At 46.2% G+C, this 60,948-nt stretch overlaps 1 protein-coding gene and 3 pseudogenes across 4 annotated transcripts; 2 read left to right on the top strand and 2 right to left on the bottom strand.

Annotated features, from left to right (window-relative positions):
• Window positions 1-344: 344 nt before the first annotated feature.
• Window positions 345-16,860, bottom strand: NRROS (negative regulator of reactive oxygen species). Its single transcript, XM_080918940.1, has 3 exons — window positions 16,724-16,860; window positions 5,166-5,286; window positions 345-2,493 (listed from the first exon to the last, which is right to left on the bottom strand). Exons 2-3 carry the CDS (start codon window positions 5,271-5,273, stop codon window positions 523-525), a joined length of 2,079 nt encoding a protein of 692 aa, XP_080775066.1. The 5' UTR covers window positions 5,274-5,286; window positions 16,724-16,860; the 3' UTR covers window positions 345-522.
• Window positions 16,861-32,746: 15,886 nt separating this feature from the next.
• On the top strand, window positions 32,747-34,871 carry LOC308422775 (annotated as a pseudogene). The gene is made up of 4 exons: window positions 32,747-32,922; window positions 33,368-33,836; window positions 34,497-34,611; window positions 34,769-34,871. The product of its transcript is annotated as an uncharacterized misc_RNA (transcript).
• A 1,605-nt stretch (window positions 34,872-36,476) lies between these two features.
• On the top strand, window positions 36,477-37,205 carry LOC308422897 (dnaJ homolog subfamily B member 6-like; annotated as a pseudogene). The gene has a single exon. The product of its transcript is annotated as a dnaJ homolog subfamily B member 6-like (transcript).
• Window positions 37,206-51,426: 14,221 nt separating this feature from the next.
• LOC308422896 (small ribosomal subunit protein uS4-like) lies at window positions 51,427-52,008 on the bottom strand (annotated as a pseudogene). Its single transcript has one exon. The product of its transcript is annotated as a small ribosomal subunit protein uS4-like (transcript).
• Window positions 52,009-60,948: the final 8,940 nt, after the last annotated feature.

Here is a 60,948-nt window from a genome sequence, read left to right as displayed (position 1 = left end):
GTCCTACCACAGCCCCTTTCTCTTCTGGCTGCTGTGCCAATCGGCCATCACCACAGTGGGGAGTTCACATCTGGTGCCAGACCCTTCATTAGGATCTTGAGATTCTTGTCCTGGGTAAGTTTCCAGGATGCTGGAACTTCCCCTCCTGGGACATGCAATAGGAGATATACTTTTGTCAGAGGGCATCAGACCGTTACCCTTTGCCTGCATGGATGTCCCTAAAGAAAGATCACTGAAGAACAATCAGGAGAAACCATTGAAGATCATTACACAAGATGCATATGATTTTTAAAATATTTATGAGACGCGCCCTTTATTCTCACAGAATGTCATTTAATAAATATTTCACCAGGACAATGAGGATAAATCACAAAGATGGGAGACATTAATGGGACCGAGGATGGAACTCTTTCAGATTTTAGCTTAACCTTCAACACATCACACTCGACCCCTGAAGAACTGAAGATCCCGTGGGGAGAAGCATCCTTGAGACAGACCGAGTCTCTAGCCTGGGCGCACGGGTCAGTATATGGAGGACCAGTGACAGCGGCTCTTGATGACCTGAAGCAAAGGCTTCTTAAAAGTGAGGAAGATGACAGTGCTGGCCACCAGCAGGGTGAGGCAGCTGGGCAGAATTAGCACGAGGTAGAACAGACCGGTGTCCACCTGCCCCCACTTACAGTTCTGAGGCACGCCGTCCGGCAGCTCAACCACACGAATGACCTTGGAAGACAGGTTGCAAGTGACCATGGATAGGTCCGCAACAGTCTTGAGGCGCTGCAGGGCCCCCCATCCCTCCACCCCACAGCAGTCGTAAGGGTTCTGGCTGAGGTAGATGGTCTGCAGACCCCTCAGAGGCTGCTCAGACACAACCCTCTGAGGGAGGGCTGTGAGAGAGTTTCTGCGGAGGTCAAGAGTCCGCAGGGCCAAAGTGCCCTTGAACCTTGGGAAGCTGGTCAGGGAATTTCCTGACAGATCCAACTCCCTCAGATTCCCAAACCCAGAGAAGTCCATCTCTGCAGCCCCAGAACCAAGGCCCACGTTCCTGAGAGACAGGACCTGTAATGTAGGGGCAACAGCCCACAGAGGGCTGATGCTCCCATTCAGAATCCCCCAGTTGCTAGACAGGTCTAAATGGGTGAGGGAGGTCCCCTGGAACGGGCGGTCTTGTAATGCTGTCAGCCCACAGCCATCCAGAGAAAGGCTCCTCAAAGAGGTCATATTTCTGAAGTCCACACAACTGGAGGGCCCCTCCCAGTCTAAGGGCGCCGTCTGGGGACAAAGTGAGATTTCGTTGTGACTCATGTCAAGTGTAGTGATGCTGCTGGCATTGTCGAAAAGGCCAGTGGGGACTCCCAGGAGCTGGTTGGAGCTCAGGTTGAACACTCGGAGGTTCTTGAGGGAGCCAGTGAGCCCCGGAGCGAGCCGCAGCTCCATCAGCTGGTTGTGACTCAGATCCAGCTCGGTGAGTGCTCCCGGCGGCTCGTGCTCCCGAATGTGGAGCATCTTCAGGCAATTTTGGTTGAGGTTCAGGTGGGAAAGGGAAGGTGTCTTCTTCAGGAAACCATCCGGCAAGTGCCGGAACTGGTTTTGGCTCATGTCCAGGAAACGGAGCGCTGACAGGTCACTGGAGGCAAACTCCTCCCAGAGGTTGACGGTTGTGATATTAGTCACATTGCCATCCACGAGAAGGAACTGGGCCACCATCTCCTGCGGGGAGGAGGTGTTGTAAAGCTCCCTGTAGAAGCCCATATTGTTGTCCTGTAGCAGGAGGGTGTGTAGCTTGCCGCACTGAGGCAGGAGTGGGAAAAAGAGCAGCTGGTTGTGAGACAGGTCCAGCATCTCCAGTTCAAAGGCCACCTCCTCCCTGGCTGCCAGGAACCACTCCAGGATGTTGTAACTGACGTTGAGGAACCGCAACTGTGTGAGGCTGAAGTCCACGATGCAGGGGAGGTTGTTGTAGGCAAGGTTGAGTCGCCTCAGCTCGGTCAAGCCATCAAACGCACCACCCTCAATCTCAAAGATGTAGTTTCTCTGCAAATCCAGCTCCACAAGGTGCTCCAGGCCCTCAAAGACAGAGTCATCAAGCCTCATGAGGGTATTCCTGGCCAAGGACACAACCTCCAGCGAGGAGAGGTTCTGAAGCATGAGAGCTGCCATGTCTTCGGTCAGGGAGTTTCCAGACAAGTCTAGCCTCCGAAGTCCCAGCAGGGTGTGGAGAGCTGTGGCTGACTCCTTGTAGTTCTCAGAGAGGCGGTTGTCTGCCAGAACCAGGTTACGTAAGAGGCCTTGCTCTTTGAAGGCGTAGTGGCTGATCCGGTCCAGGTGACAGCTGTGCAGGCTGAGGTTCTCCAGGTGTGGGTAGGCCTGGAGGGAATGATTCCACAGGGCCCTGAGAGGGTTGGTATCCAGAACGAGCATCCGGGAATGGGCTGGGAGGCCGCTGGGTACTGAAGCAAGGTTCAGACCCTGGCAGTCAGCCACTCTGTCCACCTAGGTCCGAAAACACATGAGGTTTATGCACAGAAATGTTGTTTGCAAAAGCAATCAGCTAGCCAGGTGTTAGGGGTCCAGGAAAAAGAACGTTAAGAAGAGCAATGTCATCGCTTTCTACAGGCTGGTCAGGAGGATAAGGTCAGGGAGTACCAATGGGCCAATCTCCAAGACAAAGTGGAATGAGGTTTTGTAGTGGTCTTGCTCTTAGAAGGCATAGTGGCTAATAGGAAGATGCCCTGGTCTGGACTCTGCAGTATGTTAATTTCCTGGACATGAGCCCAAGCATGGAAATAACTAACCTCTTGCAGTTTCAAATTCTTTATCTGGTTATTCAAATAAAACCTACCTCTTGCAGATTCAAATTATTTATCTGGTTATCAAAATAAAACCTAATAACTAAAAAGTTGATGCTATATGGAGGTATATAAGCAAACAAACAAACAAAAGAAACTGAGCATGGCGGCACAAGCCTTTACTCTCCGGACCCATGGAGATAGAGGCAGGAGGATCTCTGTGAGTTTGAGGCAATCTGGACTACACAGAGAGTTCTGGACCAGCCAGGACTATATAGGAAGACCCTGTCTCAATAAATAAATAAATACTAGAAAGACCCTCAGATCATCTCAGCCTCCCTGTCAGAGAAAAATCACTAATGATCATGCTTGTGATTTCCTCACAGAATTTTTTTTCAAGGATTAAAGCATGCTTACATATGCAAATCACATTTATTATGGCTAATAAGTGTTAGCATGTCAGCTGTAATTACCAGCATGTGCTAATTAATTAAGCTGCTCATTGTTAAACACTGGAGGTTTTTTGTTTTTTTTTAATTTCAACATAGACATTAGAATGGATTTTTCAGGTTCCTTCCTACCCCCACTCCCCCTCCCAAGGCCTACTGCATTAATATTGAGATTGCATTAATGCATGGAGAACTGATATATTAATAAATTGAATCTCTGCACTGAGAGACAGGTGTATCTCTTTATCTTCTTGAGGCCTCTCTGAAGAGCATTGTACTTAGAGGCTTGCCCCGGGTGTAATGAAGCCTGCTCCTCCACAGTTGCTGTAGTCAAAGGGGAATCAAACATTTGTAGCTCCCTTGGATCCGCCAAAGAGTTGCAAAGGATGGTGTGGCCTCCCAAGCACCCATTTTGTGCTAAAGTTGAATGGCTTATGTAATGAAGAGCAACGGAGACAAATGCCTGAGCTTCCAGACTTCTCAGATCATAAGAGCCAGAGAAAACCCACTGTTGGCCTCTTTGATTGTCAATCCCTACCACGTCCCTCCCTAGGCAGAGAATCCAGACTGAGCCCTGAGAAGCAGCTGAATGACTCATACTTTACTCCCTTCTCTTCCTATGGCTAATGACCTCCAAAGAGCTACTGTGAAGTTGAGCCAGATGTTGCCTCTGTAAGGGAAGGAAGGGTGGCAGTTAAATGGGGCTGGGCTGACACAGGTAATAACATTAATGATCCTTGGTATAACACATGGTACTCATTGCATATTGGGCATTATCGTGGGGGCTTGTTATAAATACATTCAACCACCACAACAGCCCCGTGTCATGATACCATTAGTAGAAATTATTCTTGTTATCATCATCATCATCTTTGTCATCATCATTGCTATTGACAGAGTCTCACACAGTCCAGACTGGCCTCAAACTTGAAATGTAACTGAGACTGGCCTTGAACTCTTGACCCTCCTGTCTCTGCCTCCTGAGTACTAGGTTGTCAGGCATGTGTCACCATGACCAGCAGATATTATTATTACTTCTGTTTTACAGATGAAGAAATTGGCGCAGATTGACTTGGTATCACAGCTAAGCAGTAGGGGGGCTAGGAGTTAAATCCACACAGACTGGTTGGTGACCCTTACATCATACTGGAATGACCTCATGCACAGTGGCTACTGGTTACCATAAGCAGGTTAGAACCATGATAACCACCGTCTTGCAGATTAATCAGCTTTAAGAACACTTTCTTTGCCTAGCATCAACTACACTGAAAAAGATCTCGAATATAAGTATTAACTCCGGCTTCCAATTTGTCTTTCCAGTCCTTAGGCTTGAGGCATGCGTTTCTCAAGCACACGCTTGATATCCTTCAGTTATAGGCAAATTTCTAGAATCAGCCTCAGTGATGAACTAAATCTATCTCCACATGCAGACAAGAAGCCTTCAAAAGGCTCAAGATGCCTCATCCCACCTCTGGGGTTTCAGAGGCTTAAGCTTGATCGCGAGCAGTACCCTTTGGGTACATGTTCTCTGCAAGGTTGCTGAAGCCTTCTTTGTTGGCTCACACATGACCTTGAAGAGAGGCTCCTCTGGTGCTGGTGTGTTTCCCTCAGTGACTCTGGAAACATTAATGGAGCTCAGTCATCCAGAGGCTTAGCCTCTTGGGAGTTGACCTAGGCCTGCTTCTAGGGCCTCTTGTCTTCAGTACATAGGAAACAGTGGGACACGGACTTGCAGTCCTTCCCAAGTGCCATCCTGAAAAATCGCCTGCTAATGAGCAGCAAGCACACTGTGTACTGGGCAGGCACACACTGGGTCTGCTGGGTCACTCAATGTCCCCTTCAATTGACAAGTCATCCGTTTTCTGAGTAGACCAGGCTTCATCAGGACAGGGGCAAAGGAAAGATCAGAACCCAAGGAGAAACTCACCACCTTGCAGCCTCCTTGGGAAGCTGCAGTGGCTGTCCCACGTCCACACCTCCATTCCACAATGAAGAAGTGAAAACCCAGGCAAAGCCAAAGGCGCAGGAACTCCATCTCAGGCGCAGCTCTGTGGATGGAAGACCAGGAAGTAAGACAGATTAGCCAAGAGGGCTGCTCAACACGGGGCAGAAGGAATCAGCTAGCTCCCATATGTGTCTGGTCTTAGAGGCCCACAACTACAAGGAGGTGGAAAACCACAGATTATTCAAATTTCTCACTTCAGCCAGCACGGTCAACCTTTCACTAATGCCGCTGGCAAGAACTCATTTTGATTTGCCTATGCCATTTAATGGGCAGGTGGCTGACCTCTGAAACCCCAAAGGGGCAACTCGGGGAATGCAAAGGACTTGAGCACCAGGGTGGAGGCCACAGAGTTTCCTGTGCTTTGCTGCTCCGCTGTTCTCCCCTCTGAAACTCATCTCTACCTGATGCACACAGGAGCTGGAGATATAAGTCATGAGTGAGTGAGTGAGTGAGTGAGTGAGTGAATGAATGAATAAACAAAAGAAGGAGAAACTGGGATAGAAATACTGACCATAGTGTCTGGACTCATAAACATATTAATTATCTTGATGAAAGAAGGCTTTCAGGGCAGGTAGTGGTGGCATGTGCCTTTAATCCCAGCACTCAGGAGACAGAGGCAGGTGGATCTCTGAGTTTGGGGCCAGCCTGGTCTACAGAGTGAGTTTCTGGACATCCAGGGTTACACAGAGGAAACCTGTCTTGAAAAATGAAGGAGGAAGAGGAGGGAGAAAAGGAGGAAAAGACAGATTTCAGAAATGTGTCTATCACATTAGTTAACTCTTTTAAATATGGCCCTTCAAAAAAAAATGTTCATGTTTTCACTTTCATGAGAAAAAAAACTTGAAAAAAAAGAAAAAAGCAATCTCTGGATGGATTAAAAAATCTGAAGTGTAGTTGTAGCCCCCTTGTCTGGCCAGTGCACAAAGAACAGCAGTCCTGGGAAGGCTTGAAGTGTTACATCTAACAACAGAAGTCTCCAGTGAAGAGGTAACAGCACTGTCTTCAGAAATTCCAGGGGAATAAGGGTCCTGGGAGCCCAGGTCTCTGAGCTCCATAGTGGGGAACTGGAGTTGTTTCCCCCCTGTAGATACAATTGCACGGACAACCCTCCAAGTATGAGATCAACAGTCCAGAGGCATCCCTGCCCTCCTTTAGCCTCATTGGAAGCAAGATGGCCCAGGTCCACCTTCCCCATCCTTGCTGGATACCCCCAGGAAGGACCACAGGGCAGCTCTTTAGTCTCTCCCTAGGTCAGCCACACCCTGCTAACAAGAACCTCCTCACCTTCCGTGACACTTACAGACCTTTCCCCTGACACACAGGCCACCTTTGGGTCCCTCCTCTTTGCTATTTTTTTAGCATGTCTATCCATCCCGAAGGGTAATTTCACATCCTGGGTAGATATGAACGATCACTATGGAAAACAGACTATCAGAAAAACTCACTGAAACAACACAAATCAGCCTTAGCCATCACCGGAGGCCAGGTCAGATTCCCATTCCACAGAAGGGATCTGGGGTCCATCCTCACTAGCCTCTGGGAATCCCGCCCAGGGCCCTCTCTCCATTTCTGCACACGAGCAGGAATTATCATGCCACGGGCAGCACAGGACACAGATGGCATATGCAGAGCCATCTGGTCTTCTGTCTTCACTGTCCTTCCGGAGCGCGCGCGCGCACGCACATACACACACACACACACACACACACACAAAGTGCGCCCCTGAAACTTTGAGATTCCCACCCATCCTGGGAGAAGGTTGCCAAACTTAGTAAATGCCAAGGACGCTAACGAATCGCTCGCTCACATTCTCTTGTCACTGAACGTCCTGCGGCTCACGGAGGAGAGACAGGGAAATGGGAATTGTCAACACAGTAAATCTTCTCCACTTCCTGTCATGCGTGGGCCGCTACGTGCTGCTGTACCCTGAATACTGACAAACTAGGTCTCCATGTGTCCAGGCCGAGAGAACAGCTCTCCAGGGCTGCACAACATGTCAGACTGGCAAGCTAGAGAAACCTGGCTCACCACACCCACAAGTGTAATTTTAATTTCTGAAACATCAAAATGTTTACAAAATTTAAATGTATCCTTTTCTCCTAAACTCAGCCAACTAGCCCAGAATACATACATACATACATATATACATACATACATACACACAAGAATAAATCTTGCCTTGCCCGTAAGGGCAACATCTGCCTATCAGTAATAGAATAGAAAGACTATAGAGTTTGGAACCTGACAGCCCAGAGTTTAAATTCTGCCTCCACCGTGCACCATGTGTACAGAGTCTCCAAGACTTGGCTGATCCTCCTGCAAAACAAGAGCAATGCCGTCCACTCACAGACTTTTATGTGACCCGCAGAGGATGCGTCTGTGAAAGTGCTTCATTAACCATGAAAGCTGCTAATAACCTAATTATTATTTATGAATTCCAAATAGCACGGAGCAGCTTGAGTGGCTGCTGTTTCTCATGTATCATCTGTGACGGGACAGAAAAGACAGCAGAGTGAGCGGCTGGAGGGACGATTGCATCGCTCTCCCAATTAAATACGTAACATCTATCCAGGAAGGCTGGCCTTCAAAGTCTGTGTTAGCGATCAAGACAAGGGGCTGGAGAGACAGCTCAGCCGTTAGTCGAGATCGCTGCTTTTGCAGAGGACCCAAGATTAATCACCAGCACCCATGTCATGTGGCTCACAACCTCCTACAACCGCAGCTCCAGGAGAGCCAGCACTTCTGGCCTCACACGGAACATGCACACACACACACACACACACACACACACCCCATGTGAGTGCACATACACAGACACACACACACACTCATGTATGTGCTCATACCCACACACATGCATATAACCAAAAGAAAAGAATAGGATGATCCTTGGACACACTGCTGGCTGGTTAACAGCTATCTGTCCTCAAGATGATGACCTCACCTTGACATGCTCTCTGTGACAATCTGGGAAGGCTCTGCTTGCTCCCCAAGCCCTGGTGAGGAGGAGCATAGTTTGTTTGGGTATTGGGAGCACTACAGGGAAGTTAGCAGGCAGGAGAGTGGAGAATCTGGAATATCTCTCCCTTCCCTCTCCCCCTGAGCCTTTCCTGGGGACTCCAGACTCTGGGACCACCGCCCTCTCTCCCTCCTCCCTACGGTACAGTTTCCTGCATGGCCAAGGGGCTATTGTTTGGCTTCTTAGCCTCTTCCATGGTTTTCCAACAATCTCCTGCATGGCATTTCCCATTTGAAAGAGTCCAGGTGACCTCTGCTTCCTTTCTAATATCTAACAACGTAAATCAAAATGACCTCAAAGCAGTGTTCCATAAACACATAGACCCAGAGGTGATGGCTTCTGCTCTGAATTCCAGCCACCTTGGGAGGCTGAGGCAGAAGGATTACAGGTTGAGGCCAGGCTGGTCAACTCTCCGAAACTCTCAAAATGAAAGATAAAAAGGGCTGGATTCTTGGGCTGGGGTGGAGCTCAGTCCTTATTAGGGTGCGGCAGACAAGCATGTGAGAGGTCCTGCCTGCAAAGCATGGAATGATGGAGGAAAAGTAAAAGACTTGAAAAAATAGCAACTTCTCAGACTGGGAACACTCTTCTAGATAACACATCTGCAGAAAGCTCCCAAGGGACACTGCACTTCGGGGACCAGGGGGACCAGGACAAACAGTGCAGTTATCTTGGCCCACTAGAGAATCCCAGGACCACAGGATGACATCCTCACCTCTCCACCCCTCCAGCTATTACTACCACACCAGCTGCTGCTAGGAAAGGGGCTAAAGAAGCCTTCATCGGGTGTCATACATATATTACCACAAAATTAAGAGCTTTCTCCTCAAATAATCGGAGGAGTTTAAAAAAAAAAAAAAACAAAGCCTTAAAGAATGGGGATTTGTGGAGAAGGCAGGAAACTGTGGAGGCATTTTCTTAGAGATAAGAAGTTGTGGGTTGGGGGACAGGGGCCATCAGAAGCAGGTTGCAGCATCACTTGGGAAGGTGACACTGGGCACACAGAGGGTGTGATTACACAACAGAGAGAGGGCTCTGAGAGAAAGCAAGTCTGCCTTTGTGTAAAAGCAAAGGGCATCTGCGACCTAGGATCTTGGAAGCAAGGGGAGGGAGGGCAGCTGGTCTCAGGGCACAGCACAAGGAACTAGCATCTCGACGGTGACTACTTCAAACAGTCCCAGGAAGCAGGGAAAGCTCCGGGCTGGCAGGTTTATTCACTGGGATTCTTAGTACAAGGTTAATGAGACTCCCACCTTCAGGAAATTCAGATCTGGAGTTGTCCGAGTGCTCTGAACTGTGGAAGTAGCTCAGTCCTTTGTGCTCACGCCCCCAAATGTGAGGGCACACCCTGAACTCAGTAATGATGAAAACCCAGATGGACCCTATCCGAATGCCCTACAAAACAACTGACTTGGAATCTCCTGGGGTCAAAGTCTTGTCCAATGTAGTGATTCGCACCTGTTATCCCACAAGGCTGAGACAGGAGGACTGCTATGAGTTCTGGTCACCCTTTGTATAGACTAAGAACTCCCCCCGAAAAAAAAAAAAACCAAAGATAGTATTATTGACTATCAATTATATATGCATACATACATTTACACATACACCACACATATAAAATCCTGCATTCAATGGCTTGGTCAGAGTAAAAGCAAAATGCTCCCTAAGTTGGCTGGTCAGCCGGTTACTCAAGTTAACATTGTACTTTTGAAAAATTATTTTACTTTCATTTAACTTTTTTATAACTTGAAATTTTTCAAAAGTAAAAAAATAAAGAATGTGAGATTAAAAACTTCTGAAAGACAACTTTCACAACACATTTTTCATTATACAATAATTCCAATTCTAATTTGAATTCTAAGTAGAATGATTCCAATTCTTTCTTAATTCTAATAAGTTTCTTCTCCCATAAAATGAGACCAGCAGTGGTGCAGGTGCCGCTAGATTGTGGTTTCTTAAGGACTTATTTATCTATATTTATATGAGTACATTGTAGCCAGAAGGCACTGGATCCCATTAACAGTTGGTTAGCATCTGTGGTTGCTGGGAATTGAACTCAGGACCTCTGGAAGATCAGTCAGTTCTCTTAACCACTGAGCCAGCCCTCACCCCTAGATTAGGTTTTAAAAGATATTCAGAAAGTAGCAATATGACAGCCCCTCACACACTGTTAAGTGACCTGTGCTCAAACATATCTAGAGTAGGACAATTCCTTCGAAAGCAGATGGTTGTCCTACTGGGGCCCTGCTTTGTTGGTCTCTGGGACATAGGCTGGACAAGCAGGTAAGGGGTGGAAGCATTTGAAATCATGGAAATACTGCCCCTTGAACCAACTGCATTTCTTCTGCATGAAGAAGGAAAGGTTGGCTGCATATGACCCTTCCGGCAGATTTTTATTCATAGTTTGGAATTGGCCACCTTTTGAGAAAAGGTAGCATTTCTGTCTTGGCTAAGTTTCTAACTAAGAAACTTGACAGTTCTAGTTAATCCAAAATCCACTCGGGAGGAAAGGGCTTATTTAAGGTAGGAACCTAGAGAGGAGACAAAGACTGAGGCAGAAGCCACAGAGGAGTGCTGCTTACTGACCTGCTCTTCATGGCCTGTTCTGCTTGTTTTCCTTCCTTCCTTCCTTCCTTCCTTCCTTCCTTCCTTCCTTCCTTCCTTCCTTTTTTCCTTCCTTTTTTTTCCCCCCTGATTTTGTGTCTATGTGTGTGTGTGTGTGTGTGTGTGTGTGTGTGTGTGTGTGTGTGTGTGTGTGTGTGTAGCTATGGCTTTCCTAGAACTAGCTCTGTAGACCAGGCTGGTCTCGAACTCACAGAAATCCACTTGCCTGTATGCCACCACTGCCTAGCTCAACTTGTTTTCTTATGGCACCCAGTACAACTGCCCAGGGATGTCATTATCCACAGTAGGCTGGGCCCTCCTAGGTCAATCATTAGTCAAGAAAATGCTCTCCAAACTTGCTTTCAGGCAATCTGGTGGAGGCATTTTCTCAACTGCGGTTCCCTCTTCCACATGACTCTAGCTTGGGTAAGGTTGAGCAAAACCTGGCTAGCACAATTCCCAAGGGCCCCACTCAGGTCTGTTTTAGAGCTGGAAATCCTAACAAAAAGATGGAGCCGGGCCAGCAGCCAGCCTGGGGAGTTGTGTGAAAATGACACCAAAGCACTTGTCAAGTACAGAGCTCAAGATGTCTCCTGAGCAAATGTGTGAGGTCTGGCTGTGCTCTACCCTAGCCTCTGCTTGAATGGAGGCTTAAGAGATACAGCAGCACTCCCCACCAGCCCTAACTGAGCTCTGCCTAGAGGGACTGCTTCAAGCACTACTACCTGCTCACTCACCATTTCCACAGGACCACAGATGAGTAAATTGGCTCCTTGTGTGGTCAAGGCTAGCCCATCCAAACCAAGAGAGGTCAGCTCACTTTGTCCCTTCCATGGCCACAGAATGCATCTAGCCACAGATGGTCAAAAAATGCAAGTTGTGTTCCCACTGAGAGAAAACAGCTGCCTCTTGTGTGTCTTGCTGTGGCCGGCAGTGAGAATCCTCCTTTGTATCTGAGAAAATGCATCATCTCTTCAGATACCCTCCCTGCGTTGTGTTAGTTTCTCTGCTCCTTTCACAGGTTCGTTCCCACTGGGAACGTCTGCAAGAGCAAGGCCCAGCCACCATGCTTCTTCAAGAGGAAGCGGGACCACCACAAACACCAGCACAGCCTTCAGCAGTCCCACTCATGGGACAGACACATTCCTTGGTGAAGTTAGGCAGTGGCAGCGGAGGTCTTCTGTGCTAATGTCAGTGTGGAGGAAACACTAAGATGAAGGATCCATACCCTCTGCTTCCATTCCTGGAGGAGGTGACCACCCAGAGTCTGTAGGGTACCATAAGATATGCAGAAACCACAGAGGCGCATTTTAAGCCTGGAGTCAGAATGAAAATGCCAACTCTCCAACATGGTTGATAGGGACTCCTAACAATCACACAGTTTAGTAGAAAAGCTGGTGGCCCTGTGAGACCCAAGGCACAGAGAAGTGTGGCCGAGTGCCTGGGGAAGGGAGGGAGAGCTTCTGTTCAAACTCAAGCCTGTGAGTTCCCCATCAACTCCACCTCGACATCCCAAACCCCAAGCCACCCTGGGATGCATGCGGTCCTCAGCTGAATCACACATTTCACCACCTGGTTCCTCTGCAGGAAAGACCCTTTCTGTGGTCTCCTTTTACCAAATTCCTATTTATCCTTCATGGATTCTCTTCTGTTTATAGCCTAATGGTCCCGTGAAAGACAACCTATGCACATTGCAGGGGTTTCTCTATTATTATTTTAATTTTACTTACGAGAAGCAAATTGAATAGTTATTAATTACTAGTAACTTAACTTTCTTCCAACATTTACATAAAAAGAGAAAACTTCAGTCTAGAGCCAAACTGAAAAAGTCTGTCATCAGTGACTACTGTATATCCACCACCTACCTTCTGCTTATAACATTTTACTGTTCTCACTTTATCATGTTTTTGTTTATCCTTCAATTCATCATATTATTTATTTATTTGTTTGTTTATTCATTTTTGCCTTTTCAAGGGTTTCTCTGTGTAATAGCTTTAGCTATCCAGGAACTCACTCTGTAGACCAGTCTGGCCTCAAACTCACAGATATTCCCGTTCTTCTGCTTCCCAGTGTTGGGATTAAAGGTGTGCCCCACCACCTCCCAGCTCATTTGTTATTATTATTATTATTAATTATATTTTTAAACATATGGCAAGGAGCACCTACATCTCTAGCTCCAGAGGATTCAATGCTTCTTTTCTCTATATGCTCTTGCATGAACATGCAGGCTCACACATAGACCTATAGACACACAAATGATTATAAAGCAATATAAATAAGTCTTAAAAGAAACAAACAAAAATCCCAGCACAAATACAAATAGGTAAGGACAGAGGGATGCCTCACTGGTTAAGAGGCTTGCAGCTCTTTCAGAGGACTTAAGTTCAGTTCCCAGCACCCTTTTGGGGCCTCATGACTGCATGCAAATACAGTTCCACAGGATTTGATGCTCTCTTCTGAGATTGTGAATTCCTGCATGCACATGGTGCATGCACATACACTTGCATACATGCAAATACAGGTAAAATTAAGTATTTATAAAAAAATATTAAGTAGCTGGGCCTGGTGGAACATGGCTGTAATCCCAGCATTCAGGAGGCTGAGACAGGAAGATGGTGAGTTTGAGGCCTGCCTACGCAATTTCATGACCTGCTCTCAAAACAAAACTTGAAAAGGGTGGGAGGCAGAACAGGGGAAGAACTGTGACCTGGCCAATCAGTGGAAGAGCCTGACCTGTCGTGCACAAGGACCTGGGTTCAGTCATCAACAGCAAACAAATTAGCACACACTATGGTCACCAATACACTCTTCCAAAAGACTTCAGAGTGGATATAAAACAATGGAACTCTAAACATTCCTGTAAGTGGGGGCAGAGAGGTGGCTCAGCGGTTAAGAGCACTGGCTGCTCTTCTAGAGGTCCTGAGTTCAATTCCCAGCACCCACAAGGTGGCTCACAACTATTGTTAAACTCCAGTCCCAGGGGATCCAATGACATCCTCTGGCCTCTGGCCAGTCACATTAGAAAAACACAAAATTTTGAAAGCCTGTCAGACCAACACTGAGGAGGCTGAGGCATGAGGACTGTCATGAGTTTGGGACCCACAGGGACTAGCCTGAGCTCTAGTGTGAGGTCCTGTCTCAAAATTAACTTTTAAAAGAAAATGTAAATGTTCCTATCTATCCTGGACAGTGGTGGTGCACGCCTTTAATCACAGGACTCCGGATACAGAGGCAGGCAGATTTCTGAGTTTGAGGTCAGCCTGATCTACACAGTGAGTTCCAGGACAGTCAGGAATACACAGAAAAACAAACAAACAAACAGCAACAGAGGGAGAATCCACAGTTCAAAAAGTCAACTCAAGTCATGTAAGATTACACCCAAGCCAGAGCTGAGTTCAGTTCAGGAAGAAGGGCTGGAGGCACAACTGCTAGAGAGGTGTTTGTCCTTTAAATGTTGGGTTGGGTACACAGGAAGATACACATTTGCTGATGAATAGCCAGAAGCCTCTATCCCAGATAACTGGCCACTCCCCAAGAACTCTCAGGGTGCCACTGTAATTCAGCAGCCAAAGATGCCAAAGATCCCTTAGGACCCAATCTCTATCCTCAGCATCTATTCTTCTAGTACTCTGATTAGATTTCTTGTGAAAGCAGGGTAATCTTCAGTGGGGATGAGCTAGGAGTGAGAGAGCCTTGAGGCCCTGGGAGTTAGAAAGAAACAAGCCAAGCTAAAAATAGAAGCTTCAGTGTAAGGACTAGAGGAAGGGGCCAATAACCAGAGCAAGAGGAAGGCCACTGGGATAGTCCCACGTGGAAGTTTAGAGTGACTCTGGGAGTGGTTACAACTTGCCTGAAGTTGAAAGATGTAGCCCCAGGCAAGGAGGGAGCTGACTCTAGAGTCTGAGGGTCACTGCTCAGTCTCAGCACCCAAGGGAGACAAGGGAAGCCAGGAGAGGCCAGGGATACCAGATATCTAGGGTTCACTGAGAAGAGGCAGTGTAAAAGAAATCAGAGCCTCAAATGCTGTCTCCTGAAGAGAAATCCCCTCCAGATGGTTATCTTCCTTCGAGGTAGGAGCAGGCGAGACCACGGACAGTGCCTGAGGGCGGTAAATGTGGAGGCTGGGGCTGAACGAGGGGAGTCCCCGGGGACCTCACAGAAATTTGTGGCTATGCCGAGCACATCACCAGTCCCAGCCTTGTTCTTCGTACCCACCTCTCTGGTGAGAATCAGGGCAAAGTTCCTACTTCCTCTTTTGTACCTTCTGCTGAGGCTAAAGTCCCACACCAAAGACACAAAACATTGGGTCTCAGCCCCCGATTCTGTTTGTCCTGGAAAGTCTGTCTAGCAATTTCATCTCTCCTGCTTCTGGTACCCAACTTCTTGGCTGCTTTTTTTTTGGGGGGAGGACACATACTCTCCCTCCCTCCCTCTGTTTTATCACATAAACTACATCGCTTAGCCATTTTCAGACCTGCAGTTCAGTAGTGTTGAGTACATTTACTGATCAACCAAACCATGCCTCCTTCAGAAGTCCAAGTTTTGTTTCTCTGGGTTTTGGTTTTTTCTTTTGCTCTGATCCCAACCCCCTGACTCAGTCATAGGACCCCTGAAGAAGGCTGGCCCTGTTACCTGCGTCCCTAGCTTTTATTAGACACAGTGCAGAAGCTAGCTCCCCGAGATTCTATCCAGGGACACTAAGGAGAAAGAGTTTTGTTTCTTTTGTTTTTGGTTTTTTGTTTTTTTTTTCCCCCTGCTTTGCAAGCCACTTCAATGGGGATTAGCTTAAAAGCTACTGAGTTCCAGGACAGCCAGGTGGGGTGTGTGCCACTGTCCACAGAGTTCCCTCGAGGGACCAGTCATATGAAGGTGCCTTCTCAGTGAGGCTGTTTGGTTTTGATTTTAACCTAAGTGTTGAGGGGCTTTTGGTTTGGGGGTGTTTTTTTTTCTTTTTCTAGGCCCATGAATCTATAACCCCTTCTAGGATCTCTGGGGATCATATATAGAGCCTATGGGGAGGGGGTGTCCCCATGCCTCAACCACCTGCAGCCGTGAAAACAGTCTACTGCACGGTCAGTTACAGAAAGAGACACTGGAAAACCCTTCCTTCATCTGCTCCAGTCCTGGTTACAGAGGGGCACGTGTTTATCCCGGCAGAGTGATGTTGAGCTAGCAACTGCTGGGAGAGCTGTGGTTTTTCCTGTCCTGGGTGTGGGCGTGTGGATCCATGTGTGTCTGTGCCTGGAGAAGCCACAGCAGAACGCTGGTCAGGAGTCAGGGGAGCCTGGCTCTGATCTCTCTCTGACACTTGGGTAGCTGTGGACCAAGTTACCCAGGATAAAAGCTCTAGAAGGGCTTTTGCTGCTTTCTCTGCCTGACCCTGGGAAGATCCCAGCTAAGTAGATGCGACTGTAGATGAATTTCCGTGCCTTTGCCTGTGTAATGGTGGGTCTCAATTTATGTTGAGGGGCAAAGGAGTCGATGCAAACACCGGTACGCTGTGTTCACAGCGTCTTCTCATTACGTCCGGTCACTCAAGACTAGGCAAAGAACACTAACTATTGTGCAAATAGACAAACAGGAGGCTCAGAAAAGTTCCCTAATCTGTTCACATTCTCCCTGAAGAGCCTGGAATCAAACCATAGCTGGTTGTTAAGCCCTACTTGCGTCTCCCACATCTCACCACCCATAGGAGACTTCCACCTATACCAAAGGTGTAGCCCCCAAATCCAGCCCAGAGGTGGGGAGTATGGATAACTCAAACCCAAGTTCACAAAGAGCTTGCGCATGAGCGCGTGTTGGGGTGTGGGGCTGCCGCCTGACCTCCCACCACCCCACCCGGTCCCAGCTCGCCCACCTCTAGTGGCCCCGCGATGCTCGGCGGTGAACCCACGCACGAAAGACTCACTGCTCCCGCAGGCCCAGGCGGCTCCGCGGGGCGCATCGTCTCCAGGGCCCGGGACTCCTGGACAGCAGTTACCGCTACCGCGCTGCCTACTCGCTCTGGGGCATCAGATTATTTTAGCACTTGCGGAAGGAACCGACGGAAACTGAAGTCACATGGAGAGCTCGCCTCTCAGCGACTCAGCACTCAGCGGGCGTCTTAGAAGGAACTGCCACTGCGGGGGAGGGGGGGAGCGGGGAGGGGGGACACAAGTGGCACATGGCCCCTTGAGGACTGGTGCAGCCTGCCAAGCTCTGTAAGGTCGCTAAGCATGCTCCTGTGGCTCCTGCTTTGGTGGGTGCAAATGGGAACTGACTTGTGGTCTGCTGTTCCAGGAACTCTTCTACACGCTTCTACGCAAGGACCAGCTTGGGGCAGAATTTAGTGAAGGGCAACACAAGTTTATTTGGAAACCGGACAGTTCACCATTTAGAAGGGTCGTCCATCCAGTAGTCTGTTTTCATCCACTCAGCCAGTCTTTATCGTTCTAAGGACTGGTATTCATATTTTAAACATTTGTTTGTTGATTGAGACAGGATCTCTCCAAGTAGCCTTGGCTATCCCGGAACTCACTATATATACAAGACTGGACTCAAATTCATAAAGATCCACCTGCCTCTGTTTCCTGAGGATTAAAGGCATGTGTCGCCACACCCAACTATATTTTATTTATTTTTATTTTACAGGTATGACCTTCCAGTCTTAGCCTCCCAGGTTACAGGTGTATGTCACCTTAGGAATGTTTTTTCTTTCCTTCTTTCTTTTTTTCTAAAACGTAGTTTTATTTTTATAAGTGTGTGTGTGTGTGTGTGTGTGTGTGTGTTTATTTAAGTGCACGCCATGTATGTGGATGTTCAAGGATACTGGAAGAGTGTATCAGAACCCCTGGAACTAGAGTTATAGGTGATTATGAACCACCAGACATCATGGCTGGGAGAAAACTCAGGGTCTTCTGAGAGAAGAGTACTGAGTGCTTTTAACAATCCAGTCATCTCTTCTGTCCTAGGAATGATTCTTGAATCTAATTGTGGTGTGACTTTTCTTGGGGAGATCTGAACAGTTATTCATCCCAAACAAGGCACTGATGACAGATCAAAGAACCAATTCCACCCATATCTAGCTTAGAGAACCGGTGAGTTTCCTGGGGTTACCTATAGGAAAATGGTGATTCACCAAGAAACCCACCCTAGTGTGAATGACAACTCACAGAACTACATTCCCAGAGACTCCTGAACTCACAGGCAGATCCCTACTACATTCTCTCTATAGATTACTGTGTTATGAGCTTGAGGAGGAGAATCTTAGAAATCTTGCAAGTTTCAGGAGCTTTCTGGGCTGCTTTTGTTTACTTTCTGAATCTTATAAGCCTCCTTCCTTCTTCCAAGGGTCTAGCTCTCACCAACGTATTTCTGGATGACTTCAGTAACTTTCTTAGTTGGTTCCCTGTCCCAAATCTTGTCCATCTCCAAGTTAGACTCTACCCATCCTTCATGGGTCATGAAAATAAAATGTGGGAACTAATTCGTTCCTTGATTAGGGTCTTTATGGCCAGCCATTGTTCTCATTTACCTGGGCCAGGGTTTAAGTCCTTGTTCAGCCAGTTTAAGAATCATCTATGCCTGAGTTCTAGCATCCTCATCCACTTTTCTTCCTCTTTGCTTCTTGTAAGACAGAGTCTCATTTAGTTGGCCTGGAAGTCACAGTTGGCCCTGCCCTGATCCCCCTGCCTCCACTTCCAGAGTGCTTTCCCATATGTACCACCATGCCTGTATCACCCACTTGTATACGCTTTACCCATTGGCATTCTCTGCAAGATTTCTTTCAAGGAAACTTAGGAACTGGCCATCTTAAAGGCTATGGAGAAAAAGGGCTGTAGTTGTCTGGGAAATAGCACAGATTGCTCTCCTATAGTAGCAGCAGAAAGACCCAAAGACTTCCAGGAGAAACTAAAACAAAGCTGAAAACAGGACAGTCCTCACACCTGCAGGTCTCATAAGGCTGAGTGTCCAGCCAGAATTTCCCTGCTCAGATGGATACTCTAGGCTCCCTCCCAAGACCCAGGAGATCAGAGTCCTTGGTCTCCAACACAGTCAAAGAGGTCCTGCTATCACGTTCCTCTCAGCATAGCTTTATGTCTCTTTCTTGACTTTATGGAGTTTTGTTTTTTTGGGGTTTTTTTTTTTTTTTTCTGGCTCCTGTGCAACAATGCAGGTTTTGTGTTATAGTAGCTTCATGTCTTGTTGCCATGACAACATATGACCCAAGCAACTTATGGAAGGAAAGATTTATTTTGGCTCACAGCTCTAGGCTCCATCACAGTGCAGGAGTCACAGTGGTATGAGCCTAAGACAGCTTGTCAATCAAGATGTGAGCTCTCAGTTGTTTCTGCTACTATGGTTTTGCACTGGCACCATGGACTCTCACCTCTGAAACAATAAGCCCAGTGAAACAGTCTTTTATAACTGCTTTGGTCATAGTCTTTTGCTGCAACAATAGAAAAATAACTAAAACAAGTATTTATTTTTGCATGTGTTTTGTTTTTCTTTTTTTTTTTTTTTCTAACCTGAGACAGAGTCTTTCTACATAGCCCTGGCTGTCCTGAAACTCACAATATAGATGAGGCTTGCCTCAAACTCAGAGAGATCCACCTTCTTCTGTCTCTTAAGTGCTGGTAATATATGTGAGTGTCCCCATACCTGTTTTTTTTCTATTTATTTCTCTCTTTCTTAAAATTTTTTTTGTTTTGTTTTATGTGTATTGGTATTTTGCCTGCATGTATGTTTGTGTAAGGGTGTCAGTTCCCCTGGAACTGGAGCCACAGACAGCTATAAGCCACCAGGTGAGTGCTGAGAACTGAACCTGGGCCCTCTGGAAGCACAGTCAGTGCTCCTAACTGCTGAGCCATCTCTCCAGCCCTCATTTATCTATTTCTTATACTAAGTTTCCTAATAGCTTGTCATTTGTGTACCATCTCAATCTCCCAAAGACATCAAAGGGAACTTGCTTTGTTGATGACAAATGCTCTTCAGAGCCAGTATCAGGAGATATTTACAGTGGAGACTGAATGGTCACATATCTGAGTCAGAGTAGAATGTATAACATATCTGTTAGGAGAAAATGGATCAACTTTCCTCTGCAGAGGAGTCCATGGGAAAGAGGAGACAGTGCATGTGACCCAGCCATGGAGTAGCGAGAACCAGGTCTAGAAGGTCACCTCGGGCCCAGAGACTGTCTATTAGCTTCACCTCTGGCATTTCCACCTGCCCTGGGCTCTCATTGCTTCATGACACACAAAGCAACTTTCCTATCCTGGTCTTTCAGTGTGGCGGCTGCGCCTGGCCAAGCACTGAGCTGGTGTATGCTGTACTTCTCCCAGCCTTGGCACATGACCGGGAGGGGATTTCCTTTGAGGCCTTAACTGGGAATTGTCCTCTTGCCCCACGTCAACTGGTTGCTGGAGGACACTCTTCAGTAGTTTCATTTCCCCCATCTGGAATAAAGTTTTTAAGAACCAAAAATCCAAACCAGAGAGAGATGAGGCCACCACCCACACTGGCACCTCGTGATGCCAACCTGAGAAGGCTTGAGGCTAGTGTAAAGACCCAGGTTGCCACTGGGTCCTTCGAAGCATCTTACTCTTCTTTAGCCGTCTGGAGGATGAGGCTGGTCTCAAATCCTGAGGTCATCTCCTCAGGTCCTGGTCTTCCTCAGCCACTAACTGCAGTGACTTGTCTGTAGGGGCATACCACCTCTTCCTGTTTTGGAAACACTGACAGTATCAACAAATAACCAAAGATCTCATGCTGTACAAAGATAATTAAGTGGTCAAGGAAGTCTCTTGTCAGTGACAGAGCTTGGTGGATCGTGGGGTAGGAAGGTGGGGCCTTGGAGCCATGATGAACAGAAGGAATTAGGCGTTTGAGCCTTGGTGTGGGGGGGGGGGGGAAATGTAACTATGGAAGATCTCAAACAAGCTGTTTTGGGATATCTAAGCTGTGACTTGTGTGGGTCAGAGACTGATAGGACGAGGAGAACCTTAAATAAGGCCAAGGTCAAAAGAAGGTACTATGGGAAAGAAGAGGGCTTATCCATGGCTCTGTCCAATGCTGGAGGGGACTCAGTCATCTGCTGTGGTCCTCCATATCCCCAGGGGTCCTCAGCCCTGAAATGCTGGGGCTCTGATTTGGTCTTGTTTATGTTTCCTTAGCCTAAGTATCTTGCAGAGGCTGTGCAAATGTTTTTTAACCAAACGAAGGTTGGAATCATTTCTTCTACAACAGTGGGAGAGGCTGAGGACTTGGAAAGTCATTCACTGATAACTCAAAAGTACTTCTTTTCCAGCCAGGCGGTGCTGGTACTGATCTGTGAGTTCTAGGCCAGCCTGGTCTACAGAGTGAGTGAGTTCCAGGACAGCCAGGGCTACAAAGAAAAACCCTGTCTAAAACAAAACAAAAAACAAAACAAAACAAAACAAACCCCTTTTTAAAAATATTTTTTGGATTTGTTTATATGCATGAGTGTTTTTCTTGCATGTGTATATGTGCACCATTTGTGTGCCTGGTGCCCATAGAGGTTAGAAGGGGTGTTGGGTCCCCTGGATTTGGGGTTACAGGTAGTTCTGAGGCACCATATGATGCTGAGAAACATCCCCTGTAAGAGCAGCAAGTGTTCCTAACCACTGAGCCACCTCTCCAGTCCCTGAGAAGGATCTTTCATAACTAATGAAAACCTCAGGATTCTTGCTGGAAGCTTCTCTTGTTTCATCCTGCTGCTTCCACACTTAGGCACTCCACCTAAACAGGAAGTCTTCCTTGCAACCCAAATTCTGTCTGGGCCCAGCAAGATGGCTCAGTGAGTAAAGGTGCTTGCTTGCCTTCAAGCCTGAAGACCTGAGCTCAGTCCCCAAGACCTACATGGTAAGAAGAGAACCGACATCTTCAAGGTGTCCTCTGGCCTCCAAAAGCATGCCACGGTAGGCATGTACCTATGTACATACACAGAGATTCTCTCCAGATAAATAAACCATTTATGAGATAGCAGCTTGTCGTGGTAGCACATGTTTGTAATCTCAGCATCCCAGAAGCAGAGGCAGATGGATCTCTGTGAGTTCAAGGCCAGCTTGGTTTGTATAAGGGCTATTATAGCCGGCTCCAGATGAGTCAAGGCTTCATGCAGTAAGACCCTGTCTCAAAAATACAAACAAAACAAAACAAAAAACAAAAACAAACAAAAAAAAAAAACCCATACAAAACTAAGAGGCAGGAGAGATGGCTCAGTGGTCAAGAGCACTTGCTGCTCTTCCAAAGGACGTGGGTTCAGTTCCCAGTACCCACATGGCAGCTCACAACTGTCTCTAAGTCCAGTTTCATATGCAGGCAAAGCATCCCCACATATGAAATACAAAATCTAAAGAATTATGCCTTGGGGCTTTCACCTATTTCTTCTTCTTAAGTATAGAATGTTCTTAGGCCCCTACGTACCATATACCCAAATCATTTATGTCTTAATTCCTTTTAGGTACCACTTATTTGAAGAGGGATCCTCAGACTTGAAGGCAAGCACCTGCAATTTAAATACCAAGGCCCTGTGAGGCAGTGGACCATGCTAGAAAACTTGGTAAAGTCAAGTGGATTCAGATCCTCCCTCCCTGCTCCCTCATGCCTGAAAACCATAGGTGTTTGTTTCATCTACTCCTGACCAGATTCCTGTCCTGGAACACGGGACCATGACACCCCACATAAGGAACATCACCAGTAGTCACATAATACAGAACAGAGCTCTCCATGCCGTTGAGATATCTAGATGGACCCTGAGGGTTTAGCCAATTAGCTTCCCTTCCCGAACATTCATTCCTGCAAAAGGTATAAAAAAAACAGTTTGAACAAACTAGGACTGTCTCTCTCTTCGAGAACTACTTTGGGTGCTGTAGTTTTTTGCCGAAGCCTTTTTCCTTGCACAGAGCCACACAACCTAAGTCTCCTTCAGAAGACTCCTCCATGCTCCCAGATATCCACTTCATGGCTCATCCCCACTCCAACCCAGTTCAGGGCTCCTAGGACTCCCCAGCGGTCATTTCTCACCAGGGCTGGCATTCCCTAATCTTAGGCTGCGTTCTCCCACCCCTGCTAAGCAGTACATCAGTGCTCCCTGCAAGCCCAGGACCTGATGGCAGAGAAGAGTAAAATGCAGCCTAATCCTTCACATTTTGTCAGCCTGAGCGGAGTTTGTCCACCCAGGCAGCAAGACAGAATGCCAGAGGGAATCCCTAGTCATCCCATTTAAATACCAACCTCTTGTCACTTTCTTTTCCCTAACTTTGCCTTTTTGTTACAGTATATTTATTTATGTCACTGTATAATGCTCAAAAATCCCAGGGACTAAACCACCAACCATTGAACACACATGGAGAGACTCACGGCTCTAGTTGCACATGTAGCAGAGAAAAGCATTGTCTGGAACCAATGGGAGGAGGGGCCTTTGGTCCAGTGAAGGCTCATTTTCCCAGTGTAGGGGAATGCCAAGGTGCTGAGGTGGAGAGGGTGATTAGGAGAAGGAGCACCTTCATGGAAACAAGTGGAGGGGGAGGGGAAATGGGAGGGGAAGAGGGGATAACATTTAAAATGTAAATACAGAGAGAATCCAATAAAATAATAAAAAATAAAAATAAATAAAAGGTCAGACTCAGTTCATCTACTAGTTGCTGTTATAAACTGTTAATTAAATAATGAAAAATAAATGTCAGATAGTAAACTCATTGTAAAAAAAAATGTGTTTGTAATTGTGGCTCAGCCTTTGATTCTAGAGGTTTCTATCTACTGTAAACAAGTAGCTGTGTTGTGGCTCAGCCCCAACACACACTTTTAATCCAAGAGCTACATAAGGTCAACCCTAGGTCTAGAGGCAGAGCAGGCAGCCAGCCCACAGGGAGTGAACTTGAGTAGACAGAAGGGGGTTTTTGAGTTGAAGGGTATCTAAGACTTCGCAGAGAAGGAGATAGGGCTCATTTTCCTGGGATATCATCGGAGTAGGACGGTCAGCTGGGTGCTTTCTCTGCCTCTCTGAGCCAGCAGACTTTCACAACAGGGTCTGGCTCCTGAGTCTTCAATTGGTAAGACCGAACAGCTAAGGATTTAGTTTTTTAAAGCAACAATCCACATCAGGTAACTCAAACTACCATCAACTCCAGTTCTGGGAGATTTGGCACTCTCTTCTGACCTCTGCAGCACATGCATTCACATACACTCACATGCATGCACATACACTGTCGTGTGGTACACACACAAACACACACAGACACAGACGTGCACTTATAAATAACAAGGTTACTCTTTGAAAGTGGGAGGTTATTAGGTAAACATCATATATAAGTTATCACATAAGACCCTATTTCCCCTGACAAAGCAGATCAGTGAAAGGTAAGCAGGGATGGGACCCAGTATCCATAAAATATGGTTTAGCCTTGACAAAAATGAAAATCGCCTGCATATGTTGATGTAATCCGGGCAGAGGAAAGAAACTTAAACATCCTGTTGAGCATCACAAAGACACACGTGGAAAAACGGGTGACGGCTGGAGAGAGACAGCTCAGCTGGTAGAGACGCCAAGCCAGGCAGCCTGAATTCAACCCCCAGAATCCATGTGCTAGAATAAGAGAACCAACTCCTATAGTTATCCCCTGATTGTCAAATGTGTACTACACACACACACACACACACACACACAAAGCCACATAGTAGGAAGTGTAAGCATGGGGCTGGAGAGATGGCTCAGCAGTTAAGAGTACTGACTGGCTCTTCCAAAGGTCCTGAGTTCAAATCCTAGCAACCACATGGTGGCTCACAACCATCTGTAATGGGATCTGATGCCCTGATATGTCTGAAGATAGCTACAGTGTACTTATATATAATTAATAAATAAATCTTTAAAAAAAAGAAAGTGTAAGTATCTACTTAATTCTTTAAAAATGTATTTTGAATTATGTGCAGATGTGGGTGTCTGCAGGTGACTGTTCACACGAGCACAGGTGTCTGAGGAAGCCAAAGGTGTTAGACCCCCTAGAGGTGATTGTGACAGATGGTGGTGAACTCCCATGTGGGTGCTGGGAACCAAACTCAGGTCCTCTGCAAGAGCAGCAAGTTCTCATAACCATAGAGCCATCTCTCTGGCCCCAGCAACTGGTTTTGAGTAAGTTTGGCTGTTTATTTCCGGGGGACTGGAGCCATGGCTTGATGGTTAAGAGATTGATACCACCTGACTGTCCATAACTCCAGTTCCAAGGGATCTGACACCTTCTTTTGATTCCCATGGGTATCAGGCACACATGTGGTGTACCTGCATATATACATGTGTAGGCAGAATATACACATGCAGGCAGAATGTTCGTACACATAAAAAAATAAAAATGTTTGAACTGGGATGTGACGGAACACACCTTTAATACCAGCACTCAGAAGGCAGAAGCAGGCAGATCCTCACAACTACAATTGATCCTCTACTGCCATCCCCTCCCCCTCCCCCTCCCACGTCCTTCCCGTTGCAGGAATTCACCTCTGGTTCTGTTCCTTCTGCCCATGGGTAGTCCCTTCTCTGGGTCACCATGTCCAGGATACTGGGTCACCATGTCCAGGATGATTCTGAGTTCTAAACAGCACTAAAGGTTCAAGGCCAGCCTGGTCTACAGAGTGAGTTCTGGGACAGCTAGAGCTACACAGTCTCAAAAAAAAAGTATATATATATATATCATATATCATATATATGCGTGTATTTTTTCTGACTGCTAAAGCAAAGCAAAAATAAGAAAAAGCCTATTAACCTACTGCAAACATTATATGGCCTTTCAAGCTTCTCCTATGCATGCCCAATTATATATAGTATTATCGCATATCTATCATTTGTGTTCTATTATGCATGCTTCTTATAAATTTGCATTATCATTTATAGCATTTGGGTTGTCTTTTCCTGTCTGCACAGTTCCACTATCCAGGACTCCTTTGTGTGTCACCTTAGTTTTGGTCTAAATCCCTCAACCTAAATTCTGGGGGCCAGCAGAGAGCCAAAGATCACAGTGTCTCATAATTTAGAGCCATGACAATGTTGGTCATAATTCCTTCAGCTGGGTCTATGCAAAGTTCATAATCACTGGGCGATAAACTGAACAAAAAGGCTTTTTGCCATTTAAGGCCACACACACAACCAAAACAGCCCTTTGGTTTTTAGAGGTTTTTTTAAGAGTCCAGAATGATGACCCATGTAAGGGAATACCCCTGGTCAGAAAGAACAAAACAGGAGGTGAATTCCTAGAACTGGGAGGATGCTGGGGGCGGGGGCGGAAGGTCAGCTGTCGCTTCCGGAGTTGTGAGGAAATGCACAAGCTAGGAGGAAGTCTTTGACAGCCCAGAAGAGCTCTGGCAGTGGAGCAAGGTGCCCCTGCCACAGAGGCCCCCAGCTCAAGTTCACATCACAGCCACCTATCACCACAAGCTATTGTCACACTGGAGAACAAGACCCCACGGAAGAGCCCCTGCGGAGGGCCAGGAGGTCTACGAGGAAGGAAAGAAAGCCTAGCTCTGCTTCCCGGGTATTGCAGGAGGCAGTTCTTCCTGCTTCAAGTGTGGGTTAGTGTGGAGCGCAAGCAGGTTTTCCCACAACTGGGGGAGGTGAAGGCAGAAAGAAGCCTGTGGAGAGCGTATTGCTCTGTGGTGAACACAAGTGATTGACTGAAGCCCCTGTGAGCTGAGGCAGGGTGAATGGAAGGAACTGAGACTTCTGAGCGGTGCAAGGCATACTGGGAAATGTGGGTTTTAATTGGCAGTTGGGCAGTTTAGCCACAAGTGGGGGCAGGGTGGGGTCGGTAGAGAAGAGGGGCCACTGAGGCGGAAACAGGGAAGCTTTGTTTTTCTCACACTAATAAACCAGAGGAAGATGAACCCCAGAGGCAGTTAGCAGCTTAGCTCTGAACTCAAAGGTTCAAATTTAGAGCCCCAACCACTAAGCAAAGCGCCTTTCCTCTCCATGCGTCACACAATAGTTACAAGAGCATACAGTAGCTACAAGAGTAAGCTCACCAAAGGTATGATTTGCATCGCCATCCTGAAGACAGGTGCTGAGATGCTACTGCCTGCTTCCCCAGCACTCCCGTTCCACCCCACCTCACCCTTACACCCCCTCTTTTCAGTCCCCTCTCCTTCCCGAGTTCCTCTAAGACTTAAAAAAATACTATTTAGTGTCGCTGTCTTCAGACACACCAGAAGATCCCATTACAGATGTTTGTGAGTCGCCATGTGGTTGCTGGGAATTGAACTCAGGACCTCTGGAAGAGCAGTCAGTGCTTTTACCCACTGAGCCATCTTTCCAGCCCTCTAAGACTCTTCTAGCAAATCTTTCTCGTTTCTTTCTTGAGGATTCCACAAATGCCTCTCCTACACTTGCTCCAAGTGTATAATGATCATTTCCACACTAAGCATGCTATCTCCACTTGCATAAAACGAATGCTCCCCGATTCTTCCAGAATCCAGCCATCTGACAACTATAATCGCTGGATAGGTACAATCCCCCCAATCCTAGCAGAGAACTCTCAAAACAAGATGCTTTGTTTGAAGAGAAGCTGAGTGGCGCCCAGCCTCAGCCTCTTCCTAGAGCAGTGCTTCTCAACATTGTGGGTCGTGATAACAGTATCAAAATTACAGTTACAAGTAACAAGAAAAATAATTTTATGATTGCAAGTTGTGGGCTAGCCACCAACCTAAGCCACAGGGAAGGTTTTCCTAGCCATACTCTCTTTGCAAAGTGAGTCTTTGTATACTTTATAAATCCTCAGTGCTTCCAACGTAGAGGATTTCCCCACCTGAGGAGCTCCAGAAGCTAGTAGGCAGACATAGCTTAAGGCTGAAAACTGGCCAGCCAACCACCACCACAAACCTGCCCCACCCCGCCCTGTCCCAGACCATTGTTTTGAAACTGCACTCATTCCCAGTACAAACACAGAAGAGTAGCCAGGCCCTGTCTTACCAAAAAAAAAAAAAAAAAAAAAAAAAAATCCCACCAATCCCTGAGCTTGCCCCCAAAGATGAGGGTAACATAACCCCTCCAATCCCAGAATACCCTGGAGAGCTCTGCCCACTAAGAAACCCTACATGATTTCTGTGTGCTGCCCAGTTCTCTGCCTCCCCCCCACCCCACCCCCCAGCAGAGGCAGCCAGTTCCATTCCTGGGGGACCGAAATTCATGCGTGTTCACTGCCAAGAAACAAATGATTGTAGGCTGTTCAGAGGGTAAAACACGGGGCAATCATGCCTCCATTTCTTCAGATGATTCACTCCGAGGCATCAGCATCCTTGGAAAGACAAGTTCCTCATATAAAGTGGTGCCGTAGTGGCCGGCATGGAAGAAGGAAAGAACTGGCTCCTACAGGTTTTTAGAGTTTTAAATTACATTTATTATTATGTGTGCGCATATATGTGTTTGTGCATGTTTGTAGGTCAGAAGACAACTTGCAAGAGTCAGTTAAACTCTGGTTATCAGGCTTGGCAGCAAACACCTTTACTCACTATACAGACTCCTCAGCCCCTCCTGTGTACTTTAAACCATTTCTAATACATTCTAATACTTCCATATTATTCTACTCTAAAACTATTCTATACTTCTGTACTGTACCTAATACACTGTAAATGTGTAAATGGTTCTTACACTGAATTCCTTAAGGATATGGCAAAAAAAAAAAAAATCTAGACTTAGTGAATATATATGCATTTTTAAAGTTAATTTTTACTTTAGTATACAACACAATGGGTTTCATAACAGCATTTTCATAAATATGTCTCATTATACTTTGTCAGGCATACTTTATTTTATTTTGCTTTAGGGCAGCTTTAAAAAAAATGTTTTTGTTTTGTTAGAGACAGGATTTCTCAGTGTAGCTCTGGTTGTCCTGAAACTCACTCTGTAGACAGGGCTGGCCTCGAACTCAGAGATCCACCTGCCTCTGCCTCCCAAGTTCTGGGATTAAAGGAGTGTGCCATCACCATCCAGCTAGACAGTTTTTTATAGTCAAGGCTGGCCTCAAACTTGCCCAGCAGCCAAGTGTGACCCCGAGAGTCCTCCAGCCTGCACCCTCCAAGTGCTGGTATTATAGGCACGTGCCCATACTAGGGAGAGCTTGGGGAAATCGGAACCATTATACAGAGCTAGCAGGGATATAAACTGGTGTGGCCACTGTGGAGACCAGTGTGGAGGTTCCTCAAAAAACTAAAAAATAGAGCTCCCAGTTATCCCACTTCTGAGCTTACATCCAAAGGAATCTAAACCCATACGCCCACCCCAGAGATGTTTGTCCATTTTTACTGATGCCCTAGTAACAATAGCCAATATATGCAATCGGCTGGAGGCTCAACAGGTGAGTACACACACAATGTCACAGTTACACACACACTCAATGTCACAAACATGCACACACAATGTCACAACCACATACACAATGTCACAATTACACACGCAGTGTCACAATTACACACACAGTGTCACAATTACACACACAGTGTCATAATTACATACATAATGTCACAATTTCACACAGTGTCACAATTAAATACATAGTGTCATCATTGCATACATGTTACAATTACATATACAATGTCACAGTTACACAGTGTCACAATTATGCACACAATGACACAATTACACAGTGTCACAATGACACCCATTCCTTTGTATGCTATCTAAAATTTTTAATTGAAAAAAAAATTTATGGATTGTGTGTGTAATTAATTATGATTCTATTTTATTTATTTGTGGGGGCAGTATGTATGCCATAGTGTAAGAGTGAGAACAGCAGACTACTCTGTAAAGTCTCTCCTTTCAATTTACTTAGGTTCCGGGATCAAACTGAGGTCATCAGGATTGTACAGTAAATGTTTTCTACCAGGTGAGCCTCATAACTAAATGTTTATAAAAATAACGAAAATACATTTTCCATCCATGAGTGGTTGAATCTATGGGTGTGGAATCCTTAAACCCACAGGGCCAATCGTATATGCACTCGATGGGATAACAGCTTACCATTAAAAGGGCAGAGCGAGGATTGGGGAGGTGGCTCAGTGGGCAAAGTGTTTGCTATGCAGGCCTGAGGCCCCTGTTCAGATCCCCGACACCCCGGTGAAAGCAAGGCCTATGGAGCACAGCTGTAATTCCCTGGCCCTCTGGCCAACCTGGTTGAACTGGGGAGTTCCAGGATCAGTGAGAGTCCATGTCTCAAAATAGAAAGTGGAGGAAGACGCCACAAACGTCAAGCCCTGACGCCTGAACACATGCACATACACTGTGCACAGATACACATACAAAGAATAGAGCGCTGATACATTCTGCAAGTGGACAAATGTCAACCATTACAATGAGCGAAAGGAGGCAATGACAAAAAGATTGCATGCCTGTGTCTGAAACAACAGAATAGGTCAGCAGAAAGAGAAAGCTCTGCGGTCACCTAGATTTAGCTTGGTAGCTGCTGCTGACTGTGGGGTTTCACTGTGGAGTGGTGGGAATATTCTCAAGTAGTGATAGTTACACCACTCTAAGAATGCGTTGAGAAGAATGTTGCCTAGGACACCTCAAATGGACGACTTCTAAGACGTGTGAGTTACATTTGATTAAAACATTAAAAATTACCAGATATAACTAAACAGTCAGCAAGGACAGAATCCTGTGTCCTCCTTGTCTTGATTATAAGATATGAGAAAAATTGTCTAAAGATCTAAAAATTGTTTTCACTAGGTTTTTTGTTTGTTTGTTTGATTTTTTTATCCTGATTTGTCAAGACAGGGTTTCTCTGTGCAGCCCTGGCTGTCCTGGAACTCACTCTGTAGACCAGGCTGACCTCAAACTCAGAGATCCTCCTGCCTCTGCTTCCCAAGTGCTAGGATTAAAGGTGTGTGCCATCACTACCTGGCAAGATTTTTTTAACCTTAATAAAAATTCAGAATGTAACAGAATCAAAATGTAACAAAAAGTATCAATATACTTTCCAGTTATCAAGGAACCTATTTTTTAGAATTTAAAAACATTTTAATTTTGTGTGTGTGTGTGTGTGCGTGTGTGTGTGCGTGCGCGAGTGAATTTGAGCACAACATGTGTTGAGACCAGAAGAGGGTGTGAGATGCCTCGAAGTTGTGTTTGCAGCTGGTTATGGGATGCCAGATGGTGGTGCTGAGACTCGAACTCAGGTCTAAACTAGCAAGTTGCCTCGACTGTCATCTCTCCAGCCCCTTAGGAAAGTACATGTATATAAATCACTTTGTTTTTCAACTGCTATGATTTAAGTTAAATGGTATATTAAACCAACTAGCAACACCTTAAGCCCAGCTAGAAGGTAACAGCATTTTGTCCTATTTTTGAAGCTGCTGAGTTTCTCCTGAGAGGTATGAAGTGTTTCAAAAGTATTTGGCTTCTGTGCTGCTTAACTTTTTTGTAACTTGGTACAAGCTAGGGTTGTCTGAGAAAAGGAAACTTCATTTGAAGAAATGTGTCCTTTAGGTTGGCCTGCAGGCCAGGCTATGGGCATTTTTTTTTTAATTAATGACTAATGTGGGAAGGCTCATTCCACTTTGAGTAGTGCCATACCTGGGCTGGTGCTGGTTTGTATGAAAAAGTAGGCTGAGAAAACCATGGAGAGCAAGCCAGTAAGCAGTGTTAGGATTCTGCTTCAGTTCCTGCCCCCCGGTTCCTGCCTTTACTTCCTTCCATAATACTGTAAAATGAAATAAACTTCTTTCCCCCTAAAGTTGCTCTTGGTCATGGTGTTTATTACAGCCCTTGAAAGCAAAGTAAGACAGCCTCTTAAAGTAAGAATATTTCACAGCTATTGAACTCTCTCTCCCCTTACAATCTGCTTAAATGTTTTTAAGTGTTCTGTTTTGAAGATTTTGATGTGCAATGGTTATTCCTGGTTGTCAACTTGACCATATCTAGAATGAACTACAATCCAGAATTTGAGGGCTCACCTGTGATCCAGATCTTGAGGCTGGAAGATACACATTTCTGACCTGGATCTTGGCATGGAGATCTTGAGGCATAATGACCATGAAAAGCTTAGGCCCAGACAGGGTAGTAGACACCTTAAATCCCAGAAGACTAAAGCAAGAAGACCTCTGAGTTTAAGGTCATCTGGGACAAAATAAGTGTCCTCTGCTGGAGGACTACATAAGGACATTGGAAGAGGGAAGATTCATTCTTCTTTGCCTGCTTGCACTTACTTGCCAGCACATCTGTTGGAATCCACTTCTACAGAAGACCAGCTGGAACAACTAGCCTTGTGGGACTGAGTAACTACTAGATTCTTGGACTTCACATCCACAGCTGCCTATTGTTGAGTTAGTTGGGCTATAGACTGTAAGTCATCACATCAAATTCCCTTAATATAGAGAGGCATTCCATAATTTCTGTGACTCTAGAGAACCCTGACTAATACATGATGCTATAGATGTATTGAAATACAGTTATCTTTAGAAGACTATTAATATATCAATCATATATTTTAAGCTAGCAAAGTAAATATTTTAGCATGATATATTAAATGTGGATATAGAAAGGAACAGATAATAAATATTTATAAGTTAATATAATTTGAATGCATAAATTGATTACATTTTTGTTATAGATCTGAAAAATCCAGAAAATTGATTTTGTTTTTGTTATTTGAGACAGGGTTTCTCTGTAGCCCTAGCTCTCCTGGAATTCACTCTTTAGACCAGACTGGCTTCAAACTCAGAGATCTGCCTGTTTCTGCCTCCCGAATGCTGGATATTCTCTGTTAAGAAGAAAAGGATAAGAACCAGGAAGGCGCTGAGCTTAAATTGAAGCAAGTTCTGAGGATGCCTGTGGCGCCATGGTTAGAAGAGGAGATTTCAGGTCCCCACATCAGGAGGCGCAAACTCGAAAGTCAACCCAGAAATGGGATGCCAGTCTTCAGACACTGAAGAGAGCAGAAGCAAGAGAAGAAAGTAGCATTGGAGGCGGCCATCTTCAAGCAGCTCTTCAGACAGCAGGACATACAGCTGTGAGAAGGGCTGGAGGAGGCCAAGGTCTGATTCTGAGAGACCCCAAAATTGGGGAAGCCCCTCACTCAAGTACCGGGAAACGTGAATCCAAGAACTCACGGAGAGCCTATCTTGATGCAATCAGGCAAGAGGTTTATTCCAGAGCTCTGGGGACAACACATATCTCACGCAGGAGATAGAGGAGTCAACCCCGAACTCAAATGGGGAGCAGTATTTATAGGGAAAAATCACATAAGCAGTTAGCAACAGACACATAGCAATTTCATTGGTTCATTCAAATTGGCACACTTTGTCTATTTTGGGCACAATTCAACTCTAGGCCACTCTATTTTGGGGCACACTGACCTTCATACTTGTTTTTCTCAGGACTGAGGAGCCAGACCTTATCGAGTCCAGATGGTCTGGGGTTGGGCCATTTTTGGAGCATGTTATTTTGTCCTTAGCCTTGAGACATACTTGTCCTCAAGACAGGGTCAGTGGGGCCAACTTAAAATTTTAACTCTTTCAATTCCAGATCCTGTTCTGGAGACCACCAGCCTCATTTGAATTCTCATGAGAGAAGATGCAGGATCAGGTCAAGCAGCAGCTCTTCTTATGGCTCCAGAAGAAAAAAGAAGAGGCAGTCATGCCAGGGGCCAAAGGAAATCCTATAGAGTTCAGTCTCAGTCAAAAAGCAGAACAAGATGGTCCAGGTCAAGGCCACGTTCACGTTCACATAGAAAAATCAGTGGTAGATCCAGTCACAGAAGAACTCGTAGTATGTCCAAGGACAGAGACAGACATAAAGTCCAGGACAAAGAGAAAAGGAGAAGGATAAAGGCAAAGACAAAGAAGCACACAGCATCAAACTTGGGTATTCTGGAAATATCAAAGCTGGATTAGAACATCTGCCTCCAGCTGAGCAGGCCAATGCCAGACTACAATTGGTCCTTGAAGCTGCTACAAAAGTTGATGAAGCATTAAAAGCCAAAGAAAGGAATGAAAAAGATGTAGGTTGATGTCAAGATGATACATGATTGGAGAGTAGAGAGTGGGCAGAAACAAAGTTTTGGAAAAGCGGAAGCGGAGGAGAAAGGGAGATTCAGGAGGAGGCAACATGGGAGCAGATGTGGATGTTTCTCTATATGGATAAGGTTTTAGGATTCTTTCTAAGGGTTTCTATGGGTCAATTTATCTTATCTAGGTAGGCAGTTTTTTATATCTTTGCAACAGTTTGTAAGCTTATTGTGTAGAGGGATTGTTGGTTGAGAATTTAACATATAAACTTGTTTGATAAGTTATTGGTTGTTGAGTTGTGACTTTACCGGGCTGTGAAGGACAGTGTATGAAGGCAATGGTTGAGATGTAGCTGGAACCATTCAAAGTTCGAGGTGAGGGTGCTCAGGGGCCATGAAATACGTGTGTCTGTGAAAAGCTTGGCAACAACACGCCAAGGGAAAATGAGTGAAAACAACACTCTGGGGCGGTTGTGGACCATCAGGGACAGAAGCAGCTGGGGTGGGCTGGGCTGAGTGAACCGTCTGGGAAGTGAACAGAGTGGAGGGAAGGCTTGCAGATAATGCTTGTGAAAGCATCCGGGTGCCCGGCTCTTCACTGAAGTGGCTTCCGATAACAACAGAACATTTTTATTATTACCTCAATAGGAAGAAGCAAAGAGAAGAAAAGAAGACCAAGCCACCCTGGTAGAACAAGTAAAATGAGTTAAAGAAATTGAAGCAATTGAACGTGATTCGTTTGTGCAGCAGACATTCAGATCAAGTAAAAAAGTCAGCAGAAGCAAGTGAAGTATGGACCTGAGTATCAGGACCAGCATCAAGACCAGCATCAGTAGCTGCTGACCCACCCAGCACTGGCAAGGAAATAGACTCTGACAGCATCCCCACGGCTATCACATACCAAGATGACAATTCTATAGCTCATCCAAACATATTTATTGATAAAGCTGAAGCTGAAGAAAAGTGGCTCAAGAGTTAATTGCTCTCCGACAAGAAAGACTGGTGGGCAGTCCCATGGCCTAAGCAATAGACTTACGGTTGGAATGACAAGAAGCTAGAAACTTTAGGTGTTTATAAATTCCAATATTATCCTTCATTCTTAAAAATAGTCAGTTACATGAAGAAAATAAATCTCATTTTTCTCCCTCATGTTCAACTCAATATTTGGTAACTTGAATCAAACATTGTGGATAGTGTGACTCTGTTACAAAAAATTTTGAGTTTAGGAGGGGGGGTGGGTTGGTGGTGAGCACCCTCATAGAAGCAGTGGGAGGGGGCATGCGATATGGGATATGGAAGGGAATCCGGGAAAGGGGATAACATTTGAAATGTAAATAAAATATATCCAATAAAGTTTGGAGTGCATAAGCATAGTATACTGTCAATAAAGCAAATAATTTTAAAAATCAGTGTTTTGAAAAAAAAAAGAAGAAAAGGATACGAACCTTTTTGAGAAAAAGTTCTTCCCTCCTTCCCTTTAAGAAGAGAGGATTATGTTCCTAGAGTCAGGGTCTATAATAGTCATTATTTGCTGCGATTTTGAAAAGTGGCTGTACCCAGACTCCTTTATGGTTCAAGAAATCATTTCATTACATAGGCCCAAGAAGCAAAGCCATGCCCCTAGGAAATTAGAAAATTAAAATGAGGTTAGATAATTCAGGATCTGTCCCTGTGAGTCTTGCAGAATTCAGAAGTCTGGAGCTCAGAGTTTAAGGATGCTGCCAGCTGTGGCAGCAATCTCTGATGTCTCAGATGACAGTTATGCCAAAGGCAGCTCAATGCCACAGTAACAAAGACTTCCAAGCTGCTCCCTTGGTGTGCCAACTAGGTTGTGCTCATAACTGCCCACCTCCTGCATTTGCCCAGCTCCCCTTCTGGATCCCCTAGCCTTCGTACTGGGGTCTCCCCACTACCCTTCCCATAAATCCTCTCTGGCAGCTGTAACCAGTCATCTTCTATTGCTTGGAATCCTGACCCCTGACTCGTGTGGCACGACTGCAAATTGCTTGAAGCAAGAAAGATAGTTCAGAAGAGAGGTGGGAAGAAAGGCATTGATTGATAGAACATATCTCACAGAAATGTTAAGAAAATGAAATGTTGTCACTACGGGCCCTGTTTGTATCATGACCAATGGGATTTGGTTACTTAGCATGAATCCGCTGTATTCTGAATTGCTACAAAAGCAGAAATGTGTATTTGCTCTCACAGACACACATACACAAATACACACACACCATAATTTAGAAACAAAAAATAAAACCACACCAGGCTATAGTGATGTGTGCCTTTAATTCCAGCACTCAGAAGCCAGAAATGGGAATTCTCTGAGTTTGAGGCCAGCCTGGTATACAGTCCAGGACAGTCAAGGCTATACAGAGAAACTCTGTCTTAAAAAACACACACGGATGCAAAAAAATGCTTAAAATCTGTACATTTATCTTTGTTTTGTAAAATAAAGTTGTTAAACACACACACACACACACACACACACACACGGAGAAGATTCTGCCACCGCCACCAGCACAGCTGCGCCAGCGAAGCTGTGCCAGAGCCGCGAGGAGACCGGCCGCCTGACTTCCCCTCGCTGGCCACCGTGTCCTCGGATTTGTCCAACGGACTGTTTAAATCATGGTGGATTACTATGAAGTGCTGGGAGTGCAGAGACATGCCTCACCCGAGGACATTAAAAGAAGTGTATCGAAAACAGGTGCTTAAATGGCAACCGGACAAAAATCCTGAAAATAAAGAAGAGAACGGAAATTCAAACAAGTATCTGAGGCATAGGAAGTGTTACCGGATGCTAAAAAGCGGGACATCTACGACAAATACGGCAAAGAAAGATTAAACGGTGGTGGAGGAGGAGGTGGAAGTCATTTTGACAGTACATTTGAATTTGGCTTCACATTCCGGAACCCAGATGATGCCTTCAGGGAAATTTTTGGTGGAAGGGACCCATTTTCATTTGACTTATTTGAAGACCCATTTCATGACTTTTTTGGAAACCGAAGGGGTCCCCGAGGAAGTAGAAGCCAAGGTGCTGGCTCCTTTTTCTCTGCCTTCAGTGGATTTCCTTCTTTTGGAAGTGAATTTCCTGCTGTTGGTACAGGCTTCACTCTATTCGGGTCACTAGGTCACGGGGTCTCACTTCATTCTCTTCATTTGGCGGCAGTGGAATGGGCAACTTCAAAGCAATATCAACTTCAACCATGATAGCTAATGGCAAAAAAAAAAAAAAAAAATCGCTACAAAGAGACTTGTGGAGAACGGCCATAAAGAGTACAAGTTGAAGAAGACAGACAGTTAAAGTCCTTGAGGATAAATGGTAAGGAGCACCTGCTACGCTTGGATAACGAGTAATTCACCGCACGCATTTAACAGAAATGTTAAACCATGACAAGCACCATTTGAGGAATAACAGAAACTTTTTTTTTAAGATTTCAAACGAACTCGATTTTTTGTATAACTGTACCTAATCTAAAGTATTTCTAAAACAGCTCATTGGAGCCCCCATTTGTCAGATTTTTGAGTTTGTTGTTGGTTGTTGGGACCACAAAATAGGACTTTTTTTTTTTTTTTGTCTTTAAAATTGTTGTAATCTCTGTATGCACTTTGCTTTAAACAAAACGTGATCTGAGGTGAGCTCTGAGTAGTGACAGGACGAGACTGTCTTTAACACCAGCATGGAACTGCTTCCCACTGTGTTGAATTGTGAGTGCGTAGTGTCAGCCTACTGTGAAGTTAACATTGCCAGAATCTTCTACAGAAATATTTCAATTTAATTTTCAGTATTTAGTGATGAAAGCTATTATTGCACCAATGGTAACACATTTCTGGTTTAGTGTAAATTAAGGATGTTTTCTAGTTGTACATGGATGCTGGCAACCTTGTCAGTTTGAATATTGTTTAAATATGTAATGTTAAACTTAGGTTTTTAAAATGCTGGTAATTTGGGTTTTTGTCATTTGCTAAAAAAAAGAAAAGAAAAGAAATTCGAATGTGTTTGGTGCATTCTTTTATGAGTGGGGTCTGCAAAAAAAAAAAAAAAAAAAAAGAATGAAAAGAAAAGAAAAAGAAAAAAAGACACACACACAAACAAAAAAGCAAGTATTTCACAAATACCGACATTTGTAGCAGAATGTCCATGACCTTTTAGAGGAGGATTTCCAGGCACAGGCCTTTCTCTTTGGAACTTGTCATTAACTTAGTCCTCAGAGGTATGCAGCATTTCGTGGCATGGTGCTCTGATGGCCTCAGTGTGAACGGTCAGGACGAGGACTCTGGAGAGCAGACAGGAACTCATCCAGTAAGAGAGTGGGGACTGACTGGGTTACAAGGACGGAAGCTAAAGGTGACGAGAAACTGCGATCCATGCCTGTGATCCCAGAGCGATTAAGGCAGAGAAAAGATTACGCTGTGAAGTTGGGCTACAGCTCTCTGATCCTGTCTCCCCAAATTGGAGCAGTACAAGAGGTCTGCTCACCAGCGCTGTGGTAAAGAGCCTGCCCTCCTCTCAAGGCTGCTGAGCCTTCCTTACCCATAGATAAACTGCTGGCAACTGAGGGGGCCTGTTTACTGGGTGCTTATAGAGAAAGGAGGTTGGATTTTTGCTTGAGTTGTTGCTGCAAAATAAATTATTTAAGCAGCTTCTGAACCAAAAATAAAATTTTGAAGCATTGAAGGACAATAAGTGTGTCAAAATGGAACTCGATGAAAAAGAGGAGAAGGGTGAAGGGGAGGAGGAGGAGGGAGAAGAGGAGAATGAGGAGAAGAGCAAAGAAAGCCAAAAGTGGTAGAAATATTGGAAAGGAGGCCTTAGGGAGGATTAATGAAGATCATGGAGCCAGAAACAGGACCACAAACCCTCTGCCTCCCCACGGCAAGAGTAGCCAAGGCAGAGAGGTTCCCACACAGACCCCAATGTTCTCAAAGTGCTGCAAGTCTACTGTAGAGGGCACAAGGTCCAAGTGCTCACAGATAAACAGTAGGGAAAACAGGAATGTGACACGCACAGACACACACACACATACACAGATACATAGACAGACACTCACATAGACACACACAGACACACACACATGCACATACACAGACACACACATATGCACATACACATACACAGACAGACACACACACATAGACACACACACACACACACACATTGATTTTTTTGAGACAATTTGTGTGTAGTCCTGTCCTGGAACTCTATGTAGGCCAGGCTGGCCTCAAATTTAAAGATCCAGCTGCCTCTATCTCCTGAGTGCTGGGATTAAAGGCGTGCACCACCACTGCCCAGTCTAGGGTTGTCTCTTCAATGGAAGACATGTATACCTGTTGTCTATCCAGAAGGTTAGGAATGGATGTAGTTAATAACCTGGTGATCTGTGCTTTCTGTAAGATTAGAACACACAAGACTCCCCCAGATTTTTACATTTATCTCAGATTCCTCCTCCCTGGACCTTTGAGCATTTTTTTTCTCTCAGTCAACAGAACCCATTTTTTATGGAAGATGTCACATGTACTTTGAAAAAAGCTTCAGTGTAATCATGTCTTAAGCTTTGTTGTACACTTGAGACTGGGTTAATTATCACCAGGAACCTTTCTTCCAAATTGTGCTGTGCTTACATATGCCTAAAATAAACTGCCCGGTGTCGGATTCTGGAAGTTTGAACCAACACTGGCTACTGACTGAGTCCCGGTAAACCAGATTCCCTTCTTGCCTCAAATGGATTGTTACTCTGACTCCACCCCTCACCCCCCATTGTCTGTCCATGCTCTGATACGCAACACTGGAGCCTGTGCTTAGCTTCTGGAGTCTGGGCCTGGCTGCAATGCCAGCCTTCCACTACTTGCTGTGGATGAGATAGAGCAAGTTGCTCGGCTTCCCTTTGCCATTGCGCCGGCTGGTTTTGTGTCAACTTGACACAAGCTGGAGTTATCACAGAGAAAGGAGCTTTCCTCAAGGAAATACTTCCATAACATCCAGCTGTAAGGTATTTTCTTAACTAATGATCAAGGGGGGAGGGCCCAGTCATTGTGGGTGGTGCCATCCCTGGGCTGGTAGACCTGGGTTCTATAAGAAAGCAGGCTGAGCAAGCCAAAAGAAGCAAGCCAGTAAGTAACATCCCTCCATGGCCTCTGCATCAGCTCCTGCTTCCTGACCTTCTTGAGTCCAGTCCTAACTTCCTTTGGTGATGAACAGCAATGTGGAAGTGTGAGCTGAATAAACCCTTTCCTCCCCAACTTGCTTCTTGGTCATGATGTTTGTGCAAGAATAGAAACTCTGAGTAAGACAGCCGTCCTGTGGGGAGCACCTCTCACACACCAAGAGCTCCGGAGATCTGAGCTCTTGTTCCTGCTGACTGACAGTTTCATTGTCCACAGAGCCCGAGGAAGTCATGAGGGGAACTGGCGCTCTGGGCCTAAATTTGGCCAGAAGGAAGAATTGGGTGGCTAAGTGGAAATGACAGGGAACTTGGGGAAAGCAGCTGCACTTTCAAGTATGTGACAGTATGGTGACACATGTCTTTGCTGGACTTTTGACAGTGCAAGGGGATCAGAAGTTCAAGCCATCCTTGCCAACACGGTTTTCCCAAACTGCTGTCTGAACCCATCTCAGAAAACAAAGTTAAATTAGGGGTTGGAGAGATGGCTGAACAGTTCAGAGCACTTTCCGTTCTCACAGAGAACCTGGGTTCAGTCCCCAGCACCCACATGATGGCTCACAACCTTCTGTATGTTTCTAGGCTCTGCAGGCACCTGCAGGCATGGGGGTCCACACACACACACACACACACACACACACACACACACACACACACAAATAGACTGTGGTACACACATAAAATAAATATGTCGTTTTAAAATCAAAAGAGCATACTACAGCTTGAGAAAATACCACATTTGGAGAAAGCAAAAGATTTTCATAACCTCTCGGGAGGAGGGGCTGTCAAACCACTAGGGACCAAACCCAGGGCCTTGCACAATCTAAGCAAGTGTTCCTACCACTGGGCTAGACCCGAGTCCCAGGAAACAACCATTGCCTTGACCTGTGAGACACCTCAGGTGCAGTTTCCAAAGGGAAGGGCTCCAAGACGCCTCTTGGTTCCAGCTGTTTCTCCTTCTGTGGGCCGGCCACAAGTGAGGCCAAGTTGGACAAGGGAGGGCGACCACAGAGGAAGGTGAGGGGAGGAGAGAACAAGTCCTCTGGGAAAGTGAAAGCCACACAGGAAGGAGGCCTCCGGAGGGCTTTATATGGCAAGAAAGGAACGGCTGCCTGTGGTCAGTACTGTCCTGTTGGCGGTGACAGAAAGCAGAACTCATCACGATGTGTCCTTTGCTTCCATCTTCTCCATCATAGGGAGTATTCTGAGAATCAAGCGTCCCAGAGGAAAAGTCAACCTGAGATGGGAAAAAAAAAATACTGCAACACATTGCTCTGGGGTTGTTATGTGGACCAGTGTGGGGAGGGGGTGCATGGATTTTCCCACAGGTGTTGTCTAAGGAGCAGACAGAGGTCTGGAAAGCTGACACTAATTTTCAAAACTGGAGGAAACTCAGTTCCAGGAATTGTAAGTCTTAGTGTTCCCGCTGTCCGGACCTACATGGATAATTAATAAAGCCTGTATGCACCTCAAATGTGCAGGGTCTCCCTGACCAGTGAAAGGGCCAGACATTTTGATTCCAGTCATTCTTGTCCTCGAGGAGACTCTTGGTTCCTCTCCCTTTCTGTCTTTGAGACAGAGCCTTGCTGTGTAACCCAGGCTGCCTTTGAACCCAACATCTTCCTGGTCCTTCCTCCCAAGTACTGTGAAGACAGGCCCAATACCCCAATACCAAAACATTTCAGATCAGTTATGCCAGCAGTAATTATTTATATCAGAACTGCATTTTCTAGTGCTGGGATTAAAGGCACATGTGCTGGACCACATCTGACTGGTATTTATACTTTTATTTATATTTAAATTTTTACTCAAATGGAATCCTTTTTATTGGAAACAATTGTTTTACATGATGGACCACAACCATCTGAAACTCCAGTTCCAGGAAATCTGAGTCCCTCTTCTGACCTCCATGGACACCAAGCATGCACGTGGTACCAAATACATACATGCAAGCAAAACACCCATGCACATAAAATAAAACAAATCTGAAAATAAACTGGGTATGGTGATGGTCCACCTCTTCTACCTCAACATTCATGGGGCAAAGCAGGAGACAGGAATTCAAGACCAGCTAGAGCACCGTAGTGAGTTCAAAGTCAGCCTGAGCTACTTAGTGAGCTTAAAGGGCAAGGGCCACTGGGCAGTGGTGGCACACGCCTTTAAACCCAGCAAAGGGGAGGCAGAAGCTGGTGGATCTCTGTGAGTTCAATGCCAGTCTGGTCTACAGAGTGAATTCTAGGACAGGCAGGGTTACACAGAGAAATCTTGTCCTGAAAAACCACATACGCACGCACACGCATGCGCACACGCACATACACACACACAATGCCAAGGGCCAGAGATAGAGCTTGTGTAGCATGTGGAGTAAGTGTATGGGGTTTCCCCTTAAGCACCACTGGAAAGTCAAGAGCATATCCAAGTGTGGTCTCCAGACTAACTTTCTATCCTGTGGTAAGGAGTGCGTGTTGTCTATTCAAAGATGCTGCTCTGGCAGCATGTCCCAATGTGTTCCCACCTCCCTGACATTTTGTTCTCCTCAGACACTACCCAATGTGCCTATAGTTTTCCTGTGTCTCAGTAACCACCATCTTGTGCCACTTTCCAGTGTGGACACAGGGTATATACTATGGCATCATGATGCTGCATTATAGGAAGGAGATGGTATGGATAAACTGGGCAATTTAAGGAGGGTTGGGGGGGTCCTAAAAGGACTGGTACAAAGATGACACAGGAATTCAGAGGGTCAGGACTAGGCGGCCACGGTAAGGAGAGTTCTGACCAGAAGAAGGTGAGAAAGTCCACAAGTGACTTTCTGCTTTGTCTCTTCTGTACCTTACTAATGCATCATGACAATGGTAGCATCTTTGTAATGATACGGTATTTTTCATTCCTATTTTTATGAGTATGGATTTTTTCCTGCTTGTATATCGGCGCATCATGTGTGCCTGGTGCCCAAGGAGGCAAGAAAGTGTTGGATTCCCTGAAACTGAAAGTACAGATGGTTGTGAACCACACTGTGTATGTGCGAGGGACCAAACCCAGGTCCTTTTCAAGAGCGGATAATACTCTGAAATACTGAGCCAAGATATTGGGCATGATGGTGAATGCCTCTAATCCCAGCACTTTGGAGGCAGAGACAGGTGGATCTCTGTGACTCTGAGACCTGCCTGGTCTTCAGCCTGGGCTTTTATACAGACAAATCCTGTCTCAGAAAAATCAAATCAAAACAAAACAACAACAACAACAACAACAACAAAAAAAAACCCTAACCACTGAGCCATTGCTCCAGCCCTTCTACAATACACTCTTAAAGAGCTTGCCTAGCTCTCTTCTCTCCCTTAAAATGTGTCACACGATAAACAGAATATAAAGTATTTCTTAAATGCATTGCCAGACATTCACTTTCACTAATGTTTAACTGTAGTCACATTTCTTTTCTTTGTTTCTTTTAAATGGGATCTTATTCTGTGGCCTTGGATGATCTGGTGTAAGTACTTGCTTTGTAGCTCAGGCTGTCCTTCAACTCATGGAAATCCTCCTGTCTCAGCTCCTTGAGAACTGAGGTGACAGTTGTACACAACCACACCTGACTCCCTTCTAGCTGTTCTTATTCTTAACCTGACTGGATGCCATTTAGCAGCAGGAGGCTGTGGAAATCACTCAGCACCGTGCCTCAGTTAGATTCCCAGGCAAAAAAGGAAAGAGAGCAGGGAAGAGTGAGAGGAAGAAAACAAGGGACAGAGAAAAGGAAAGAAAAGAAAAAGAAGAAAGAAAAATACTGTAATAGCTGGGTGGTAGTTCTCACCTCTAATCCCAGAACTCAGGAGGCAGAGACAGGTGAATCTCCAAGTTCAAAAACAAAAAAAGAAAGAAAGAAAGAGAGAGAGAGAGAGAGAGAGAGAGAGAGAGAGAGAGAGAGAGAGAAGGAGGGAGGGAAGAAAAGGAAGGAGGGAGGAAGGAAGGAAGGAAGGAAGGAAGGAAGGAAGGAAGGAAGGAAGGAAAAAGAAAGTATGTGTGTATGGGCTGGGGCGTGGTAGTAATGGGGAAGGCCCAGAACTACATCTTATTGGTGGTCTGGGGGTTCCTGGTTGTCCTCTAAGCAGCTCTATGCTTTCTCCTCAAGCTCCATACAACTTCATATGTAAGTCCAGAGAAGGAACAGAAAATCAGGGTGCTCTTACCAGAAGAGACTGACATAAAAATAATGACCATCCTTCCTGGTCTTGGAAAAGATCTCTTAGAAATTCCAGAGTGTTAGGTCACAGGAAGCCCCTCAGCCTATCTAGCGTTCCTGCCTTTCCAGCCAGTGCTCACCCACCAGGAACATAGTCAGTCTCCTACTGTGCACACTGGTAAAGGAGGTGAGAAGCCTCTTGAATATAAGTAGAATGCCAAACAATGAAGATTTCCACAAGAGATTTCTCTAAGGAATAAGATCCCCCTTAGGAACCTGGCTTAGGAATCCTGTGATTGTTTCTAGTTCCTGAGATCCGTGAGCACTGAACAGACAGGAAGAAGAGCCAGCTCTGTTGGAACAATAGACCCCATGAGCAAAATTGGGTGTGTAAGACCTCGAAGGTCATCCTAGACAGAGGACCTTTGAACTCTGTTCTAAACTGTATATCATCAAAGCAATAGTAAAAAGTTGATCCCAATTATTTAGGGAACAGTTACATCCAAATATCATAGATTTAAGAATAGTATGGGTCCCAGACTTGGTGGCACACACCTTTGATTCCAGAACACAGGAGGCAGAGGCAGGCAGATCTCTGAGTTTGAGGCTAGCCTGGCGGTCTACAGAGTGAGTTCCTGAACAGCCAGCACAGAGAAACCCTGTCTCAAAAACCAAATCAAGACAAAACAAACAAAACCCAAACAAACAAAAAACAAGCATGCTCATGTATGGGCCAGAGAAATGGTTCAGCAGTTAAGAGCACTGGACCGGGGTTCAATTCCCAGCATCTGCATTATAGCTTACAACTGTCTATAACTTCAGTTCTAGGAAACCCAACTTTTATACATACATATATACAAGGAAACAAAATTAAAAAAACAAACAAAAGACAACACTGGTTGTTCTTCCAGAGTATCTGGATTTAATTCCAGCTTCCACGTGGTGACTCACAATTGTCTGTAACTCCAGATCCAGGGCATTTGATGCCTTCTCTTGGCCTCTGTGAGCAGTCAATGCTCTTAGTGCACAAACAGGCAAAAATGTTCATACACATTAAATGAACCAGCCAGATGGCCCAGGGAATAAAGACCCTCACCGCCAAGCCTGGCAAGTTGAATTTGATCCCTAGTATACATGGTGGAAGAGAGAACCAACTTGTAAGTGCTATATCCTCTGACCTCTGACCTCTGACCTCCACGTGCATGTTGTAGGATGCATGCCCTCCCCCACCTGTCCCCTCCCTCCAAAACACAAGTAAATACTCATATTTGATAATATCCAATATGTCTAAATAACTCCTGAAATACAGCAACAATACACACACACACACACACACACACACACACACACACACACACTAAAGCTGCCTTACACCCATCAGAATGTGTTGTTTCTTTTGCCACAAATGAAAAGATGCTGAAAGCTGGAAGGAGCTTGAGAGATCTTTAGATCGTTTCGTCCAAACCTTTTCTTCTAGAGTGGAAAGCTCAGCCCACCCACGAGTGTTGCGTTACTCATAATGATGAGCATGGGGGGGGACCTCCATCTCGCTCAGCTCCGCTGCGATGACTGAACGCGTCCATTCCAACCGGTCCACAGTGCCCAGGTATGTGGTCAATCAGACTCTATTCCAGACATTTCTGCGAAATGTGTATGAATGGGATTAGCATTAAATGTGGGCTTTGAGCAAAGCAGATTTCGAAGAGCCCCAAGCAGGTACAGGCTAGAAAGGCTGGCTTCCCAGACAGAAAGAAGATGAGACCCCCACTCCTCCCTCCGTCCAGAGGAGCCTTAAGCCTTGGATCAGACTTCGGTACAAAACAGTAGCCGAGAACATTTGGGGGATAACTGTAGGTGTTTTGAATATAGATGAAGTATCAAAGTTAGAAGATCATTGTTAATCTCGTTTACTTGTATCTTTAGACTCAAGGTGACATTCTTACAACGCAAATTCATATACTGAGATACTTAAAAGTGGGTTGGACTATCATGACTTTAAACAGACTTTTTTTTTTTTTTTTAAGATTTATTTATTTTATGTATGTAAGTATGCTGTTCTCTTCAGACACACCAGCAGAGGTCATCAGATCCCATTACAGATGGTTGTGAGCCTCCATGTGGTAGCTGGGAATTGAACTCAGGGCCTCTGGAAGAGCAGTCAGTGCTCTTATCCGCCGAGCCATCTCCCCAGCCTTAAACAGACTTCTAAAGTTTCAACAAATATCAAGTAAAGGATCCGAGTGTGTTGACACACACCTGTGATTCCAGCCCTTTGGAGGCTGAGGCAGGAGGATCTAATCCTACTTTGGCTGCATACAGTGTGGGTTCCAGGTCAACCGGAGCTACACAAGGAGATTATCACAAACACATGGGTACTAAAGTAAGAGTAACTCAGAGCGTGGCAGTTATGGTCATGACAAATGGCTAGGTTACACTACCACCCAGACCTGGTAAGGGCCTTCACTGCTTTGTTCTCATTTTCTTCCTGCTTAGCCCCACTTCCTGACATCACCTCCCCCCCCCCCCCTTGGGTTTGTAAATTTCTGAGAAACTCTTGCTTTCAAGAGGCATCTTCACGGGGTGAGCTAGAAACAGGAGTGCCCCAGGGCTGTCCCACGGGGCGGAGGGGTTCACCTGGACCACTGCAGGCAGACTACAGGGTAACAAAAGACCAAAAGATCCTTCAAGACCTCTAAAGCTCTTTGCAACCCCAGATGCCAGCCCGCAGGCAAAGACGGTGAAGCCAGAGGTGGCGAGAAAACGGAGACGCCAAAAGGGAGGCCGATCCTAGGGGGAGGGGCGGGGCCCAGAGTTCATTCTGGCTTTCTGTTTTCCCTGGAGGGCCCTGGCTTCTCTGCCTGCTTCTGCTAATTTCCTTCAGTGTCCGATTTCACTTGATAAAGAAGCAGGGGGATGGGGAGAGAGCCTCAGCAGGCTCCGCGGGGAACACTGATGGCCCTGAAGCAGAAACAGGTGCTCTCTTGCTGGATGTCAACTCTTCCTGCCCCATCCCGGTCCACACCGCGGACAGCAGGGAGATTTAACAGGAGAGAGCCCACAAGCCTAATTAAAGCAAGGGTTGTTTTGAACTCTGCAAACATAGCATGTGAAGCGAACAAAGAACCCCGGCCAGCATATTTCCGAGTTCCAGAGAGGAAAGAACAATACAGTCAGGTCAACAAACCGGGACCCTAGGGTCACTTTATCCTGGACAGGATATAAAGATGAATAGCTTCTTTTCTTACCCTCAAAATACTCCCAGGCTTCAATTGCACCAGAAAGCTAAACAACAAATAATAAAGAACAGCTCACTATAAAACATGCTTCATCCTGCGTTACCAGAAGACCATGTGGAATCTCCCTGGAAATTGCAAGCAAACAGACTATCTCCCATATCCATCTCACCCTTCCAGGGTGGTGCGGATGTGCCCGCATCTCCTCCTTGGCTGCTTGGGGAGGCAGGACAAGGGCAGTTTGACTTCGCTTATCCCAAGCCACCTCAGGGACGGGTGTTGTGCTGTAGGGAAGTACTAAGACACCCTCCGGAAGTAGGAAAGCATAGTCTGAGATGTGGGAAAGCCAGAAGCTGGCTCAGGGATCCTCGGGCCTGCAACAAAGCCGGGGTCTTGGGGTTCTTGGACATTCAGGCGCCGCTGGAAGAACAGAGAATGAAGTTGGGGGCCAAAGGCTGTGTCTAGCCAGGGGGGCGGTGGGGGGCGGAGCTCCGGCTGGTCCCACAGGATATAGTCCTTGGCTACCGCAGCAGACTTGGTGGTAGTCCTGGCTGGGAGCGCAGAGAAGCCTTCCAAGGGAGAGTAGGCTGTGGCTCTGTAGGTGAAAGCCTCCTTCATGGCGGATTGGATTGTGGTAAAGAGCCAGTCCGTGGTTCCAACCAGTTTATTGTCATGGCTGAAAGTGGATGTGTAAAACCATAAGCCACTTTTCAGGGTGGGCCTGAGTCTCTCTTTTCCTATTATGGGTCTGAGATGTTAGGGATGCCTCATTTACGTGTGGAAGGGCTTGGGGCACTGATTAATGGCCACAAATCTATGGGGACTACAGCTACGTGACAGGGGTCAGGGTCTCTGAGGCTTCAAGCCTTTAGCTAGCTCAACTTTACCAGGCTTCCTCTCACGATCCACAGCCCCCACCTATTAATCTGCCATGGCCCCAAGTAAAAGCTAAAAACCAAATCTCTCTTCTCTCTCTCCCTCCCTCCCCACTCTCTCTTTCCCCCCTGAGGCATATTTTCTTGGGCAGCCCTGGCTGTCTTGGGATTCACTCTGTAGACTAGGCTGGCCTCAAACTCAGAGATCTGCCTTTGTCTGCCTCCTATGTGCACATGTCTTTTTCCCATTCCGTTTCTCGCCATGCTGTAGTGGACCAGGAATAGGTGATGTCCCTATGTCTGCTCAGAGGTGTGGGGACACCAGGGAGGAAACCTCAGATCTCTCGTAGACATCTGTTTGCCTCTCCCCAACATCTAGACCAATACCTACCAAGCCATCCTCTGCACAGATGGGAGTAGGTCCTATGCCCTGTTTCTCTACCAGAGCCGTGGCATGAGGTGGGATGTGACCCAGGGATGGTAAACCCGAGTGCTCATGGGCTTCTCCAGGTAAGACGGGGGATGGGCTTGCTGTCAGCACTAGACTGTGGGAGCTAAGTGTTCCCCGCTCACCGCGTCCTTGAACATGCAGTTCTGCCTGAAGAAAAAGCCCCCATTCATCCTGGCACTGTGAAAAGTCATGAGCCACCACAGCCTGGCTAGAAATGGGATGCTAAACGCTCCGTTACACTTCTTCCATTAGTACTGTAGTCTAGAGCCTCAGTCATGGGAGAGGTTCAGAAAGGGCAAGCAACTTCCCTGAAACCCAGTAGGTAAAACCATGCAAGTGACTGATGACTTAGGCAATCTGTTGCATGTGGTTTTTGATACCCGCCCCTCAAGCTCCAGAAACAGGCTACACTACCAGCCCCCAACCAGTTTCCCTTGAATCCACGGATAAAACAAACACACACAGTTGTTCAATTTCAACTAGCCCTTCGACACAGTTGGCTGGCCACTGCTGTCCCCCGAGAGAAGCATGTCCTTGGAGAGACAGTATTCTCCACAATGCCTCTACTCTGATATGGGTATGAAAAGGGTTCTGTGCCTATGGGGTTTAGTGAAAAACAGGAAGTCCTGGAATCACATTCTTTGGGGATCTTTGCAGAATTCTTCATTACTTCTATGTTTTGATATCCAATTACGCATGTCCTATTCCCAGGCAGCTTTCCCATGGCATTCATGTGTGCACAAAACTACATGTCTGACTGCAGGCAGAGCCCATGTCCTTCTACCCTGTCAACAAAAGATCCAGCATGCGAGTGAGGGGTACGGAGACATGGGAGAAGCCCTGCCTTCCAGTTGATTGGAGGTAAATAAGGCGGCTCTACGGCAAACGTGCTAGTCCATGCTGTGTCTCTGAGTTCCACGGCGATTGTATGGTAAGTAAATGGATGGATTGATCCACAGTCCTGACAGTCAGGAGAGAATCGACAAAATAACAGAAGTGAGTGGTATCAACTTGACAGAATCCAGGATTCACCTGGGAAATGGGTCACTGGGCATGACTTTGGGGGATGATCTTGGTTGCCTGCGTGCGAGTGAGCCGTCCTGCCCACTGGGAGCAGCACCATTCCCCAGGAAGGAGAAAGTGAGCTGATAACCAGCATGTGGGAGGTCCTTGTCTCTGCGACTGTGGAGGAATGTGACCACTACCCTCAAGCTCATGAGGTTTCGAAACATCTGCTGTGACCCCTTCTCTCTTAAGTTGCTTTTACCAGGTCATCTTATAGCAAGAGGAAAAGAAACTGCCACATAAGGGAAGAGGACCAGCAAGAGAGAAACTCGAACTTTCTTTATCAAAAAATTATAATAAATTAGGTAAAAAAACAAAGAACAAAAAGCCAGGTCCTCAAAAAGATTGAGCAAATCCTCCTCCTTCGGAAGATGCCTTGCTTTTTGCAGAAAATATGGATGGAACTCACCACAGGGTATGGGTTAGTTAGACTGGGATGTGGAACTGAGAAACTAGTTAGCTTTCTCCACTTCACGGGTTTCCTCCTGCAAGCTCCTCCCTGCGGATTACCCCTGGCACCCCAACCTACCCCATCCTCAAATGTGTTGCTGCTGCCCCCTGCTGGACAAACCCTGTCAACCCCCCCCAAGGCCGCCATTTTCCACATGCAGTCAGGAGCTGTAGGAGGCAGGCAGTAAAATAGTATTTAAATATAGCCAGAGACCAAAATAAATCTGTTCTTGGAAAGTCTGAAACCTCTGGCTAGTAATCAGTATATAAGTTTGTGAAGGGGAAGAGCAAGAGAATGGGAGCATTAAAGGCCTCGACTGCCTGCCTTGTGCCCTGGGTCCATCCCAAGTATACCCCCTCCCTAAAGACTGTGCTATCCGTCAGGGAGGTTTGCAAAGACTACGTGGCTCAGAGACTACCTTCCAAGCTCTTCAGCTATCCTTTCTTTCCTCTTATTCCAGAGACTCCAGACTTAGCCATTGCCTCCTGTGTTAGCCTTGCTTCCCACGCCTCCTCCTCTCCTAGCCTGTGCTCCCACTCGACTGAACCGTTCCTAGTGCGCATGCTCTCTCTCCTCACCCCCACTGCTGCTCTAGTGTCTGTGTTCTCTCCGACTCACACCCCAACACTTACTCATCTGTTAATAGCAGCTCTGTGTGTGTGTGTGTGTGTGTGTGTGTGTGGTGTGTCTGTCTGTCTGCATAGAGAAAGAGATGAAACAAAATTGAACAAAAATGAAATAAGAACAGATAGATAGGTAGACACACACAGAGTGTGTGTGTTTCATTGTGTAGCCCTTGGTGTCTTGGAACTCATTATGTAGACCAGAATGGCCTCAGACTCACAGAGATCCATCTGCCTCCAGAGAGCTTGGATTAAAGGCGTGTGCCACTGTGCCTGGTCAGAAGAGGTAAATTATTTGTCAATAATTTCTTCATTGTATTTTGTATTGTTTGAATCTTGAACTATGTAACCATAACTCAGATTCAAATTTGTTTTATTTTGTTATTTATCTTTGTTTTGGTCTGGTTTTTTGTTTGTTGTTGTTGTTGTTTTGAGATGGGGTCTCATGTAACCTAGGCTGACCTCAGATTTTTTTTTTTTTTTAAATATCAATTCTGTTTCATTTCATCTGGAAAACTGGATAATCCAGGGCAACAAGGTATTAATTACTCTTCTTCCTCATCATCACCAGCTCCAGCACCACCCTGGCCTTTCTCTCGGTCTGGACGGCCACCACCATAAGGAGAACGGAGGGAGAAGTCAACGCGCTTCTGGGAGACCAGAGGACCGATGAAGGATACGATGCTCACCCCCTGCTCGCGGACCCTGTGGACCCTGTGGACCCTGTGACGTTGGCGGATAAGCGCACCGGCCTGGTGAATAGATTTGGCCAGGCCCAGCTTAAAGACCTGGGTCTGCAGCCGTCTCTCCAAGAAATCCTCAATCTTCAAGCCCAGGATGTAATCCAGCTTCATCTTGCCCTCATCCAGCACCCCAATGAGAACAAGTCACCTCAGTTGAGCATTGCCTTTAAACAGACGCCGAGGATCCTTCTCGTCCAGCTTCAACCGCTCCGGGGCAGCTTTATGGATCTTCGACAGGGTAAATGTGACCCTCCACACCTCACGTTTGTTCCAGAGTCCGTACTCCCCAATCAACTTTAGCTCCTGGTCGAGACGCGATTTCTGAAAGGGTTTGCGTGGGATCACATAGGTTTTGCGACGAACCCAGCTTCTGGAGACTGGCATGTTGACTTCGCTAGGCCGGCAGCGCCTACGAACTCAGGCCGGTGACAGAGTCTGGCCTCAGATTTGATAGGCAGGCAACGATAACTAACCTTGAACTCCTGATCCTCCTGCCTCCATCTCTCAAATTCTGGGATTATAGGTATCCATCACCAAGTCCAGTTTTAGGCATTTCTGGGAGCAAGCCCGAGGCTTCCAGCATAGTCACTCACCTTTCTAGCAGCTGAGGCACGTCTCTTGCCATTATCCGTTTACTTTTAATCAGATGCAGATAAGAAATCTTGGAAACATAATCAATGGACAGTATAAACTATGCATTAAACATAAAATGTGAATTAAAACAAGATAAAGGCGCAGAGTGTGGCATCCTGTGCCTTTAACCCTAGCCCTCAGAAAACAGAGGCAGGCAGAGTTCAAGGTCAGCCTGGTCTGCATAGGGACTTCCAAGACAGATAGGGCTACAGATTACTGTATACTCCAAAGGGACCCTGTCACCCTACAATACATAAATGCAGCTCAATGCCAGAAAGACAAGCTGCCTACTTGAATAACAAGAATGACTTTAAACAGACTTGTTTTATTTAGTTTTTTGAGACAGTGTTTCTCTGTGTAGCCCTGGTTGTCCTGGAACTCACTTTGTAGACCAGGCTGGCCTCAAACTTACAGAGATCTGCCTGCCTCTGCCTTCCTAGTGCTGGGATTAAAGGTGTTCCATACAAAGCGGGTGTTTTAAATGTGCTCTAAAGCATTACAAAAGCCACGTGCAGTGTCTCGTATTCTGATGCCTAGAATTATAAAGAGGATGGGAAGAAGGGCGATAGGAGGGAGGGTGTAGGTAAGGATACAGAAAGATTGAACCCCCCCCCCCCACACACACACCACTGAAGGGATGGGGCTGCTGTGGAAAAGTGTCCTCAAGGACTATGTAGCTCTCTAATGCTCCTCCTAGATAACGCTACTCAGAGAAACTTCAAACATTTAAACATAGTCATGCAAAGCCATGTATAAACCTCATAGCAGTACTGTTGGTGTTGTGTTTATAAAAAGAGAGAGGTGATCTGTTCTATGGAGGTGTGGGGGAAGGGGTGTCTCAGGTGGACATATGCTGTGGCATCCCTTCCCCCTGAGGGACCAGGTACTCAGTATAGTATAGAATAGAGTTTATTCAGGGTGGGGGGGGGAGTTAAGAGGGTAGTAGAGGCAGAGAGAGAGAGAGAGAGAGAGAAGAGGAGGAGTAGAGGCCGGCCACGAGCACGTGGGTGGGGGAATGGGGGAGAGAAGGGACAAAGGGAGAAGAGAGCAAGAAGGCAAGAACAAGAAAGCAAGAGAGTAAGGAGGGGGATAACGGCCCTTTTATAGTGTCAGGCATAGCTGGCTGTTGCTAGGTAACTGTGGGGTAGAGCTCAGACAGAAAGCTAACATCTGGTAATGTCAAAAAACTGTAACTAGTGAGCTAAAGAGATGACTCAGCGGTTAAAAGTGCACTCAGACCTGGGGCCTCACAAACACCTGTAACTTGCCAGGCCTGATGGCGCACACTTTTAGTCCCAGCACTTGGGAGTCAGAGGCCAATGGACTTCTAGGAGTTTGAGGTCTACACTGTGAGTTCCAAGACAGCTAGAGCTACATAATAGAGAGACCTTGCCTCAAAAACAAAACAAAACCAAAAACCCAAACAGACAGACAAAAGAACACCTGTAACTCTAGGTCCAGGGGATCCAACACCCGCTGGCCTCCCAGGATACCTGTATATTCATGGCATACACACACACACACACACACACACACACACACACATGAATATATATGAATAAACTTAAAAAATACAAATAGCCCAAATGCATATCAACTGATGCGTGAGTAAACAAAACATGATATGTAAATTCAAGGGAATATTATCAAACCATAAAAAAAGAATCAGTTAGTAGCACATGCATTAGCCTGGATAAATCCTGGGAAAAGGTTTAGTGAAAGAAGTCACACACAAGACATCACATATTGTATTATTTAGTTTGTATGAGCCTTTTCCTGTATTTTTGGGGTGGGAGAACATGTAGATATCAGAGGGTAAATTGAGGGAGTCCATTCTCTTCTTCCACTATGGGGCTCCAAACTCAAGCCATTAGGCTTGGTGGCAAGTGCCTTTACTTTCTGAGCCTACTGGCTGACTCTCGATATAGAAGTTTTAGAATAAATAAATCTGTTACAGAAAGCAGGTTAGTGGGTTCCAGAGTGTGTGGAGGAGGGAGCAGCGGCGACAGGTAGAGGGTTCTTTTGCTGATTATTGATCACAAAGTGCTTATGGCTCTGAGCTTTCTGAGTGTGCAAAGAGTCTAGGAGTTGGGCACTGTGTGGTGGCAGATTTCATGGCCTGTGAAACCTATCTCAATAAAGCTACGAAAGATAAAATGGCTGAAGCTGCCCTAGTATATAAGAAAAACTTGATTCCTCATATAAAAAAGCATATACTGACTTCCAAGCAGGAGAAACATAAGCACAGCAGACCCTGGTGTGCATGCCTGCCAGCCCAGGTGGAGACTGGAGGATTTCTGTGAGTTCAAGGCCAGCCTGGGCTACAGAACAAGACTCCAAAGAGAGAGGGGAAAGAACAATCCACTCGAGGTGTAGGTCCAGGGAAGTGAGATGAATCTTAGGACAACTTAGTATCCCATTACAGATGGTTGTGAGTCACCATGTGGTTGCTGGGATTTGAACTCAGGACCTCTGGAAGATCAGTGAGTGCTCTTAACCACTGAGCCATCTCTCCAGCCCAAATCTTACTCTCAATTTAAAAAACAATAGCGACCAACTTAGATGACATAAGGAAAGCATATATCCTTTCTACCCCTAAACTTTCCATCACTTCAGTGGAACTCCATGACACTGATAATCCATCTCTGTCCCATGGAGGACAGAGTGACTCCAATCATATATTTATGAAGACTGAGCTGGGCACACTGGGTTCACATTTGCTTGTCTTTGAGGGTACAAACTGTTGCTCATGCCTTATCTGGAGAGATGATATCCCTGCAGGCGTGCTTGTGAAATGTGTGTGGCTCAATCTGCTTTTACTAACCAACAAACCTCCATCAGCACTGAGGGCAGGCAGTATTGTGTCACACCGGATACTGCTGCCTTATTTCTCGGCGTGTTTTAAACTTAAATGGGGAGCTCCGTGCTACCTGGACCCTCAGACAATATTACAGATGCACGTGATGGTCATGACTATGGATGAGTCACAAAGACAACAGAATCTCCCAATTCATTCATCATCTATTCATCCGATGTGTGCATTGATTTGCGGTTCATGTTTTCAATTTTCGGTAAGCTTGACAAGCTAAGTTTAAAATCAGTGTGGAGGGCTGTGAGTGGTGGTGCATGCCTCCAGTGTCGGCACTCAGACGGCAGAAGCAAGTGGGCCTCTGTGGACTCTACAGAGAGATGTTGTCGTGATCAATCCACCGATCAAATCTATATGGAGGAGCGGAAAGCTAAGAATGACCAGAGGCGTGTTAAAAAATGAACTTGAGGGGCTGTCAAGATTGCCCAGTGGTTAAGCACCTGCTGTTCTGACAGAGGATCCAGGCTTGGTTCTCAGCTTGCACATTGCAGTTCACAAACACCTGTAACTCCTGACCTAGAGGATCCGATGCCCTCTTCTGACCTCAAAGGGCACTAGGCACACACGTAGAACACAGACATACATGAAAGTAAAATCCCGCCATGCAGAAAGTAAAATAAAATCTTTTTTAAAATTGATTAACTTGCTCTTTCCAAAATCAGAACTGAGTCAGGCATGGGGTATGCATCTGGAATCCCAGCACTCAGAAAGCTGAAGCAGGAAGGTCCAGAATTCTAGGCCAGCAAGACGTTGTCCCAAATCTGGCAAGTGCTGAAGGGGGAATTGTCTTTTGATAGAGGAAAGCAGGAACTGCTCTAAACACCAGGCAGGGCTACTGTGGTGATGTGAAGATTATTTCCCCCATACCACCACTAGGCTCATGGACTTGGTTGCCAGTTGGTGGCGCTGTGTGGGAAGCTACGGATCGTTCGGGGCTCTGAACCTGGCTGGAGGAAATGTGGCAATGGACTAGAGAGCTTATAACTGTGGTGGTTTACCTGAGAACCCCACCCCACCCCAATAGGCTCAGATGTTTCGATGCTTGGTCCCCAGTTGGTTGCACCTTTGGTGTGGGCAAATGAAGCCTTCCTGGAAGTATTTCACTGGGAGTGGTCTTTGAGGTTCCAGAGCCTCCCGCCATTCCCAAAGCTCCCTCTCTGGTGTTTGTGGTTCCAGATGTGAGCTCTCCGAGTCCAGTTCCTGCCGCCAAGAATTGTATGACCTGTTCCTGGAGCTGGTGCCTTATGGCGTTCTTTTCGAAATCAAGCCTGGTCCTTAGATGGAGACAGACGGGGTCTACATTGTCTTTTCAGTGCCTGCTGCTTGCTACCGCGTGTTCCTGCCACAACGACTTCCCCCTCGGGAACCGTAACGCAAGTGAAACCTTCCTGGGCTAAGCTGGCACAACAGAAAAGCAAACTAACACAATAGCCTTGCCCATCACTGTTTCCTATGTGTGGCTGACATGCGATTTCTTAGTGTCCTGATCTGCCTGCCTGCTGCCATACCTTTGTCACCATCAGACTCTCCCTCTGGAACCTCACTGAAACGAACTCCTGCTTCTGTAAGTTGCTTTGGGTCATGGCGTTTCGGTCACCAAAACAAAAAGCAACTAATAGAGGTAGCAAATTAGAAACCTACATTAAAAAATGCTTAAGTGCTTCTCTTCCTTTATGTTACACATAGGGACAAGACGCCACCAGGTGCCTGTTGTGCATACGAGGTCATAAGGCTGCTGTTTCATACATCCCCCAAGGCCAGAGGTGTGATGCAGACTCAAACCAGTTGTCAGCTAGATCATGTTTGGGAATGTCTGTGAGGCAGCTCAGCGGGGAGCTGGCTCTTCCAGGGCTGCAGAACTGTAATCACGATGCCCTTTGGTCAGTGGGTTGTTTCCAAGCAGCTTCTCAGTTCAGAAAGATAGAAAGTTTAATCACAAAGCAGATGCTCTCTGATCCCATCAAACTCCTATATAAACAAACAAAGCAACAGAGTAGCCATCACTCTCCAAACTCCTATATAAACAAACAAAGCAACAGAGTAGCCATCACTCTCCTCGTATACATCGGCGTGGCTAACTGTCCACAGCCTAGGCAACCGGTCCATAGAGAATACAACTTCTTGTACCTCCAGTGCATGGTCCCATCATTATGTCATCCATTGAAGTGCGGGAAAGGGGAACTGCCCAAGTATTGTGATGAACAACTTTACTTTTATTAGTGTGTATGTGTGTGTGTGGGGGGAGGTTCCCCTTTGATGCCAGAAGCAGGTGTTGGATGCCCTGGAGCTGGAGCTTCAGGTAATTGCGAGCTACCAGTCTGGGGTGCTGGTACCTTAAGTGGGGCGGGTCCTGTGTAACAGCAGCAACTGCTCTTATCTGCTGAGGCGTCGCTCTAGCCAGCTCTGCTCTGGTTTTGTGTATAGTAACAAAAACTTGAAACAACCTAAATGGTGATCAGTGGAAAGCAGATGGCATGTATATGGTATATATTGGTTTGGTGGGGGAGGGAAATGATTTAACCGTGCTATTTGTTCTATAAATAAGTCACAAGATGGTTACAGAATAACATCAGTGGCATTACGGCACATGCACATATATGTAGCCATGCCATTTACCATTGAGGACATGCTAAGAAATATACCATTAAGTGATGTCATCACGGTGTGGCTGTTATGGTGAAGATGGTGTTGCCTACCACAGGCCATAGCTATACGGTGTAGCCCTTTCCTGCAGGTTACCAATGCTCAGCCTGTCACTGTTCACAACTTGCCACTGGAGTGCAATGGTAAGCGTCACTGCACCTAAATGTTTCTAAACATAGTGCAATAAAAGCTCTAGCAAGGGAGTGTCTCCGATCTTTTGTAATCTTTGGGGCCACCTTATGTATGTGGTCATTTTGTGGCTCATGGTAGTTTGGTAATACATAAAACCTTTCTTTACAGAGTCATTCCTATGTAGAAAAGCATAAACCCAGACACAGTCATGACAAGTGTCACACTCTGAATGGAGAGGAGGGGGGACTGGACTTGGCTCCAGTAGTGTAGGTTGCAGCTGTATTAGCAAGCAGTGCTTCAATTTTGAGTTATCTGAAGCTAGAGTGCAAAACTGTACGATGCCCCAAAGCTGAACAAGATGGGGGGGATGGGTGTGTGCTGTCAGCTGAACTGGGGGGGGGGGACAGGTGTGTGTTGTCAGCTGAATGGAGTGGGACAGGTGTGTGCTGTCAGCTGAATGGGGGGACAGATGTGTGCTGTCAGCTGAATGGGGAGACAGATGTGTGCTGTCAGCTGAATGGGGAGGACAGGTGTGTGCTGTCAGCTGAATGGGGAGGACAGGTGTGTGTTGTCAGCTGAACTGGGGAGGACAGGTGTGTGCTGTCAGCTGAACTGGGGGGGGACAGGTGTGTGCTGTCAGCTGAACTGGGGGGGACAGTTGTGTGCTGTCAGCTGAATGGGGAGGACAGGTGTGTGCTGTCAGCTGAACTGGGGGAGGACAGGTGTGTGCTGTCAGCTGAACTGGGGGGGGACAGGTGTGTGTTGTCAGCTGAATGGGGTGGGGATGGGTGTGTGCTGTCAGTCTCTTTAAGCTTCTGCCTGTTTCAATCCTGTCAAGAATGTAAAAGAAAACCACATGTGTGTGGCTCTGAGTTTAGTACCAGCAACGCAGAGGGCTAATTATTTAAAGTGTGTGTGTGTCTGTGTCTTTTTGTGTGTCTGTGTACCTCTCTGTGTGTTTGTCTCTTTCTGTGTGATTGTGTCTCTGTGTGTGTCTCTGTGTGTCTGTGTATGTGTGTCTCTGGGTGTGTGTGTCTGTGTGTATCCCTGTGTGTCTGTGTATGTGTGTCTGTGTGTGTGCCTCTGTGTCTCGGTGTGTATGTGTCTGTGTATGACTGTGTTTGTGTATCTGTCTCTATGTGTATGTGTCTGGGTTTGTGTGTGTCTATGTCTCTGGGTGTGTGTGTCTGTGTGTGTGTTCGTATGCTATGGTGCATAAGCCCATAGCACATGGATGGAGGTCAGAGGTCTGACTACCCTGTAGGATCCAGGGATAAGCTGAGGTTGTAAGGCCTGAATGGAGCTCCTCGAGCCACTCAGCCATCTTGCCAGCCCCTGTACATTAAAAGGACAGTCGTAGACTTAGCAGGACAGAAAGAAAAAAGAAAACAAAGCAAATATTTGCAGTATGTGTTGGGGGAATGGGCCCCTGTGGGAACTGAGCCAAGGAGAGAGAGGGATCCCGAGGAGGCAACAAAGTGGGTTGGAACTTGCCTAGAAGACAGAAGGACACCTGGTGATGTTTGTAACATTTGGGACATGAACATCTGCAATTAGAAAAATAGAAACCAGAGCAGGGGAGACGGCTCAGCACTTAAGACTTGTTCCTGCAGAGAACTGTGTTTGATTCTGAGCACATCCATGGTGGCTCACGATGGCTTCCAGGGGCTCTTGCCCCCTCTCTGACTGCTCAGGAACCAGGAATGCACGTAATACACAAACATACATGCAGGCAAGACGCCCACCACATAGTGTAAATAAACTTAAAAAAAAATAAAAATACACAGAAAGGCTACCTGGAAACTTAGATGAGAAATACATTGCTATAAATTCAGATGTTCCTTAGAAGAACAAAACTTGGAACAAACTTGATCAGTTGCTGTTTACAACTTTGCATTTCCACATTTACTTTGCATGTTGACACGTGCTTAAATACTATTTTTCCCTTTGAGTTTTTTCTTAAATAACACCTCCTCCAGGAAGCGACTTGGACTGGATCCCTGCCTCACTCCAACATCCCCACCCCACAGCACTCACTCCACAGTTCCTGGGCCCCTAACTCTCTCTCTGTCCTACTACAACTTCCTAAATAGGCCTTGGCATCTTTGCTGGGCTGCCAGATCCTGCAGACACGGGCTCACTTGCCTTCGCCTGCTTGAAGGTGTGGTGCTCATGGAGGTGCTTGGTAAGAATATAAACGGAGAGACCTTATTGAGGAGAGAAGCAGATAACTAGAAACGACTGGCTGGTCCAGCCTGTGGTACTTGCCAGCAGTTCCACTGTGCCATCTGTTGCTATGAGAAACACCGGGAGCAGAAGCACCTTAGGGAAGAAAGGGTTTATTTCAGCTTATAGGTGAGGTCCACCACAGAGGGAAGGCAGGATGGGAGCTCAAGGCAGGAACCCGGAGGCAGAAACTGAAGCAGGCACCTGAGAAATGCTACTTACTGGGTTGTTCCTTCCAGATTTCCCATACTGCTTTCTTATACAGCCCAGAACTATTTACACAGGGGTGGCGCCACCCATAGTGCCCTCCTGCATCAAGTAGCAAGGAAGAACGTGCCCTACAGACACTCGAATAGGTCACCTCATAGAGGCTGAGCTTCCTCTGAGGGGCCACAGGTTTGTTAACTGAAGCTGATTCTGGCTTGGCTGGGCTATATACGTTTGCCGCCTCAGATTCTGTCCTCTGAGTCATGTGCTCTGTCAGTTTCTGTCACTAGGCTCAGCCTCAGCCCCCAGGATGCTGATAAGGCATCAAGCAGTCCTGTTCAGCCTGGAGCTCTGCTCAGCAGCTGGATCCAGGCTCAGTTCTAGGTCTGGGGCATATACAGTGGCAGATAGGGGTGGCTGGGTGTGGACCAGGAGCCCAGAATCAGGATGTCACACAAGAAAGCCTGAGGTACCAAGAGTCAGGCTGCTGAGGATTGGTCTAGACCAGCAGGAAGTCAAGCTGTACTTTAAGGTTTCTACATCGATGAATAAAAATAGAAATGGAATGTCTTTCCGCAGTAACTTTACCTGTGCAGCTGTCAAAACAGAACAAC

Source organism: Micromys minutus (genome assembly GCF_963924665.1).
Source record: "Micromys minutus genome assembly, chromosome: 7".
In the NCBI taxonomy this organism is placed as follows: domain Eukaryota; kingdom Metazoa; phylum Chordata; class Mammalia; order Rodentia; family Muridae; genus Micromys; species Micromys minutus.
The sequence above is the reverse complement of the archived record's forward strand: the minus strand, read 5'-3'. Positions and strand labels throughout refer to the sequence as shown.

What these genes read in the sequence shown, in the direction of transcription:
- NRROS (XM_080918940.1), bottom strand. Translation starts at nt 5,273, where the DNA reads ATGGAGTTCCTGCGCCTTTGGCTTTGCCTGGGTTTTCACTTCTTCATT. An exon ending in CCCAAGGAGGCTGCAAGGTG is followed by an intron (nt 2,494 to 5,165) that starts GTGAGTTTCTCC and finishes TTTCGGACCTAG; the next exon opens with GTGGACAGAGTGGCTGACTG.